Source organism: Lepeophtheirus salmonis, chromosome Z, assembly GCF_016086655.4.
Source record: "Lepeophtheirus salmonis chromosome Z, UVic_Lsal_1.4, whole genome shotgun sequence".
NCBI lineage: Eukaryota > Metazoa > Arthropoda > Copepoda > Siphonostomatoida > Caligidae > Lepeophtheirus > Lepeophtheirus salmonis.
Genome location: NC_092584.1, coordinates 11,927,551 through 11,999,106, shown reverse-complemented (window position 1 = coordinate 11,999,106; position 71,556 = coordinate 11,927,551). Strand labels below are relative to the sequence as shown.

The window sequence follows — 71,556 nt, the reverse complement described above, 5'->3', positions numbered from 1 at the left end:
ATTTGTACAAAATGAGTCTTCCCCTGTGTTACTTAAAGAAATTATTATTGTTTCACGGATATAGGAGATGTATTTATCAGACTATCTCTGCATTCAATTACATTGGATTCAGCAGGGAGCAGACCTTGAAATCCGCATTACTAGTAGCTAGTGATGTTGGTTGAGCAGCAAATCTGAGCTGAGCAATTACTGCATCAGCAATCCCCTCATAACAACAACGGATTCTTCTTCAAGGGTGATTGTGGTTACAGGGGCTTATTTTTTAATTTATTTGGTTTCAAATAAGTATCAAAATATATTAATAAATATATTAATCAAATGTCTCCAAGGCTTCTGGGACCATTGTTCATCTCACTGATAATGCCAACAACTGGGGCTGAGGATTTACAGAATGGAGTCCTCACTTTATTTATATTGATGTATTATGTATAAAAGTCGTATGGATTTCGATTTGTGGGTGTGTGTAATGTGATATTTGTGAATGAACGAAACCAGTGGAGTTTATTAAGTACCAAGTAAAATGTTCAAAAAAGATATGATTACAATTTAATAAGAATGATTGAAACGAAGAAAATTAAGGTCCATATGAGGTAATTCATGATTTCAGTTTAGAATATCCTTTTCTATAAAACACTCATAAATATCATAGACACAAAAAACATTCTTTATATGGTAAAAAAACCCAAAACTGAGCGTACTTTGTGCATGATCATGAGCATTTTATTGACATTCAACCCCAATTAAGTGCCTTAAAAAATATTGTGTTATTTTGTAAATATTTACTTTTTTTTTAATCTACGCATCGTTTATTTTTGAGACGGTTGAAGGACACGGATCTAATGAATACTTCATATAAAATCCCTCACGAAAATGTCGGAAGTAACTATTTGCACGCATAAAAATATTGATATGCTCAAAATTTGAAAACTAGATTGTTTATAAATGGAATAACCTTTTAACTTGATTAATATATACCTTATATATATTGCTTAAAATTTGCCGATTTTGTAATACACAGGAATATAATATGTCCCAATATAATGTAAAAATCAAACAAGCCAAAAATAAACGTGGTAATCCGGACGTTTAGGAAGAGAGTAGCTTAGCTGTCATTACTCTTCGGTAGATCTGTTGTATACACCTGTGAGCGGAAATCAGGGATCTCTCTAAGGGGAACAGGTCTGTAGACTCCTACCCAAATAAAAAAAAATTGTCTTCACCAACAAAAAGTTTTTGATTAGATAGAAACATTTTAATAGGAATTTTTTTTAACAATCTCTTTTCAATTAAAAAAAAAGAGTAATTTGATCAAATCCTAGGGCGGAGCAAAGAAATTTATCTTTGAAATTTTTCCAGAAAATTCAAAAAAAAACCCTGGAAATATATAAATTCAAACCCTACTCTGTCCAGAGCAAGGGCAGAATTACTACGATTTCGATCCTCAATTCTACTTTGAGTAGTTCAACTAAATATTTCCATCTTTTGTGAGCTCAAGAAGCACTTGTTATTACTTTATACTTAGATGTTCTTTTTTCAAGAATGAAATTTTAATGAGAATAACTTTCGATGATAAAAAATCCGTTGAAATTGTCAACTTGAAAAATCCTTTCCCGCTTTCTAATATATATTTTATAGACCTTCGGTAATACATTCAAATATTTACTAATGACTATGTCTTATGACATATAACATTAAAAAAAACTTATTTACTTAAATTGTTTTATTCTTTAGAATAGGGCAAACTAAAAGATGTATATTATCTTACAAGGTGGCGTAACATATAAATAAATTAATGAGGTTATTACTTTTTAATTTTCTATGAAATAAAGTAAATATGAGTAACATATTTGTGGTATATTAGACATATATTACTGAATATCATTGTGAAACAATAAACATAGTGATGTGTTGCTCTATTTACAATTATTAAGCCTATTACAACAACCCTGTAGATTTTATCACAATCCAGGCTTGAGTAACATTCCATTTCTCAAATACATCCGTCCACTTTCACCCTTGACAATATATGATCAATGATTTTAACGAATATAATCGGTAGTCCCAATAGAATTACATTCTTCCTAAATAGAATTTCGAACTTGGACATGTTGTCCAACTTCAAGCATTGGTAAATTCCAAGAGCTCATTCCCATTCTTATCTCCAATTCACTTTCGTTTTCCCTCCAAGATCTTAATTATAGGGTCATATATTCTCTCATTTCTTTAACAAATGCTTCAGCATGTCCATTGTTTTTCCATTGTTTTCGGATAGTATAAACTTGATTTGTTATATTGAATTTTTAAAACGAATACATAATTTTTACTCTTCAATTCAGGAATGAATATTTTTTCTTGGTAATGTACAATCAACGTATCTAAACAAGCATCCATACATTTAATGTGGCCCATATCTAAGAAATCCCAAGACAAAGAAAGAGTTATCTAAAAATCCTCAATGCTCATCATACGGTAATTTGGACATTCAATTTGAAGAAAATAATCTCCTTCCCACCTTCATCTACATCTTAAATTATAGAAGTTCTGGTTTTTATGAAATATCTATTTGGGTTCTTCAAATCGACTCTGTAATAATGTATAATGAAAATCATTCGTCCTATTTTTAACTATATGGCTTAACTCCAAGAATGTTCCACGATAAATTTGAATTGAAGTTTCTAATTCAACACAATTTTCCTAATTTTGAGATTCTAAAAGATGTTCTATTGACATATCTTCCCATTATGAACATTCTTTTATGAGGCCTATGCATTTATTTCATTTAGAGTCAGGCTCACTAAGTAGATACTCATATACTGCTAATTTAGCTAGAATACCCGGATCTTTCATTGTGATACTTGTAACCTCACTACTAATTTCATTAAAAGTAGTTATGGATATTGCGCTCTTGTGACTACTTGTCTAGTCTTCTAATAAAACAAGTTATCTGATTAATTTGTTTAATTAATAAGCTTTATTCCTTTTTAATTGTGTGATGCAGTATATTATATATCAGAGATGGACAACTTGAATGATAAAGAGGGCCAAAAAATTTCAGGACTATCATTGGAGGGCCACATTAGCACGCAATTCAAATAATTGAATTATACAAATGATTCTAGTCTAAATTATTTCAAGTTCCAGTTCAATTCCAGCTTGTGATATTATTTTATTTTTTTCGAATGATACATTTTTGGAATAAAGTTGTTTGATATATTAGTAATTCCCTCTTAGCGTGGTATTAAAATATTTATAACATTAATATACAAAATTGAAATTAGAAACAATTTTTCCTGCGTCCTTACGTCATAAGAAAAAATATCCCGCTAAAATAGTTACCCCCTTCAACTTCTGAGGTAGAAAACTGTCCTTTAGAATAAAAAGCAAGTATGAAAATCGTCTTTTATAATATCATCCAAGGTCTGAACGATCCCCTTTCCTTCATCAACATCAAAATATTGTCGACACACAGGTAATTGCGAGTAAATAGCTCTTAATTGCATTTTTTATTTTACATGTTTAATCCCAAAAAAAAGTATGGAGATGTGACACTTTATCATAGTACCAAAAATCAGTTTAGAAAAATTGTTATTGAGACAACACTAAGAAGAACCTGACACATTTGTCATCCTGAAAACTAAGGGATCTTTAACACTTGTCTGAAATACTTATTGCCGAAAGCCACTTTGCTAAAACAACAAATTGTCGAAAGTTCTCATTGCCAAATGACAACTATGCAGAAAAAAGTTAGAATTTTTTTTTATGATGATTCATGCTTCATTGATTTGTAATTATCATTACCAATCATGTTACTCCAATTTTAAATGATAAAATATATAACTATTTAGCACGAATAGAAATTAGTTTATTAATAAATTATCGTCTCTGACTCTATAATTCTAAAGATCCTTTGTCATCGGACAAAAACTTAGACTACACAAGGAGCACAAACAAGATGTGAAAATCAATATAAAAATATTCACCCAAGAAATCCAAACATCGACAACAAAATACAATGTATGTATATTTTTATTTTTTTGAGTTAGCCTTATAAAACCGTGATTTATTGAGTGATTCTCATAAGTTGTGGACTAATGGTTCTAATAGGAATTTAGCGGAAAATCGAAGAAAAAAAAAAAAGATTGTAAAATTATTCGTAAAAGGATTGCATGGTGGTAATACGATATAATTATTTTGGAACATTCACGAAGGAAACGAAGGAGCTACATTGGAAAGCAATGCAATTTGCCCTTATATATCTCAAAGTTCCAAACATAAGAATAGATAAATGGTGCAAAACAGCATTAGAACTAAGTTTTTTTTAGCTATCTGCCAGATTTTAAGTTGGGTTGTTGGGAGAGTTTAAGGGAGTGGTCCAGAAACGGGGCTAAATTTTTGGGTAATCGGATGACTACTTTCTTGTGTTTAATGAAATAGACAACATGCTACTAAAGGGGCGACAGCAGGAAGTGGGCTGTGGGTTCTTAATCCTCCCCCCTCTCATCAAATTAAGGTATCTTTTCTTTTACATATGTTTTTTGTGTCAGGATGAAAAAAAGTTTGGAGTAAAATTTAATTTTTGAATTTAAAAATAAAAACTTAATTTATGATTCTCTTTTTAAATTTTTTCCAAAAATTTAATTGTGGATTTTCTAAAAATTTTATGAATAGTTTTTACAAGACGAACAAGACTTACAAGCCAAATGGCATTGCCCTGAAGGCATTGATCACGGAGAAGTTGATCAACTTGTTCTCGGACTTCATCAAGGCCAGCTGTGCTTCTTTTAGTCCCTATATAGAAGTAATCAGTCAGAATTGAAGGAGACATATTGAATAAAAAGTGTTGAAAATTGTTGAATTGCCAACTTTTGCATCAAAAGTTTGCCATGAAAATGGGACAAAATAAAAATATGTATTTAGTTGTGAGCTATTAATCTAAAATAATTATTTTTCCTAATTAGTGTTTTAAACTTGAAGTAGCTGAAATAGAATGAGCTCAATTTTGGAAGATATAAACCGTTTTCTACAATTATTGTATAATTAATGATGTAAATCGTATTTATTTTTTAGCAGGGCCGTTTTTTTTTTCTTGTTTCTTTTAATTGTTAATCTGAATAATGAATTTTCTTTTCCTTAGCTGTTTTCATCATTAGTGAACTTCCTTTCCAACAAAATTCAAGCATATTCCAAGACAGATTAAATAATCGTGTGTACTCGTAAAAGGCAGATAATTTTTAACGGAATTATAATTATAAGTCCTTGTTGGACTCAAAGTGGAATTAAGGATCGACTTTTGAGTAATTATAGACAATGCACTTGATTTTTTCCTTTTCCCTCTTTTTTTTTTTTTTTTTTTTTTTTGTAACACTATCTGTCTACTCCAAAATAATAATGGTTTTTTTCAGTTCGATTTTCATCACTCTGAATAATAATTTTTCAGTTGGGAAGAATGGTAAAAGTTGCGTGATACAATAAAGATGACAACTTGATATAAGTAAATAATAGTTCATAAAAGATGCAATGATTTATCATTTTTATCAGAATGTATCTTGATTAATCAGATATCGGTTTATTAACTTCAAATATCTATAATGGCATTTTTCAATTCTTCAATTACATGGAAATTTTAACAGTAGGGCGTAACATGATATGTAAATGTTAAAGGAAGTTCAAATTACAAAGCAATAAGTTAAGTATTTGATGAAAATCTCAATTTTCTGAATGGAGAAATAATTTAGTTTGTGTAAGAAGTAAGGATAGTACAATCCAGTCGACGACGTCAGTTTGACCATCAGGACCAATTTATTCGTAAGATCCCTTCATGACAACGACGGATTCCTTGCCAGTATTGGCGTTGAATCCAAAAACTTGTTGCTTAATTCATATATAGGCTTCAAAAATGTTGTTAACGTCGCTATTCTCTCCGAGTGTTCCTGGTGGAGTATTGATCTCGTTGAGAATAACATTTTATCAAAGGGAAGAAGTGTTAGAGTATCCGTGAGAACCACCAGAGTGAGATGTTACGGGATTCAAACCTAAAGCTTACCCAACGTAAGCAGTACCATGGTAAGAAAAAGGCCTATTATGTTCTACTGTGACGAGTCCGGCGTCAATGAGAAGAGCAGAACTCAGAAGAACAGAGTATAAATCTAAGAAAATGCATGAAAAACATAAATTTTGTTTTTTTTTAATAAGATGAGTTCTTAACAATGGCTTCATTTGGATTTGTTTTTGTTGAATATTGATATCTGATCCCTCAGCTGATATTTTTGATTTTGATTTTCTTCATATTTAAAGGAAAATACTTCCTGGTTCATAATCGGATCAAGTTATATTTGTGATTTACCATCTTCGTTTATTTAAAAACAAATCATATTTTGAGGGAGATAATCTGATAAACAAAACTGAAGGTTTTTAACACACTTTATCCATGTAAAATCTCAGAGTCATACGAAAGTAGAAGTTATTTCAACTTCGTAACTAGGACATTAATTACAATAATGTGTATTTTATGGAATTAAAAAAGACAGCTCAGAACCAATTCAGAATATGTTTAAATACTACATTTCTTGTTCAATTTGTTTCTTTCACAAGTAACAACCTCCTCGACCTGCCTGAGAACAGATTGACAGCTTTTAGTGATGAAAGTCGAGTCCATAGTGTATGACGCTGAATGATAGGAACTTGAAGTATACAAATTTTTGGATGTGAAGGGAGGTATATATGATGTTCGAAGACACCCCAATCAACAAACTTGAGATCAGGGCTCGAGAAAAACCACATGGAACAAGGTCAGAAGTCAGCCATATTATTACTGAAGGAATTTGGGTTCTTATTGGCCGTATAAGGTTGTCATTGACTTTTTGATATTGTAAGCAATCTGGATGGAGATAACAAAGGTGTCTGCTCATAAAAGACGGAGTGTAACACTAATAATCTTCTTTTATGAAGATATAACATTCAGTCCTTGTTGGACTCTGAGTAGAATTGGAGATCGACATTGGAGTAATTTTTTGTTTATTTCCTTATCCCCCCAGCCCTCCTCCTCCCTTGTCGACATATGTACTAGCTAATCTTCTCCAAAACATTTTTCAAATTGTCAGGATTACCATGTTGAAATTCCGTTTTCTATAACATACCCGAAATACAAACGATTACACGAATGCACGATAGTTTTAATATTCCTCTAATTTAGTGATGAAAATCAATTGTAATTTTGAGCTTGCTGATTTTTTTAAATTGGTAATCCGGAGGAAAATTTGTCTTTTCCTACGCTGTTGTCATTATTGTTTAATCCTGATTAGTGAACTTCCATTCTTACAGAAGTCAATTATATCCAAACCCGGAAAGAATAATCGTTTCTGATCATAAAAGATTTAGAAAAACGTTGAGGATTTGTTGCAGAGTTATTATTGAAGTCCTTGTTTAGCTCAGAGTAGAATTGAGGATCCACATTGAAGTCATTCTTGCGTCTGTCCATGTTTGATTCCTTACCTTTCTCTACACAGTTGTATGTAGCTGCTCTACTAAAACTTCATCACAGCTATATTGCTCTGTTTTCAAATATTTTTAAAAATCGTTAGGGTAACCATGTTGATCTTTGGGTTCTTTTAACATACCCAAAATACACGCAATTTTAATTACCTTTTATCTTGTGATGAATATCCGATTTATTTTTTAGCTTGCTGATTTTTTGATTTTTTTTTGAATTGGTAATCTGAAAAGTGAATTTTCTTTCCCTAAACTGTTTTCAATATTGTTTAACCCCCTACATGGTGAAATCATATTTAAAACCTGATTGAACATTCGTCTGTGCTCCGGAGAGTAACTTTGAAAATTTGTTGGGAACTTATAATTGTTAGTCCTTCTTGGACTCAGAAGAGTAGAATGGAGGATGGACATTGTTGTCATTCTTGCCAATGTGTTTATTTTTTTTATTCTTCTCCTTGCCACAACTGATTTTGGCTGATCTAATGTAATGTCATGACAGCGAAGCTGCTCGTTTCCTAAACATTCTTGAAAGGGTAAGGGTCATCATTTTGATTTTCGTTTTTTTAAACATTCAAATTGTACATAGGATATTCATAACTATCCAGAAATTTCTTAAAAAATAACCCCAACAACATCAGCAAAAAATTAGAAATATTTTTCAAGTTTTTCAATGGTTTTTCTTTTTATTCATTCAAGCATGAAGGACACAATTTTATTACAAAACCAAAATAATATAGTTTAAACCTTGATATTGATTCTGATGTTAGACCTGTTTTAACTTTATAGGTATATTGAAATATTCTTGTACCCTATCCCATTTTTTGATTTGATTTTTTTATGTTTTTTTGACTTCTTATGGGCTTTAAAGTTATAAAATAGGGATATTTTCCAAGGTTTTGGATTAATTGGACATTCATAAACCACATTTTCACTTTAAGGGGAGGGTTAGGACATAAAAAACGGCTATCCTTGTTATGAAGGGTGTGAGGTGGTGTGAATTTGACCGATTTGTGCCGATCATGTGTTTAAATACCCTATTTTTCTACCAAGTTTAAACATTAAGTTTTTCCTTAATATTTGGTTATTTTGATTTTTTTTTCCCCTATCAAAGCTCAAGAGGACACCGATAATATCTTTTCTAATTCTTATTTCGATGAAAGGTATTTTAAAATTGGATAAATGGACCTTTGTTATTAAGATTTAATTGAATAATATGGTGCACCTCAAAGCCGAGACTTGATGCCCCAAAGTATCAAACTTGAATTAAAAAAAGTCCTGAGTTTTTCAACCATGACTTATTTTTGTCGATCTATATTATGCATAGGATCGTTCAAGTAAATCAGGAAAATCTTTAACAACATTCTAAACAATAATTTAGGTATTTAGCTCGGTTATTTCAATTTAAAAGTGAGAGAATGGGCGTTAGCTTTAAGTAATTGAGAAAATTTTAATTCAAAAAAAGTATTATCGATGTAGAAGACCTAGAAAGATATTCCGATATCCAAAGAGTTTACAAAGTCTACAACCACAGAAGGAGGAAAGGGCATTAAACAGTAAATCCCAATGATACCGTCGTGACAAAAAAAAACCACTTTCATATTCCTTGTAGCCCTAAAACGTTCTTTGAAGTCCTTTCCTGGGACTCTGATTGCTAAATAGTAGTATGTTACCCGTGCAACAGTCTCCGTGGACATAAATGCCAACCTGTGGATGAAGTTATACCGCCTCTACAAAAGGTATATCCTTAAAGACAAATGAAGGCCACCCCGACTACACAAGCAAGAAAATTACTGAAAGATTTGCAGTCCACTGTTAACTGAATCCTTTTTTATTTGGATAAGAAATATGGACCGGTGACAGATTCCACAATATCCCGAACGACAGCTGGTTGCCAGCAAAGAGAGCTAAATTTTCCAAGTTTTTAAAGCCAATTTTCCCGCTTGCATCATGACCATTGGGAGCAATGGTAGGGTTATGCCCCCCTCCCATCTTCTTTAAGGCATACGAGAGGGAGGTTGCCCACAGGTACTGTGAACTCTGGTCTGACCAAGTGATACCTTGGTTGAAAGATTAAGCCAATCATGTTGAGTTCCTGATTCAATACAAGTCCACCCCTCTCACTATGCTTGCAAGACCCAAAACTTGTTTACAGAGGAGAAGGTGATATTTTGACACTCTCATCTGTTCCTCTAACTCTCCTGATATGAATCCTGTGGATTACTTCCTTTGGAAAAAATTAGAATGGAAGGTATCTGCCAATTCACACAACAGCATTTACTCTTTGAAGGCCTCCATCATCAAATACTCGAGAAAAATCTCACCTGTGGGCATGATCAAAGTCTTCAAATTCTGTAGGCCTCGTTTAAAGGAAATGATTGGCAAAAATGGCAAACACACTCATTGAATTATTTATTTTGTATTATTAGAACACGGACATAAAATTTCAAAATATCTACCTGCTTCCCTTATTGATAGAGATCCCGTTAAATGTAGTGTAAATTTACTAGAAAGACTTCGTATAAATAGACTTTGCTTTATTGATATAGATATATATGAAAGAATAAACTCAAAGCATTGAAGCGTATTTCCAAAATATCTTTTAATTTTTTTATTTCTAAAAACTATTTACAAAACTTGTATTAGTAACTAATTTATATATATATATATTTCATTAATTAATATTTCAGACTCATTTAAATACCATTCCAGGTAGAAATAATATATATACTCCATGCTGTAGAATATCATAGACATTGATTTGATAATTTCAAGAAAGAATATTTTAAACCTTGAATGGACAACTGAGTCGAAATGATGCAAAAATATAGTTTTCTTCAAATATCTTGATAATGAATTACTTCATATTCAAGGAACTCCTCAAATGTCCTTTATTTGATGAAATACCATTTCCATTTTTGAATTTCTAAGTATATTTTTTTAAATTAAGACTTTGTAAAATTATATAATGTTTAAAAACGTAGTCAAAAATGACTCGTTTTCTATACTCTCTGATCAGTGATATATATAACATTATCCTGCCACTATGTAAAAGCATAAGAAACCGGAAAAACAAAAACATGACACGTTCTGGCAATATGAAGAATGTTTATTTGGAGAAGAGCTTATCTGTCATGACATATAATTTGATCAGCTACAATCAGCTGTGACAAAGTAGGAGGTGTATTTCAATTCTACTCAGAGCTAACTCCCCAGCTAATCTTCAAAGTTATTTTGTCTTTTATGAGGACAAACGAATGTCCCATTCGGGTTTGAATATAATTGAATGTAGTAAGAATGGAAAATTCTTTTAAAATAATATTGCAACGTAGGAGATGAGTTTCTCTTCGTTGGTAGAGTCAAAAGTAGCCTGTCTACCCAGGGGGCTGTGAAATCCCCAAGATCGCTTACATGGCCTTAAAGGACTTAAAGGGATTGGCCTGGGCTGTTTTTATAACACACCCAAGTCCAATTTTGCCTTTTTGATTGAGTCATTTTTCCTTTGTATCGTTTGGAATTGCTGAGGGTGTATAATTTGGTCTTGGAGACGCCCAACTCCTTAGGGTGTGCCAATAGAAAGTCGTCATTCACGCTCAAGTTTCATTTTCACAACTTTTACGTAAGCTAAAGAGCTCAAATTTATCTTTTATTGTAACTAATTAGTTATACTTTAATATATCAGAGACTATGTTAATAAATTTCAATCACTCAAAGTTCATAAATTATTGAATTAGTAAGTGTTCAGATTTCAATAGACCACCCAGTATCAATTCTAAGACCTGATAACAATAGTTTCTGTCTCTTTCCTGTTGTTGATACTAATTATTAACAAGTTGTAGTGATTTATAATAAGTTATTGCTAACAACATGAGTATTCACTATTTGTTTTAATAAGTGTTTGAATATTTATTTTTTTGTTTCTTACCTTAAAAAACCTAACAATTATTTCACTATAGATGAAGACAAATTACTGTTGATAATGCAAGTTGATGAAGAGACAATATTCAGTTAATTATTTTCTTCAATATGTATTTTAATTAATATTTTATAAGAAATAAACCTTTACGATAATAAAAATGGAATTATTCAAAAACTGGGTCTTTTTTGACAGTGTAGGGTTTAGTGACTTATGCATGTAATCAGTAATCAAATAAATATTATAGATTGATTTGTTTATCTGTATAGGAACTTTATAACTATATACAAATCAACGATAAGAAAATAATATTCATGCCAATGGTTTTTTAATGTATTCAATAATTTTAGAGATAAGCAATCAATATTTGTCTTCTTCGGGCTCGAAGTTATTTAATGAATATAGCAATAAAATATTTGTTACCTTTTAGAGGGCATATCAATACAGAATTTAATGATTGCATTGGATAATTTGTCCCACATAAGTACACAACTTTCATCTTTGTAACAAATCTAAGCAAGGTCGTATTGAAAAGTAACAATTCACTGTCTCTAGAATTATATTTTGTCTCTTCTTATCCTAAATACTCAAGTATAGGCACACACTTGTCTCTAGATATGCATTTCGATTCAAAACCTTAGATACGGGCTGAAAATGACTTGGATTAGAAAGAAGAGGAGTCAAATACAGCAGCAGTATTTAGCTGTCAGATCTTGATTTGTTTACTATTCTCTAATGTAATATGATTAAGTATAAACTAAAACATAGCTGCCAAACGTGAGGAGTAAATTTAAATTAAATGTCTTTCTCATATGTATATATTTAAACCTGCATTGTTTTGATAATACAGAAAATGTCACTTTATCCGATGCTCCTCATGCCTTCTGTTGAGTCAGTTCTTTTTTAGGAATACAAAACGCAGTCCGTTTCAGTCAGATAACATTCAGTCCAGTTCAATTTCCCTTGTCAATCTTTAAAGAATACGTGACGTCATTGAGAGGGTTTTACTTTTTTTCAATATTCGTTATTTTTGTAAATAATTAAAAATATGATATGTTTGCCTTACGTTTTACTACATTGTAATAAAAGCATGAATATTTTTAGCAAGATATGTGCAATGCTCTTAATGCATATATCCTATTTTACTTATATACCAAAGCTTAATTTTTAAAGAAAAATATCTGACAACCATTATGGCTTTGTTTAAGTCAATTATCAATATTTTTAATCTTTTTTTATATACAAGATGTACTAGATTTTAACCTTTACAAAAGTACTAGTGTATAAGTGTTGAGGTTAGATCTGGAAACCTTAGACCGGACTGAGATTGTTATATTTTTTTTTTATGGATCAACAGATTTTGATCTTTTAATGAAGGTTTTTCTGGATCGGTTGCATAAAATATTTAGCCAATATAGAGCCCTAAGAAAAATTCGATCTTGATTAGTCCTACAAAAAAATTAGAATTCATCAGAATTCATTTAAAATTCATATTTTATAAATGCATTTTTAATAAAGTCACGTGTGTTTCCAAGTTATGAACATCAGCCCAATGACATCATATAAAGATGTATTGTTTTACATAAGTGTACTGCTCGTAAATTAAGGCGAGACCGACGAAAAAGTATTTCCATATATTGAGATCGAAAAAGTTGGTCCACGATTTGAAAATAGTTCATTATTAATTTGGACTGAAATATAAATGCTAAACAGTATATATATGTTTGCTTAACACCGAAAGGAAAATAACCCATCTCTGATCAAGTATCAACACATCTAGGTATATAATCTTTAATATATTGAAACATTGTAGACTCGGCATAATTTTAATTCAAGGCATACAACAAATTGTTTTCAAGGTAATAGGATAAAAATGTCTGGATTAGAATTACGAGATGAATGAACAAAATCATCAAAAGATATGCAAAATTGAATTAGTATAAGACATCAATTGCATAAATAATTTTTACTAATGGATTTTGTTATATAAAATTATTATTTTAGAATGACCTAAGAACATGGATTATCTCATTTCCTTTACTAATAAATTAAATCTGCCTTTTATAGTGATTCCTATCATTAAAAAAAACTGATTTGATTCATGTGTCTTAGGATTTTATTGCAAAGCCAATGGTGATACTTACAGAGTGGGGACCCAAAACATGCAGGACCATAAATAGATTACGAAAACATAACTAATCACAAATTTGACATTGGTTTAAATACTATTTTAAGCTATCTTTTATGTTAAATTTATTCTTTTTCACAAGCTATTGACAGCCTTGACACAACATCAAAAAGGTACAAATTTATGACGATGAGGGCCGTGTTCATGTCCTACCACACATTCACGTTGGCAGTCAGAAGAAAAACTAAATTAGGATGATAGAATTTGTGAGGTCTGGGCTGGAAGAGGACCAGAATAAGTTACGCCAGAAGTAAGCCATAAAACTATTGTTGGTGCATAAATTTTGGTTCTTCTAGGCTGTATGGGGCTGTTATGGACTTATTGATGATCAGTCCAGATAGAGATCCCAACGTTCTTAGCAAACTTCTCAGGACTGACAGAAGCGCAGAGTATGTAGATCAATCAAGTTTTGCCTTTTTTCTGTTGCCCCAGCATTTGTACACTTAGAGACATGGGATTAAAACAAAACTTGTTTATTTTTGTTTCAGCTGTAGTTTGGTTACGTGATGAAACATTGTAGTTAAATGATATGGCAAGTTTTGGGTTAGCTTAAATTTGATATATTATTTCGCAAAATAGAACCACAATTTATCTTATTGGTCAATCTTCATTAACTATATATCGATAAATTAACATTTTTTTTTGGTTTTATTGACATTTTTCAAATCTACAGTATTATGTAAATTTCAACAGCATGATATAAAATAATTTGTAAAAGTTCATTTCAATTCAAATAATAAAGGAGTATGAAAAAGAAACAGGTATTTGATTAAAATTTTTTATAATGAATTGAGTAAACTTTAGCTGGGGTAATAGGGCAAAATGGGGCTAGTGTTGACAGGGAAGTTTCTGGATGCTGAGCCAATGGAGTTTAATCTAATAGATTGTCCTTCAAATCCATCCAATTGTCCTTCAAATTCATCAAATTGTCCTTGGAATCCATTAAATTGTCCTTGGAATCCATTGACGGATCCGGAATTGAAAGATCCAGGATTGAAGGAAGAATCACCGTTGAAACTAGATCCAATGGAAGATTCAGGATTGAAGGAAGAGTCGCCATTGAAGCTAGATCCACTTGAAGACCCAGGATTGAAGGAAGAATCACTGTTGAAGTTAGATCCACTATGAGGTCCAGAATTTAATGAAGATCCAACGTTAAAATTAGATCCACTAGAAAAACCAGTATTTAAGAGCGAGTCATCGTTGATAATAGATGTAGTAGAAGATCCAGGATTGAAGGAAGAATCACTGTTGAAGTTAGATCCAGTGGGAGATCCAGAATTTAAGGAAAATCCACCGTTAAAGTTAGATCCACTAGAAAAACCAGTATTTAAAGGCGAGTCATCGTTGAAGCTAGATCCACTGGAAGATCCAGAATTGAAGGAGGAACCACCGTCAGAAGCAAAAACAATTTGAGCTTGAACAGCATCAATAATTTCCTTGGGAATATGGGGACCAGAGGGTTGGAAACCATTCTCATCAGCGATCCAGTCGACGACGTAGATTTGACCATCATCACCAATGTATTCATAAGATCCCTTCATGACAACAACAGATTTCCCTCCAACATCAATAGTGGATCCAACAACCTGTTGCTTAATTCCATTTTCGGTTTCGAAGGCAAAGCTGAAGTCGCTGTTGTCTCCCAGTGTTCCTGGAGGATTATTCGTCTCATTGATAATGGCTTCTTGGCGAATGGGAGAAGTGTGAGAAATTGATCCACCGAAGGAAGATGATCCACTGAAGGATCCAGAAGAACCACCAAATTGTGTGCTTACAGGATTCAAACCAGAAGCTTGTCCAACGAAAACATCATCATAATTAGTAAGGGGATCATCACGTCGAACTCTGACGAGTCCTGCGTCGATGAGAAGAGCATAGCTCAAAAGGACAGAGCACAACACCTGTAAATATGTGAATGATTGCTGTAAGTATTTCGTAATATTTTTTATATACAATGAGTTCTTACAAATGTGTTCATTGCGATTTATTACTGTTGTTGTATAATGTTGATTGATCTCTCAACTGATGTCTTTGATATGTATTTTTGTCATATTTAAAGGAAAAAGACTTCCTTTAATCGGATGTAAAAATTAATCCTAAAGAAAAGAAAAGCATGGCTATGAGGGCCTTAAAAAAACTGAAGGTTTTCTGTGCACTCTATTACTGATAAAATATCGTAAAACTAAAAACTACAAATTATTTCAGCTTGGTAATTAAGGCATTTGAAGGCATGTAAAAAGGACAAAGAACTTTCTGTTGTGTAACTTATCTTCTAAGTATTTTTCTCAAAATGATGAAACAAATTATACACTAATATATTTCTTATATTGTGAGTAACTTGGCTTAGAAGCATTTTAGCGTATAATTTTCTTTGTGTAATAGCGTAATACCAAACTAAAATATATATCTGTAGTTTAAACCAGTTATTTTTAAAAAGAGGAGCATGCAGAGAAGAACTTATAAAGCCTTTTTATATGAGTAACATTCAATAATAATAATAAAACAAAGTTGCACTCCCGGGTATTTATAATAGGTCAATTTTTGGTAGAGCAAGGGACAAAGTACAATTATGTACTCTTCGTATTCCCCGTATTGTTTTTCTTTTAGTCTTTATGTCGATTTTTTGTTGGAGTGCCGGCAAAGAACTAAAGTAGAACTATCGGATCATACTCCACAAAATCCAACAGTCAATGGAGAAGGGTTCATAGGGCTATGTGGCATGGTTCTACTTTGTCCATCACTCCACCAAAAATCGACCTAATAACATCAACTCCGGTTTTCTTCATCCTATCAGGATTTTCTATTAAGGAAATTAGGGCATTTTATGACACCATGAAATACAATTTGATATTCAGTGAGTTGATACAGTTTCACTCAATTGAATGAAATAATTGTTCTTTTACAAAAAAAAGAAAATATTTAGTGTCGTGAAAAAGTTTTTAAAAACCAAAAGTATTTGTGTTCCTTAAAGACGGAGAGTAACCTGTAGGCTTTGTTGCGGAGTTATAATTGTAAGTCCTTGTTGGAGTCAGAGTAGAATAGTGGATCGACATCACTACACAATCTCTGCCGTAATGTTTTACAAATTTCTTTTTTTTTTCTTGTCGATTTCCTTGTTTATTCCATCTCCCCCTCCTCCCTTGCCACATGCCATTGTAGCTGATTGCATGAAACGTCATGATAATTATTCTTTCTCTCCTCAAAAACATTCTTAAAATTGTTAGGGTTACCATGTTGATTTTTGTTTACTTTTTTTTTCTCTAACATTTCCAAAGTACATACGATTTCCATCACTATTAATAAATATTTGTATATGTATGGGAAACCTTAAAATATTTTATATGTTCAACAAAATACGGTATGACTGAATTAAGACCATTGTTAATATCAGTTGTCTGAAGTATGATTTTGGAGAAGAAAAGGAATTGCTTTCTTAAAGAGGAGAATTCTCTAAATTTAAATATGTATAAGCTATATATCTAAACTATATGAATAGATACTTTAAAAAAAAAAACATGGTTATTGTGTAGTTATTTGCTGCATCACTATGGGCAATTGAACTTTATACTACCCCATTTAATACTTTATTATATATTGGCAAAAAAGTAATTTAGTATTTATTTAGTACTTAATAAGAAGTGTTACACTATTACGATATAAGTCAATTTTCTTTTGGATAACTTGTTGCCAATGAGAATTCAACTTCAAAATGCAGTCGGATAGCCAATTCTCTCAAGCCTCTATTGAGACCAAATTTGTAGCCTCAAACTTGTTTTCCATAGACCCAAACAGGTGGTAATCAACTGGTGACAGGTCCATACTTTAGGTTGGATGCACCCGAGCTCCAGGAGCTTCTGGCGTGTCATTAAAGATGTGTGCGGCCTGGTGTTACATTGATGATGTCTTCTTTGACTTACCTATGATTGCTCCTTCTGTTCAATGACCAGCTGCCAACATTCAAGTTGTTCACAGTAGAGGGCAGAATTGAGGAAAAAATTGGCTGAATCCTGGTGGGCAGTACAAACCGAAAAAGTATCAACCTCGTAAACACAGCAGATTTTCTTGGTCGCTTACGTGGATTTTTTTCTGATCGTATGATCCGTTATACTAATAATGATCAAGATATACTCAGTTAAAAAAGGGTGATAAATAAGAAATTACTTTTTTTCATAGCTGATGTTATTTTGTATTAAAATAATCAAAATTATACTATTAATTGTATGGATCATTCTCATCTCAAGTATTATAAATAATTCATTTAAAGCTAGTCATCTCCTTTTTTTGTCTTCAACTTGTACAAATGACTGTACAAGCTCCAACTTGTACAAAACATAATCACATACTACAATATGTTTCATAGACATATTTCTTTACATTATAGTGATTATGAACAAATTTGGTGAATATGTTCGATTTCTTTTTTTTTTACTCGAAATGACCTTTTTCAATTATAAAATCGGTCAATTTATCATTATTCTACTGTGACAATAAATTTTAGCTCCTTTAATTGCAATATGTGACACATCTAAAGGATTAATAAGAATAATTTGCTGATAACAATTCAAGATCGTTTGTTGAAATATACCATTTTTATCCACACACAATTTTGAAAAAAAATTCTTTCTTGCTCGTTTTTGTGTTGACTAGACACATGTACAAGAAAAACAAACCCTTACTTAGTATTTGTACATGGTACACACAACCTTACAGAAAATGTTGAATAGTATAAAGGGTTCGTCAAGTAACATCTAAATGATAAATAATACTGTCAAACTCATCTTGTACTCATTTAATATATATATATGTTGAAAACTTATGTTTATATATAAATTGCACAATTTTTTAGTATTTGTGTAAATATTTCTTACTGTCCACTTGTACCTACTTTAGTAACTAAAGTCAAAATTGGTTAATCAAATCAAGAACTAATTAAATTTTTGATATTTATTGGTATCTCTTAATTGCAAAATTATATAAAAAATTTATCAACAGAATATAAAAACTACATGTACCGGTTTATGAAAAATCCATAAGTTAAGCAATTAAAAGAGAAATATTTGGTTTCAACTTTATTTAATGTATTGGGTTATAATTTAGTTGGAGTATGAGGGAAGAGTGGGACTTGCCCGAACGGGAAGGTTGTTGGAAGCAGCAGCAAAGGAGTTGAATCCACTGGATTGTCCTTGGAATCCACTGGATTGACCTTGGAATCCACTGGATTGTCCTTGGAATCCACCATTGAATGAAGATCCACTATTGAAAGAGGAACCACCATTAGCAGCATCTTCTTCAGCAGCAAAAGCGATTTGAGCTGCAACAGCTTCAGCAATTTCGGGGAATGGGATTGGGACTTCTTTTGGGAGATGAGCGGCAGAGGGTTGGAAACCATTCTCATCAGCAATCCAGTCGACGACGTAAGTTTGACCATCATCACCAATGTATTCGTAAGATCCCTTCATGACAACAACGTTGTCGGCTCCAATTGTGACGGTGGACCCAGAAGATTCTTGTCTGATACCATTTTCAGATTCGAAAGAGTTTTCAAAGTCGCTGTTATCTCCAAGGGTTCCTGGAGCATTGTTGGTTTCACTGACGATAGCAACTTGGCGAAGAGGAGAAGTTTGGGAAACGGATCCACCGAAGGATCCTGAAGAACTGCCACCGAAGGGAGTTCTGACAGGATTCAAAGCCGATGCTTCTCCAATAGCTCCAAAACCATAGTTAGAAAGAGGCTTGTCACGTCGTACTCTGACGAGTCCGGCGTCAATGAGAAGAGCAGAGCTCAAAAGAACAGAGCACAAAATCTGTAAATATAAAAATGATCATGCTATAGAACATTCCAATTTAATATATTTTATCAATGTGAGTTCATACAAAAGTCTTCATTCTTGTTGTTGCTTGAGAGTTGATCCTTCAACTGATGACAAAACTAGTGTTTCCTCCTTTTTTAAAGAAAAAGAATGCCCTTTATCGATTGTACTTTTTTAGTGTGTGTTACCTTCGTTTGATTTTTTAATAACAAAAATTAATCTTGAAAAAAAAAAGTATACTTATGGGTGGACACTCGTTAATAAAAAAATTGCAAAGGTGCTCACCGCACTCCCTTAGCAGTAATATTTCAAGAAAAATACATTATTTTGACATGAATTATTAAAAAACCAAAGAAAGAAAAAAAAATCTTCATTCCCTTTAAGATTAAATTTGCAACGTGTATTCATAAGTTTAAGCGTCTGCTTCTTTTATTTTATTTTAGAAGAAGGGATATTTTACTAGTAAAAAGATCAAATAGTTTTGACCAAGGATTCCCTCTTTTCACGAATAATATATTTTGTATTCGAGGTAAACTATCGAAGACGAGTAATTGAGTCGAATCGACTTTAAAGTTTTTGAATCTTGAGTCGAGTTTTATTTTAATGTGGAGTAAATGTTTTTGGAATAAAACATATTTCCCTAAAGAATGGATATAGTCTATTTTCAGCAATGAAGTCAATTTGAATACCTCTGTAAAACAGTTAAAAAATGAGTCGTGAGTTAGATTAATTAAAAAATATTCCACCAAAAATTTGTATAAAGTAGGAATTTGTAAAGAAATACTCAAGGAAATATAGAAACCATTTTCAGATGATATTAATCTATACATAAATGTTTCGAGTTTTCATAATTATAGTTTGACTTTAATCAAGTTTTCGAATAACATTTTGATCGAGAGTTAATTTTTTTCGGAAAATTATCGACACTATTGAAGTATAATTTTTTAGAGTCCAAGAAAAATTCAGTATAGTAAATTATAGAAAATATTTCCCCTGCCAAAAATAGGTATGACAAAGAAATTTAAAAAGAAAAAAACTTAAAAGAGATTATCTTATAAACGAATACTTGGAGTTTACGCAAGTTTGAAAATAATACTTCGAGCTTATTAGAGTTTCAGAAAAGTTTTGACCTTGGTAAAGTCGAATTTATTTTTCAAATTTAACACAAGCAATCATTTTATCTGATTGATTTTTTCACTGGTTTGGTATCCGACTACGACAATTATCGACTACTTGTAGTTTGTTTTGAATTTTACCTCTTTTTTTTATTACCTATATTGTAATTGCAAGGCATTACTCACATCTATGCAGTATCATCTACAACCGATAAGTTTTCTGCGATAGATTTTATATTAATATAACTACTGTGTGGTTTCTAGTTAGATACAGATTTCTTTAATCAAAATTGATATGTAATATACGAAATAATGCACAATTATCTGGCCCAATGAATTATGAAAAATCAGACGTATTTTCTTTCAGTACGAGTGTAAATTTTGATTTTCCAAAAGAATTTCCTAGTTTGTTTAAGTATTTCAATAGGTTTTGTATTTCGAGAACTTTGCTCGTTATCATTGTGTTTGCCGCTTTATCGATTGATTCAATAAACAATGTTATTGGAACAAATTCATTTGTCAAATACCACATATATAAATTGATTTTTCTAATAGACAAAGTAAGTTGTACAATTTTATATTCTAGGCTAGTATGAACTTGATTTAAATCATTGATAGGAGAACAAGTTGAAGATTGAACAGTCATTCACTAAGAAATATAACAATATATAAACTTAAGCATAACTTAAATTTATCTTTGTTACGTCAGCTTTGCTTGCTTTGATCAACGCTGATGTTATTTCTGTAAGGGTTGTTATTGAAACATTATTGCTGATGGGAGACTCAGTAACGCTAGGAGTTCTAACACATCTTGACACCAGAAGCCTGTAGCTTCATATTTAACAGTTCCTAGATTTTTTTTTACACTGGCATATAGACGAGGGATCAAAAAAATATGATAAAGAGAAAACAATTTTTTTTTAGCGAAATAAAACTTATAAAAATAAGAATGTGCCAATGCTAGATATTCGACAAATTGTATTAATTATGGATTTACCTCAGTATATCGAACCTCAATATATCTAATAGAAATAGCCAGCAAGATTGAAAGAAGTTGGGACAGAGCAATCACCTAAATACCTAATTTAACCTAAATATCTTAACTCAATTTATCCTAAATATAAGCACATTAAGGTAATAAAATACTTTTGCTGTTCAGAACAGATTGTCAATATGAGCGAAGGAACAATTTTGCTTATGACTTTTCGACCAGCGTTTACTAGGACAACTTATGGGCTGCAGTGTATTATTGGATCCAAATAGCTGTCGTAGTGGGTCCACATCATGAACCTAAGGGTCTTCCTCAGCACCTGTGAGTGGAGAGGGGGAGTATTATAGGAAAAGTAAGAGGGGTTCTTGATACTCAGGGTTGTAGTGGCAGTGGGTAATACTACACCTTTTTGACCAGTGGTGTCCTTGCATAACCTGTGGGCCACGGTGTATCATAGGGTATTAGAAAGTGTTTTTGATACTAAGTGGCAGGGTAGGATTTTGATCCCCCAATTGAACCAGCGTAACCCATGGGCTGGGTGTATTATAAAATATTCGAAGATATCCTTGATACTCAGGATAGGGTTGGCCATAGGCTTTTATCCAGACAATTTCATATCATACTATAGTCTATGAAAATGAAATGAATGAAAGATAAATTTCTATGAAAATGTCCTATAACAGGGCTGTCTAGCCTCGGGAATTGTAAATGAAGAATAAAATGACCATTGACCACTCAATTGTAAATTTTTAGATTGCCCGGACATTCGGCACGTTAGCCGTAACATGAATATAAATTGTAAAATTTCTTAGTTGTTGTGGTACCATTTCTTATTATTTCTAATTCACCTACTATAGTGAAAAGTAAAACTTCAATAATCAAATCGAATACTAATTAAATTTTTAATATTTATTGGTACCTTTTAATTGCAAAATCGTATATAAAATTCAAAATAAGAATATAAAATTTCAAGTCTAAGTTTATGAAAACCCATTAGTTAAGCAATTAAAAGATGAAATATTTGGTATAAACTTAATTTAATGTATTGGGTTATAATTTAGTTTGAGTATGAGGGAAGAGTGGGACTTGCACGAACGGGAAGGTTGTTGGAAGCAGCAGCAAAGGAGTTGAACCCACTGGATTGTCCTTGGAATCCACTGGATTGTCCTTGGAATCCACTGGATTGTCCTTGGAATCCACTGGATTGTCCTTGGAATCCACCGTTGAATGAAGATCCACTATTGAAAGAGGAACCACCCTTAGCAGCATCTTCTTCAGCAGCAAAAGCGATTTGAGCTGCAACAGCTTCAGCAATTTCGGGGAATGGGATTGGGACTTCTTTTGGGAGATGAGCGGCAGAGGGTTGGAAACCATTCTCATCAGCGATCCAGTCGACGACGTAAGTTTGACCATCATCACCAATGTATTCGTAAGATCCCTTCATGACAACAACGTTGTCGGCTCCAATTGTGACGGTGGACCCAGAAGATTCTTGTCTGATACCGTTTTCAGATTCGAAATAGTTTTCAAAGTCGCTGTTATCTCCAAGGGTTCCTGGAGCATTGTTGGTTTCACTGACGATAGCAACTTGGCGAAGAGGAGAAGTTTGGGAAACGGATCCACCGAAGGATCCTGAAGAACTGCCACCGAAGGGAGTTCTGACAGGATTCAAAGCAGATGCTTCTCCAATAGCTCCAGAACCATAGTTAGAAAGAGGCTTGTCTCGTCGTACTCTGACGAGTCCGGCGTCAATGAGAAGAGCAGAGCTCAAAAGAACAGAGCACAAAATCTGTAAATATAAAAATGGTCATGCTATAGAACATTCCTATTGAATATATTTTATCAATGTGAGTTCATACAAAAGTCTTCATTCTTGTTGTTGCTTGAGAGTTGATCCTTCAACTGATGACAAAAACTTGTGTTTCCTCCTTTTTTAAAGAAAAAGAATGCCCTTTATCGATTGTACCTTTTTAGTGTGTGTTACCTTCGTTTGATTTTTTAATAACAAAAATTAATCTTGAAAAAAAAAAAGTATACTTATGGGTAGACACACGTTAATATAAAAATTGCAAAGGTGCTCACCGCACTCCCTTAGCAGTACAATCTTCAAGAAAAATACATTATTTTTACATAAATGATTAAAAAGCCAAAGAAAGAAAAAAAATCTTCATTCTCTTTAAGATTAAATTGCAACGTGTATTCATAATTTTAAGTGTCTTCTTCATTTATTTTATTTTAGAAGAAAGTATATTCTACTAGTAAAAATATTAAATACGAAAGTTAAATATTTTCAGAAAATTATCGACATTATTGAAGTATAATTTTTTAGAGGCCAAGAAAAAATTCAGTACGGTAGATCAAAGAAAATATTTCCACTGCCAAAAATAGGAATGACAAAGAAATTTATAAAGAAAACAACTTAAAAGATATTATCTTATAAACAAATACTTGGAGTAACGCAAGTTTGAAAATAATTCTTCGAGCCTATTAGAGTCCTTTTCAGAAAAATGTTGACCTTGGTAAAGTCAAATTTTTTTTCGAATTTAACACAAGCCATAATTTGTCATTGCATGTTCTATTTCAATACGTCAAAATTTCCACAAAGTATATTGAAAACCAATTATGAAGTGTTATCCATGAAAAAAACAATATATCTTTGTTTTAATGTCTTAAAGTACCTCCATTAGCTCCTTGAATAACAATTTATACGTTTAAATTTAATGGATTTTTATTAAAAATATAAATATTGCAAAGATCAGGAAATTCCATTATCAGTCTATGTGTTGGAGAGTGGACATTTTTTGCATTGGTTCAAGGTCAATGACTCCAACTTTTAACCAACGGAATCATTCATATGTGGTCCAATAACACAAAAGCAAAGTAGAAAAATTTAACTAAAAATTGAATATTGACAACATTTGTTTTCTTCTGTTACTTATTACAGATTTAGATTGACAAATTATTTTGATTAATCCTTAATATTGTGGGGTTTTTTTTGTTTCGTTTTTTTGGTGAAGTTTTTATATTTTCCAATGCTGTTGTCCATATTATTTCATTTTTGAAGAAATACATCTACATGTTTTATTAAGTAATTACTAGTGCATGTGCTCATACAAATCGGAACGTAACACTGATTATGTGTGGTATGGACTTATAATTATAAAGCTAGTGTGAAAAATGGTGAAAGGTTTCAGAAATATTTTCAAGCTTTTCAGAAGAGACAATCATCTATCATTGAGAACTGGAGATTAAATATTAAACATATATTTTATATAATATTATATCGATTAGTATTAACATAAATGCATATTTTAGTTTGGGCGTCAAACTGACGTCCTGATTCCTTATAATGGTGACATATGGGGAAGATAGTTCACTCGCGAAAAATGGATGCAGAGTAGGAAGAGAGGAGCTTATTTTCGAAACGTTTGAAATACAACGTTCTTAGGGTTTCAAATATGCCTTTTAGCATTTATATATAATTGGCTAACTTATAATCATGTAAAAGAATATTTAGAGGTAGTTCAACGGTACTAAATTTTTGAAATTATTAATTTATTTAGAAATAAATATATTTTTAATTTTGATATAATTTATTGCTTAGATATTATAGCTTTTTGTAAAAGTTAACACATTTAGATAAACAAAATTACCATAATTAATATTGTTTAAATATTTATATAAATTTTTTATCTGGATTTTCAATGCAGCAATAAGTCATTCGGCATATATCTGTTATATAACGGATCAAAGACAAAAAATTCAACTGACATATATCCCAAAATTTGCTTCTAAACATATTCTTTACTTCAATTAACCAATACCAAACATTTAGGTTTTTCTATATTGATGACCCTTTTTGGAATTTTAATTGAACCAAAATTTTGTAAAAAACTAAATCAGAAGTTTTTATGGGGTAAAAAAGTTTTGCAAAACAAATTTAGTAGGAATATTTTTTTATAAAAATATGACCTCTGTGGTCATTTGAGCGAAAGAGTAACTACGTTTTAAAAGATTATAAGCCATTTATCCACCTCTACTAACTACCAAAATACAACAGAGAAATACATATACAATATATTTGTTTTAATTCTTTTTATATATTGACATATCATTTCTTAGTGGTAGTCATTATTTACTAAACTTTTAGTTCCGTAAAAGTATCTTGAGCCTCTTTAATTTCATTTTTAGTATTATATACCTTTGGATCGGCCAAAATAAATGGCTCCGACATTTTAACCTCAGGAAAAGATATTTGACACAAATATGATTAAAAAACTTAGCCAATCATTCTACAATATGATATTTACACACAAGGTGTATCATCTCTTTTCCCATCTTTTTCTACACGAATAAAAGTTCCTATTTGTATTTCAATTTGTTGAGTCTTAGGAAATGACTTGTTCGTCTCATCTTCGTTTGATACTTATATTCAGGTAGATAGCTAGTCCATAAGCAGGATCAACACCTATTGCAACCTCTATCTTTAGTGTCAGGGACCCCCTTCTTATATATTATTATACACTCCGGCCCATGGGTCACAAAAGTCAACCTCTTGTCCACAAGGTGGATCAAAACCTATAACTACCGCTATCCTGAGTATCAAGAACCCCCCTTCTTATATACTCTTATACACGCCGGCCACGGGTTGTGCAAGTGAACCACTGGTACAAAAGTTAGATCATTACTCACTCCCTCTGCTTCCCGGAGGATCAAACACCCCTTTTGATTTTGGTTTACGCAAGTGAACCGATTGTAAACAAGGGGATCAAAACGTGTAGCTGCCGCTATTTTGAGTATCAAGGATACCTTGTACTATCCTATTATACCCCCCCGATCTACGGGTTGTGCAAATGAACTTTTGGTCCACAAGAGGGATTATTACCCTTTGTCATCATCTCTTCCCTTAGCATCAAAGACACTTATCAATATCCTCTAATACACCTCAGCCAAAGGGTTATCCAAGTGAAACGCTGCTTGAAATGGTGGGGCATTAGCCACCGCTACTGTTTCATAGAGCATCAATAACCTTAGTTATAAACAAAACAAAAATTTGGGTTTATAATTAGTAGGGTCTGTAAAGGGAGATGTAACGTTGGTAGATCTTTTTTGACCGTCATGCGACTCCTCTGCAACCCTAGAGTTTAGGTGTTCTTCAATACGAAAATGTTTTCTAAAAAGGTGAGTAATTTGAATGAACATGAAAAACGTGGTACAAGAGGATGACTAGAGCAACAAGTAAGGATCTAATAAAATTGATCCTATTTAATAATATTCAAACCAAACAAGACAACCAGATCTCCCTTTTTCCCGTTTGGTATTTATAAGGATATATTTATATTTATTCCGATTATAAGGAATGCCAAAAAAGAAAAGGATATATACGAATCTGGCTGAAAGTTAGTTTGTGTTCTTCCAAGAGGTGCTACTACCTAAACATAATCTCGATACGCACAGACTTTTCAAACGACCTTGCACATACATTGTTTAACAAATCTGAATAATTTATTTTTTCTTTAAATATAGGTTTATACTAGATAGAGTTTGATACCATCATTTTTATCTGATTGATTTTTTCACTGGTTTGGTATCCGACTACAACAATTATCTACTACTTGTAGTTTGTTTTGAAATTTTACCTCTTTTTTTTTATTACCTATATTGTAATTGCAAGGCATTACTCACATCTATGCGGTATCATCTACAACCGATAAGTTTTCTGCGATAGATTTTATATTAATATAACTACTGTGTGGTTTCTAGTTAGATACAGATTTCTTTAAAAACTCAAAATTGATATGTAATATACGAAATAATGCGCAATTATCTGGCCCAATGAATTCTGAAAAATCAGACGTATTTTCTTTCAGTACGAGTGTAAATTTTGATTTTCCAAAAGAATTTCCTAGTTTGTTTAAGTATTTCAATAGGTTTTGTATTTCCAGAACTTTGCTCGTTATCATTGTGTTTGCCACTTTATCGATTGATTCAATAAATAATGTTATTGGAACAAATTCATTTGTCAAATACCACATATATAAATTGATTTTTCTAATAGACAAAGTAAGTTGTACAATTTTATATTCTAGGCTAGTATGAACTTGATTTAAATCATTGATAGGAGAACAAGTTGAAGATTGAACAGTCATTCACTAAGAAATATAACAATATATAAACTTAAGCATAACTTAAATTTATCTTTGTTACGTCAGCTTTGCTTGCTTTGATCAACGCTGATGTTATTTCTGTAAGGACTGTTATTGAAACATTATTGCTGATAATATTGACTCAGTAACGCTAGGAGTTCTAACACATCTTGACACCAGAAGCCTGTAGCTTCATATTTAACAGTTCCTAGATTTTTTTTACACTGGCATATAGACGAGAGATCAAAAAAATATGATAAAGACAAAACAATTTTTTTAGAGAAATAAAACTTTAAAAAAATAAGAATGTGCCAATGCTAGATATTTGACAAATTTTATTAATTATGGATTTACCTCAGTATATCGAACCTCAATATATCTAATAGAAATAGCCAGCAAGATTGAAAGAGGTTGGGACAGAGCGATCACCTAAATACCTAATTTAACCTAAATATCTTAACTCAATTTATCCTTAATATAAGCACATTAAGTTAATAAAATACATTTGCTGTTCAGAACAGATTGTCAATATGAGCGAACGAACAATTTTGGCTTATTACTTTTCGACCAGCCTTTACTATGACAACTTATGGGCTGCAGTGTATTATTGGATCCAAATAGCGGTCGTAGTGGGTCCACATCATGAACCTAAGGGTCTTCCTCAGCACCTGTGAGTGGAGAGGGGGAGTATTATAGGAAAAGTAGGAGGGGTTCTTGATACTCAGGGTTGTAGTTACAGTGGGTAATACTACACCTTTTTGACCAGTGGTGTCCTTGCATAACCCGTGGGCCACGGTGTATCATAGGGTATTAGAAGGTGTTTTTGATACTAAGTGGCAGGGTTGGATTTTGATCCCCCAATTGAACCAGCGTAACCCATGGGCTGGGTGTATTATAAAATATTCGAAGATATCCTTGATACTCAGGATAGTGTTGGCCATAGGCTTTTATCCAGACAATTTCATATCATACTATAGTCTATGAAAATGAAATGAATGAAAGATAAATTTCTATGAAAATGTCCTATAACAAGGCTGTCTAGCCTCGGGAATTGTAAATGAAGATAAAATGACCATTGACCACTCAATTGTAAATTTTTAGATTGCCCGGCTGTTTGGCACGTTAGCCATAACATGAATATAAATTGTAACATTTCTTAGTTATTGTGGTACCATTTCTTATTATTTCTAATTCACCTACTATAGTGACAAAAGTAAAACTTCAATAATCAAATCGAATACTAATTAAATTTTTAATATTTATTGGTACCTTTTAATTGCAAAATTGTATATAAAATTCAAAATAAGAATATAAAATTTCAAGTCTAAGTTTATGAAAACCCATTAGTTAAGCAATTAAAAGATGAAATATTTGGTATAAACTTAATTTAATGTATTGGGTTATAATTTAGTTGGAGTATGAGGGAAGAATGGGGCTTGCCCGAACGGGAAGGTTGTTGGAAGCAGCAGCAAAGGAGTTGAACCCACTGGATTGTCCTTGGAATCCACTGGATTGATCCCTCCTTGGAATCCACTGGAATCCACTGGATTGTCCTTGGAATCCACCGTTGAATGAAGATCCACTATTGAAAGAGGAACCACCCTTAGCAGCATCTTCTTCAGCAGCAAAAGCGATTTGAGCTGCAACAGCTTCAGCAATTTCGGGGAATGGGATTGGGACTTCTTTTGGGAGATGAGCGGCAGAGGGTTGGAAACCATTCTCATCAGCGATCCAGTCGACGACGTAAGTTTGACCATCATCACCAATGTATTCGTAAGATCCCTTCATGACAACAACGTTGTCGGCTCCAATCGTGACGGTGGATCCAGAAGATTCTTGTCTGATACCGTTTTCAGATTCGAAAGAGTTGTCAAAGTCGCTGTTATCTCCAAGGGTCCCTGGAGCATTGTTGGTTTCACTGACGATAGCAACTTGGCGAAGAGGAGAAGTTTGGGAAACGGATCCACCGAAGGATCCTGAAGAACTGCCACCGAAGGGAGTTCTGACAGGATTCAAAGCCGATGCTTCTCCAATAACTCCAGAACCATAGTTAGAAAGAGGCTTGTCACGTCGTACTCTGACGAGTCCGGCGTCAATGAGAAGAGCAGAGCTCAAAAGAACAGAGCACAAAATCTGTAAATATAAAAATGGTCATGCTATAGAACATTCCTATTGAATATATTTTATCAATGTGAGTTCATACAAAAGTCTTCATTCTTGTTGTTGCTTGAGAGTTGATCCTTCAACTGATGACAAAAACTTGTGTTTCCTCCTTTTTTAAAGAAAAAGAAGGCCCTTTATCGATTGTACTTTTTTAGTGTGTGTTACTAACCACATTCGTTTTATTTTTTAATAACAAAAAAAAATTTTGAACGTAAATTAAGCATATTTACGGGTGGACACTCTGTTATAAAAATTGCGAAGGTCCTCATCGCACTCCCTAAGTTATACAATCTTAAAAAAAAAATATTTTTTTGCAATGAATAATTAAAACAATTAAAGAAAGAAAAAAGAAACTTCATTCCATTTATTAATAAATTTGAACGTGTATTTACCACATATAAGAGTCTGCTTCAATAACTTTATTATAGTTGAAGATATATTTTCATGTCAAAAAATTAAATACTTTTGACCAAGGATTCCCGTTTTTCCCGATAAATATATGTTCCCCAAAGAATATATCATATCTACGCTTAACCATGAAGTAATTTTGACTACCTAAGGAAAACAATAAAAAAATAGTAATTTTATAAAATAAGGAAGAAGTTTTGGTGAAATAAAAAAGTTATGCAAAACAAATTTAGTTGGAGTATATTTTTATAAAAATATGACCTCTGTGGTCAGTTGAGATAAAGAGTAACTATGTTTTAAAGATTGTAAACCATTTAACTACTACTAACTACCAAAATGCAGCAGAGATGTACATATACAACACATTTGATCTAATTCTTTTGATATATTTACTTGAATGACATATCATTTCTGAGTGGTAGTCATTATTTACTAAATAATATTTTAAACTCTCACATTTTTTTTTTTTAATAGTTAACATATAGATAGTGTATGTTTTCTTGAATCGGGTTACAAACGTCTAGGATCTTCAACTACTAAAATAAGGAATAGGAGCTGAAATTCATTGGATGTTCATAAACAATTATATTTTTTGAATACACGGTTAGATTATGAAACAACTTTTAGTTCCGTAAAAGTATCTTGAGCCTCTTTAATTTCATTTTTGGAATTATATACCTTTGGATCGTCCAAAATAAATGGCTCCGACATTATAACCTCAGGAAAAGATATTTGACACAAATATGATTAAAAAACTGAGTCAATTATTCTTTAATATGATATCTACATACGAGGTGTATCATCTCTTTTCCCATCTTTTTCTACACGAATAAAAGTTCCTATTTGTATTTCAATTTGACTTTTTCGTCTAATATTCGTTCGATACTTATATTTTCTAGATGAAAGCTTAGCATCATTACGTAATTTATAAATTATTTTTTTTCCATGAAATCGATATGGGTTGTCGATCAACCTTCATTCTCTTTATAAAACTTTTCTTTTTTAACTCTTTTTCTACACTTTTTTTTTAAATTGGGATTTGGTAAACATATAAATGAATATTGTAGTTAAAAATTAGTTTCCAAAGACAAAGACCTCTTTTGTTACAAAATTATACTAAAAATCTATATAATGAGTAAACATTAAAAAAAAACCAACAACAAAGAAAAACATCAAATAACCAAAAAAATCAGAAATCCAAAACTAAGAATATAGGATTTGTGTATGTGTATGTCTACTGAATATTATGATAATGTGATTTAAAGTTTTAATGTATTTGATTGAGCTTTCCGGAAATACAGTATAATATGCAGTGCTAAGTCGAATATAAATGTATCGTCCTTAGTTTTTTTCAATTCAGAAGCAATATTCAACACTTTTTGCTCCCCTACGGGCCTGAGGCCAACCCACTAGACTACACAATTGGGTGTAAGTCAATGGGAGGACCTGCAATGCCTCCCATCCAAACTCTAAAGCTCTTAAAGCCACTGTCAGCAAGCACTGGAACACCGTGACATAGGACTACATCTGCAACGGGTGTCAGGACTTCCATTGCTGCCTGAAAGTCATCGTTGCGGATAATGGTGGCTATATTAAGGGATCTGAGATATACGAATATTTATTGTATTAATGTTTATGAAATGATATTGTTAATTAATCAATTTTATTATGTAAAGTTTAATTCAGATTTTAATGGATCATTCGGTAAAATAATTTGTTGATAACAATTAAATATTATTTGTAGAAATATACAAATGTTATACAAAGCCAATTTTGAGAATAATAACTCTTGCTTGATTTTATGTCAACGAACCAGATATACAAGGGGAAAAAATGCATACTTAGTTGATGTACGCGCAACTTTGAAGAAAATTTTTAGTAGTATGAGATGTTTGTTAAGTAATATTTAAATGATTAATGATACTGTGAAGCTCATCTGGTCCTCGTTTAATATAAATACGTTGAAAACTTATGTTTATATATGTGAAGTCCAATGTAGAAATCGGGCATTCTAGAAAAATTTCGTTAAAGCGACCTATATGTAAAATCCCTGTCAAAGTGGAAAATGTGAAAAATGCCCGGGCAATCTATCAAAATTACCAAAAGAGAGGTGAATTGTCAATTATCTTGTTGGCAGTGGGTAATAATACTCTCATAGACCAATTGTTTACTTGCACAACCCATGCCACGGACTGTATTATAATATATTAGAAGGGATCCTTGATACCCCGGATGTGGGAGTGATAAGTTTTGATCCACCTGCATAATTTGTTTGTCCAGGTATATTTTGTAAATTAAAATTGAGTCTTTTTAACAATATTTTATCATACAGTAGTTTGGTTATACAATATAAATTTCAATGAAACTGTACCATATCACGGATATCTAGCTTTTTTAAATAATTGGCTGCATTGCCACATGAATTTTGTTTTTATGCTGCAGAACCTGTTGAGTTATTTCTTTTTTTGGAAAATGACTATACCTATTAAACAAAACTATTAAATACAAATATATTTTTCAATGTTTTCACGTATTATGAGCGTTCGAAGTGTTTGGATGATATTGCGATAATTTTACTAAACATTACTACTAGAAATGAAAATGATTAGTGGGCCACACCTAAACATTCGACAGGCTACAATATTGCCCACGATCTATAGCTTGGACATCTCTGCATTAGATCATCAAATTGCTTGTAATTAAATTGTATTTGAATTAATCCTTAATTATACAATTGCTTTCAATGAATTGTTGAATAATCAAATTACTCACAATCATTTTACCTCAGAATGTAAATGAACTTAAATTGATAATTGCCCACTGTTTTGGAAATTTTATAGATTTCTCGGGCATTTTTCACATTACCTGTAACATGAATATAAATTGTTCAATTCCTTAGTAATTGTGTTCCTATTTCTTTTTAACTTAATTTACCTACTACAGTGACTACATGAAAAAAAATCACATAATAGACTTTTGATATTTATTCATATCTTTTGATTGCAAAATTGAATATAAAATTAATAAACAGAATATAAAATTGCATGTCTAAGTTTATGAAAATGCATTAGTTAAGTAATTAAAAGATGAAATATTTGGTATACACTTAATTTAATACATTGTGTTATAATTTAGTTGGAGTATGAGGGAAGAATGGGGCTTGCCCGAACGGGAAGGTTGTTGGAAGCAGCAGCAAAGGAGTTGAATCCACTAGATTGTCCTTGGAATCCACTGGATTGCCCTTGGAATCCACTAGATTGACCTTGGAATCCACTGGATTGTCCTTGGAATCCACTGGATTGACCTTGGAATCCACTGGATTGTCCTTGGAATCCACCATTGAATGAAGATCCACTATTGAAAGAGGAACCACCATTAGCAGCATCTTCTTCAGCAGCAAAAGCAATTTGAGCTGCAACAGCTTCAGCAATTTCGGGGAATGGGATTGGGACTTCTTTTGGGAGATGAGCGGCAGAGGGTTGGAAACCATTCTCATCAGCGATCCAGTCGACGACGTAAGTTTGACCATCATCACCAATGTATTCGTAAGATCCCTTCATGACAACAACGTTGTCGGCTCCAATTGTGACGGTGGATCCAGAAGATTCTTGTCTGATACCGTTTTCAGATTCGAAAGAGTTGTCAAAGTCGCTGTTATCTCCAAGGGTTCCTGGAGCATTGTTGGTTTCACTGACGATAGCAACTTGGCGAAGAGGAGAAGTTTGGGAAACGGATCCACCGAAGGACCCTGAAGAACTGCCACCGAAGGGAGTTCTGACAGGATTCAAAGCCGATGCTTCTCCAATAACTCCAGAACCATAGTTAGAAAGAGGCTTGTCACGTCGTACTCTGACGAGTCCGGCGTCAATGAGAAGAGCAGAGCTCAAAAGAACAGAGCACAAAATCTGTAAATATAAAAATGGTCATGCTATAGAACATTCCTATTGAATATATTTTATCAATGTGAGTTCATACAAAAGTCTTCATTCTTGTTGTTGCTTGAGAGTTGATCCTTCAACTGATGACAAGAACTTGTGTTTCCTCCTTTTTTAAAGAAAAAGAATGCCCTTTATCGATTGTAGTTTTTTAGTGTGTGTTACTAACCGCATTCGTTTTGTTTTTTAATAACAAAATTTTAATCTACAAAAATATAAAGTATATTTATGGGTAGACACTCTTTAATAAAAAAATTGCGAAGGTGCTCACCGCACTCCCTTAGCGGTACAATCTTCAAGAAGAATACGTTTTGATGCCATGAATGATTCAATAAACCAAAAAAAGAAAGAAAGATCTTCATTCTATTCTTAGAATAAAATTTGCAACCTGTATTTTTTTATTTAAGTTTCTGCTTCATTAACTTTATTTTTCATGTAAAAAGATAAAATACATTTGTTCAAGGAATCCCTTCTCCACGAAAAAATATGCTCTAAATACGAAGATATAATTTGTAGTGTTGTATTCGAGATAAAAGATGAATGTCAAATAATTGAGCATTAAGTCAAGTTGAGTTTAAATACGACTAAATGTGTCCGGTAAATAATTTATTTTCACCTAAAAATGGTTAAAATTTAAGTTTATTAAAGAAATCTGGTGACTATATTATTAAAAACAGATAAAAATTTTGGCTTTAATTAGAGTATAAAATATATCCCGCCAAAAAATAGTTATGAAAAAGAAATATATAAGGAATTACTCAATAAAAATGTAGAAAAAAACTGATGATGAGATTATTAGATACACGAATATTTCATGATTCAAATTTGAGTTTAGTTAAGTTAATATTTTGGCAAGATCGAGTCATTTTCAAAATAATTGTCGATTTTGTTACTTCAAGTTAAATTAAGTATGTTAGATTAAATAAAAAGATATCCTGCCAAAAATAGGTATGACGAAAGATTTTAAATAGAAAAAAACTACAGATGAAATTATTCCATAAACGAATACTTAGGGTTTATCAAATTTTAAAATAATAGCTTGGGGTAATTTGTGTCATTCACAGAAAATGGTTTACCTTAGTTAATGGAGTTTTCTTCTCGAATCCAGTACAAGCACTAATTTGACTTTGCAAGTTCTAATACAATACGTGCAAAAGTGCAGAAATTAAAGTATTGTCCATGGAAAAAAAAATCAATCAGACTAAATTCTTCTTTTCATGTCTTAATGTACCTCCATAAGCACCTTAAATAAAAAATTTACGAGTGTCATTTTGATGGATTTTTATTATCAATAAAATTATTGTACAAAGCAGGAAATTCTATTATTAGTCTATGTGTCGGAGAGTGGATATTTTTTCCATTTGGACAAGGTCAATGACTGCAACTCTTTAACAAATGGAATGATTCATATTTGGCACAAGGAAGAATAATTTATCTGATAATTGAGTATTGATTACTATTGTACATATTGTTCGATTAAATGCTTCCAATTTCGAATAGCTAATTATTTTGATTAATCCTTAATATCTTGTTTCTATTTTTGGGCATAATATTTACCTTCTCTCCCCCCCTTGTGAGGACTTACGCCGTTGCATTATTCATCCCCCCTAGAGCAATGTGATTTCGGACTATTCTCTAAAAGTAGCAAAAATGTAATAAAATAATTATATATTTTATTGATTTTATTTAAAAGACGAAGGCAAATTAAGTGACATGAATCAAAAGAAAGTAATAAGTTAATATTCTTTTGGTATTTCAATTCTGGAACGTTTTCAATTTACTAAACAAAACAATCTTACTTCTGTACCTTACGTGCAAATTGAGAAAATAACACTTGAGCGTGACACCTTGAATTTCCATTCGTGTACTCCAAGCAGTTGGGTGTCTCCAGGACCACAGTATGTATACGCTGTGAGCAAGTCCAAAACTTTGTAGAGGAAAAAGGGCGCTCTCAAATATGCCAAACTGTACTTGGAGCTGTTAAAGAAAATGAGATCTTGGGGTCTGACAAAAGCATTGAAAGGGACATATTTTTTTGGTTGCAAAACTCTTTTGAATGTGTCTTTCTAGTTCTTTTGAAATTAATTATCATACTTTAAGCCCACTACAACCCTGATGGCAAGCCCCTCAACTACCCCTTTTAGTGCAAGTCAGGAATGCCTGTAGTGTCTGTCATCCAAACAACGAGGCCTTCAAGGCCACTGTCAGCCCGCATTGGGTCGCCATGACAGATGACTTCATCCGTAGCGGTTTTTATCCCTTCCACTGCCGCTAAGGCTGGGTATATTTAGAGAGTTCAAACACTCATCTATTTATATCATTAGTTTTGTTCAAATTATATTATTAACTAATAAATTATATCATGTGGAAGTTTAAAATTCAAAGTGTTCAGATTTTAATGGAGCACTTTTTAAGTGAGTTTAGTCCTGTGTATGTCTACAAGATATTCTGAAATCCGTATCGTTTGTTGACCTTTTTTTTTTCTTGTTATATATAAAACTGGAATGAAAACTATATTTTCATAATTCATAATCAAATTTACAAAATAAGTACAATCATTTTGGATTAAAAGTTTTGTTGTTTAAGAAAATATTCATTTGACATGGAAGGACTATGTAAAGAAATATTAATATTAATCCCGAATTGGTGAAAAGGCTTATATTTCAAATTAACAATAGTTTCCATCGATAAAAAATAAAAATTTCAAAGATACCCTTCTTTTTTAATGATGACGTCATGTCCAAACGCTCTATCGATTATTTAATCATTGTGCTCTCAGAGGTTCTTCTAATGGACAACATAGGAAGAGGATGTAATATATCCCATCAAGCAGAATCATTTCATGGACATAATATTTCTCATCATGTGCAATAATTACCCATTCAAAATCTAGCACTTAATATGATCATCAATGAACGTAAAAAAACATGTTTTAAGTATGTACAGGGTGGTCTTGATCAATTAAAAAATCTTTAACGGCTTATAACGAACAAACAATATGGGTACAACCATCCTTTTTTTATCATTTGAAAGCATCATTTAATGAAATTCAGTTATTTATAATGAGATCCTCATTTGATTACCACGGCCACACGACCCTGGAAGATTTGGCAGGCCCAGTCTACCTCCTGCCCGTCCAAGCTTGCCATTGTACGGGAATAGACTTCTTCAGGACTTCCATAGACAAAAGATACTTGACACAGACCTTTTGCTCGACTCTCCCCGAGAGATAGAAATCGTGAGGCTGGGATGTTTGCAGGGCAAAAAGTCGAGCTCCAAAATACAGAACATTTTATAACCAAGACTTCCTACAATTTGTTGGCCTTTTTAGCCGGTGTGCCAAAAACCAGAACCAGTACAATGGCATTGCTGGATCAGCACAAGGCTGCCCGACCCTAAAAAACCTTCCGATGCCGTGTAGTCAAGGTTATCAAGAAAAGCGAATCTCATAAGGGATGATTAAATGTCATCAAATGTGGCATTCAAAGAATAATAAGTTTATGTTTTCTCCCGCCCCCTCCCTCCCATTTAGTGTTCGTTAGTTATGGATCCTAAAATATTTTTCCAATTTACCTGGACCACCCTGTATAACTTTGTAAGATTATTCATTTAATCATTATGTAGGTTTGTTTTAGGCAGTTATAGATGCTTATGAGTCTATGAATATTGCATAAGCAACTGACGAGAATTTTAGAACTTTTATAAATGCATATTTAATATGTTTGTTGTTTTTTTTACCTTTTTCTTGGAATTTCCTCATTAAGTATACAGAAGTATGATTGAATATGAACTCGTTTTATTCTTTGTCATCATATAGAGTTTATATAATTTATGTACAAGTTGTAACTTGTATAAAATAAATGTACAAGTTACATTTCAAAAAATGATATGTTTATTTAAAAAAATAATTACTCTACTTGTTATTATAACTTTTTTTTCTCGTCAAACGAAAGGCTTATCTATCATTTAATTTAATAGTACGATGAAAATGTAAAGTATTCAAATCAATAACATATATAGGTGTATATAAATTAGGGTGTAGCGAAATGACAAAAGTTGGTAATTTAGTATCGCCGGATATTTTGTATTTTACATTTTATTCCTCTATTAATAAGAAATTAACCATCAAACATCCAAAAAAATAGACCTTTATGAACGCATTACTAATTAAAAGTGATACTAATATATGGAATAGAGTTTTATTATGTATCAATTCGAAAATAATAATTATAAAATCATCACTCTATTCAGGGTATGGTAGACAAGATAAAGTTGAAACAATTTTTACTGAATTACATAGAAATACTTCAAATTAGACAAACCAAACTTTTACACAACAGAATTATACATTTACATACGAATAGTCAAACGAGTTAAAATACATTTATAAGGAGTACTTTTTGTGGAAGCTTCATTTGAATGTAAATTTTATGGTCCACCCCACGATCCAGTTATCGAATTTACTTTGAGCTCTCGTCAGCACTTGTTATCGTTGTCTTAAATATTTCTTTTCTTTTTTTCATATCAAAGAAGCTGGATCAAATAAAATAAAAAATGGGGGATTTGAAAAATCAAATTTGGTTTTATGGGACAACACTTTAATATACGTCCACTCAAACATAAGGACACTAAAATTTAATCAAAGACATAGAATAAAACAAAAAAACATATATATCACAAAAATAAAAACCTAAACTTGAAAAATCATAAAAGTACTATTCGTTTTTTAATACGAAGGTGAAGATTCTCTCAACTGATAAAACACCAGAGATATCATGTTACGTGGAAGCACGTTTTGCATACAAGATATGATGACACATTGTAATAGCTGCATTAATAATCTTCTTCATTTATCCAGAGTATTAAGGCCAAAAAATCATCATTCTTCGTGTTGTAAACACCAAATTGTTCCTTTAAAAGTTTGTTGATGTAATTTGAAGAGAAAATGATTTGTGGTCTCGTGCGTGGGCTGCCAAACCCCACATTTACATTTATCTCCGAAAATAAAATTTTGCCCTTACTTCTAGGGTACCAGAATGTATTTTTTTTCCTGATAATTACTTGTAATAAGAATAACCCAATAGTTGAATTTACATGGATTGTCAATACAATTAATGGGGTAATTGTTCACTTTTTTTTAATGAAAATGAATAAATCATATTTGTTTTCTTGCTAATTTAACGTCAATTCAGTTTCTACTCGGCTGGAGTCAATGATTTTTTAGCACAACTCAAAAGCTGGAATTGGTTTTTTTAATTGAAAAAAAAAACAACTGAGTCGACTAAATATTTTATTGAGTAGGTTTAATTTGTGTGATCTAACCTCATAATGAGTATAAATATCGTAGCTAAACTACGTCCAAATGATTCATTATGAATAAAAATTTCTAAAGAGGTTTTTCGAATCTCTGAGTCTTTTCATTTTCCACGATTTTGTAACGAATTGTACAATTTAGCAAATAAAGGCAGAGTACTTAAAACACTTGAAATGTTCTTGCTTCCTTTCTTAATTCATTAACTCGCCTCAGTTGGCTCGACTTATTCTATTCAAGTCGACGCATCACTATATGTGACACGTTATTATGTTATATTTCTCGTAATTACTCAATTATCACATTCATGGCATCAATTCAGCAATGATTAAAATGACTACAAGGAAGATTAAAAACCAACACCGTCTTTGTCAGAACGATTAATGATATCTCTTTATTTCCCAGTACGTTTTTACAATGCACGTTTCACAGCCGTGGATCTGTTTTTATGATTATTTCAAAAACACTGAGATATAATAGTATTTTTGTAGTCGTAGTCATACTACTCGTCAAATTTTAAGCTCTTATCTTTGTGAGTCCTGAAGATGGGATAAACATATTTGTAGATATTAAAACTATCTACGTCTTCTTAAATGGGTCAGTCCAACCTGTAAATGAATCTCTACATATATGTAAAGTATATTCGTAGTCAATTTTTTGCAAATGAGAATTTTCTAAAGAAAATATTTTGCCGTACAGTCTTCCTAGAAACCGTGAAGGAACTTGACTCTAGAAGGTTTTTATACATAGAGTAGTGACCTTATTATACTCTCCTGTTTTTATAGCTCATACACTATATCCCAAATATCCCCTCCCCCCTTTTGTTCTAATAAAATCTTAACTGAAGTATATTTTATCATCATGGCATGAAAGTCAAAAATGCAACAACATATACCAATCAATTTAGTCATATTTTCTATTGTATATTTATTTATATAATATAACTAACATTTTTTCTACCTATAATAATAACCATTACCTAACCCCATATAACCTTTTTTAACAGCATGGAATCCGTTTTTGTCACACCTCCTAATGTTTTGACACAATCCCTACATGAAAATGTTAATGGATGTTGATTAATTAATAAAAAATAAAACAAAAAATTGTTTAATACTATGAATAAAACTACACAAATTGGTGATCAATTTTTTTTTTCAATTGAAATCCTTCATCACATCATATCATATTATCATGTTTGATATAAAAATCTGTTTACAATATTATCAATGCTCTTCTAGAAGGAACGCGGATAGAGGTAGGGTGTATATGCTTCTTTTGGCATAAAAGGTAATTTCTAGACGTGGTATGTGAAGGATGAGTCTCTGAGTTATATCCATCTTCCAAAGTGACAGAGCGCAGGGATAATTTAGTTATCTTCTCTATGAAACAAGAATGTCAGATCCTGAGCTTCATTTATGGCATTATACGATGCAAAATATCGTTTTGAGTCTCTTCTCTCATTGGTATATTAATTCAAATACAGGATTCAATATTTGATTAAATACAAAATACTAGATTTGAAAATTTCTATTTTACAAGTAAGGACTCTTATTTCTCGAAGGGTATTTTTCAGCTCATCAAGTAGTCCTATAACACCAGATGAAAGGTTAGAAGAGAGTTGATAATATTTTAAAATTTTCTTGATATCAAGCATGATAATAAGTGATGAATAATTCAATTAAGAAAAAAGTTATCAACAAATTGTGATATTTGTACATAATATTGACTACAATACCGTGGCATTGGAAAAAATTGGGAGAGTAGATCACAGTGCATGTATATGCATGAAAAAGAAAAGGAAAAAGTGTTCAAGCGTTCCCTTAGCTTCAAGATTCAAATTGACGTGACTATGTTTTTTATGCACGTTTCTTCTTATGTCGAATTGTAAACCCACTTTGACTCATTATGAAGAGGACCCTCACCTTCATAGATCCCAGAATACAAGTTTATATATTTTTTTAAGAAAATATATAACAAGGGTTCCATCTATAATTATTTATACTCTCTAAATATATTAAAATGAAGCACAGTTTCTATGTGTCTCTGATGGTCGAGGGCACATTTTGACGAACGTGTTTAATTAAAGGTCAGTGTTTCATTTAAAAAAAGGAAAGGGAAGGAAATATTTGGTGCATCAATATACAAACAATCTTGAACAAAAATAAAGAAAATAAAAAAAAAAACCAATTGATTTTTTTACGGCGTACTTCAACACACAGCCCAATATTTGAGAGACATTTTTTGATTCAGTTAGAGTGTTGTATTCAAATTCGTAGGATGATTCAAAATACCAACTTTAGTATAGAGCCGCTATTTTATTTAATTCTTCAAATAAAATCTATCAATTTATCAAGTCATTGTATCAATTTAATATTTGGATTTGAAATATTGATTTAAATATCAATTTATTAAGTCCATCATTTTAGGGTACTTTAAGTACAGTTTGTGGCACAACCCAAGGGTTAATAGAAATAATTTGTTTGTAGGAATGGGCCATAATTTGTCCATGAATGTTGATACAATCCCCACTCAATTTTGAGAAAATTCATTCTAGCTTGCTTTTGTTTTGACGGGCCATATATTTAAAAATTAATAAATAATGAATAGGACTTTATATGAGATTTGGCAAAAAGCATATCTAGCTAAAGTCCAGCACATCATGTTAATGTAAAGAAACGGAAGTGCATGTCTACAATTTGAAGCTAAGTTCATCGACACTTAATAATTCTGACTAATGCAGAGTTCACGGATATTCACAAGCTCGGAATTTACTGGATTTGTTACCATGTCGTGGGAACATTGGTTTGTATAGTTCCCAAAAACTTTACTATTCATGTTTTTTTTTGTTTTTTTTCGGAGTTCAAAAATGAACGAATGGACGGAAAAATGAACGAATGAACGACGAACAGACAAAAGAACAGAAAAAGGCTAAATGGATCAAAGCCAGCCATATTATGAACATAATTCTTTTTCATTCCTTCTTTGGTAACTAAATAGTTAATGTGTGTGTCTTTTTTTGTTAGTGAGCTTTTTTTTGTTACCAACTGTATCATTTACCATGGTCATAGTAATGGTTCCTCTAATTGACGGTTTCACATGACCTTTGTATGCAAGTGATGTTTTTATGTTGTTAAATTTTGACATTAATAATCTCAAAACAGAAAAAACGAGAGGGGAAAAAAAAACAGGATCATTGCAGATATTTATAGAAGGAGGAAGTGAAAATATATTAAAGTGACCTTGTTACTCCATTTTCAATATATATCAACTTAACAGGTGAAATAAAATGACTTTTTTCTACTCTTCAGTCCACACTTCCAGTTTTTACTTCTTCATATATATTTCGTTCCTCATCATTTATGTATTTTTCTAGATATATACATACCTTAAATCTTATCTTTAGTATATAAAACCTCAAATCTACAGTGTGGGTAATCAAATCTATAAAAATATTCGTTCAACAATATTTGATCATATATCTCAAGAATAAAAAGAGATTAATTAAACTATAATTTATTCAATGTGATTCCCATCAGCTGCCCACCAGCCTTGGAATGGGTGTTAAAGAAAGAGCAAGTCTTTCTGATCTATCCCCCTCATCCATTATGTCCAAGGCTTCAATGGTGGAAGCCTGCTGTTTCCAATGGATTCAGATCTGATGATGATGGGGGACTCATTGATGCAGGTCAAAAATCACACAAATTGCACTCAACCCAAACTTTGGACTGTGAGCCTTCAATTTGATTCAGATAGCTTAAATATGTCCCTAATTGAATACACATTAGCGCAGGAGCACACAAAATGATTGCCAAAATTCTTGGGATTTTGTTTTATCACGGAGAAAAATCAGGATGTCAAAACATGACTTAATTACGAATGCCGTGTCCATGGCTGCTCGGAGAGAGTCCATTTTTGATGAGAGGTGCGCATACATTTTTCTCTAAGACTCCTCAAACTACAAAGTCTCCAAAATTGTCAGTAAAAAACTGAATGTATGGGCAGTACAGGGCAGGTGTAATTAATTGATTTTTTTTTTTTTTCTAATTTATCGACTCGATTCCGGTGGACGTAGCACGAGGTTTGTTGATTGAGTTTTTGCCGATCGGCGTTCAATTGCAATATGGCGATATTATGTATATTGCTGATCGCAATATTACAATCGGCCCTGATCCTTATATCCCTATATAGCAACAGAAATACTCCCAATAAAATCCGATCCGATCAATTTATTTGCAATTAAATATCATGTAATAGTGCAGAGATACTGGAGACGGATCTTTGTGTTGAGACTACTATCAAGACTGCTTGTTCATGGTTTTGGTGACATAAAAGCCTTGGTCTTGGTTAGATGCAATCCACGCGGCTTCGCTATTTTTCTCGAACTAAAAGTACTAGGCTTGGTCTTGATTTTCGTCTCAAAATTTATAACTTCAGTCTTGACTTGGTCTCGATCCTTAAATATGTCGTGGGAACTGATTTCGGCCGATATTTATAATTTTTTGACGCTGCAATAACTGAGGAGAGGGAGAAGGGGTTATTCTGGTACCTACATATATATAATATATAGGTTTTGTTATATGTTTAAAGAAATTGCATATTTGAATATGATTTCAATTAAATTGATCGGATCACTGATTGCAAATAACCCTGATCGTTATATCGCAGTGAATTTCTGATCGCAAATTTTTCCCTGATCGCTCACAAACCTGCATAAGGCTACACTAATTAGATCCCACCAATTTATCCAATAGAATATTTGTTTTTATAGTGAATAATGTAATGCTCATAAAGGTAAACATCTTAGTGTCATTTGGAAGGATGATATCAAGGGTATCCTAGATATAAAATATATACACGTGGATTTGGGATCATTATCAAATTACTTTCATCTGGATACATAGTTATTTAGTGTAAATTTTATGTAGGTATGGTTTAGTCAAATAATAGTAAATATTATATACCTATATCTACCATGGTTTGACAAAAGAAGCGTGAATTGAATAATTTTATGTTTGATGCACATTTATTTTTAGGAATAAAGATATCCCAACCTTGATAATATAAATCTTTGTATTTTTTTTTATAAATACAAAGATTTTCTATATATGTCGTTTGCAAGTTGTAACTTGTATAAGCAGGTACGTCGGCTGGAAGGGCTGTAGCCCCAACCAAAATTTAGGAATTTTTACTTTTTACTAAAAAATTTAAATTTTGTTAAATATCTTTGGATTTTTGAAAAAAAATTTCAAAAAGTTTAAAATCTCAATTTTTTTTTAAATTTTTTTCCAAAAAATTGAATAAATTGTGAATAGCTGTGGATTTTTTTCCAAAAATGCAAAAAATACCCAATTATAGACTGCTGACCCCCTTGATGAGTAAATTGGTGGATTTGGGAGAAAAAAATAGAATTTTTTCACGGTACAAAATTATATTTCACTTTTTTCTTGGGAGCCTGTTCAATCGTTCATATAATAATTATTATAAAGATAAAAATAAACAAACAATCTGTCATACAAGGAATTTTGATTTTTGCCTAAAAACATTTAATTATTTTAATTCAAGAATAAAGCTGGGAAACAGTAATGGACGTAGTTTCCTCACGATTTCCTATTCAGCCCTTCTCTCTTGTACTAAATTTCCGAATCCACTCTCCGGTTAATCTCATCACTTCTGTATTTGGGATCACTTTTTCAATTATTTATACTTTTATATAATGTATCTTGGTGCAATGTAGTCCAGTAACTTTTTCTCCTCCCTTGATGTAATCTATATGTTCTCTCATCCTGTTTCTTAATCTTCTTCCTATTTAGCCTACGAATTGGGCTCCTTAGTTGGGCTTTTGAGCAAGTAATACAATATATTACTCCAGTTGTCTCACAGTCAACCAGATCACTAATATGTACAATTCAATGTTATATTCAAAACATAAGAGTTCATAAATTTTTTGTCATATGCTTAAAAACGCATAAGAAGAGCATATTATATAAATATAAACAATCACTAACATTCAATATATGAATCGGATGAAAGGTTGAGGTTGCGTAATATGATTATTTCCCCTCCTTTCTTCTCTTTAAATATAATATTATATACACGAGTTCCGAGTGCATCCCTAATCTTCTGTTCCACAATTTCCTTTACATGTATCACTCTACTAAATTCATAAAAAATATGGGAAAGGGGCCCCCGTGCGATCCTTGACAAAAGAACAGAGCCTCTCAGTTTCATTTTTTTCTTTTACCTGTCGTTGAAGAGCTTTGATGTAGTGAAACGTTGTCATAGCTATTTTTCTCTTAAATCGGTGGATTTATTATGACCGATCTCCATCCCACTATCGATCCCCGTATCTATTCTGTTCAGGTTTCAAAGTTGTTGTTTTTATAATGTTGCATGGAAATGATGCGGTGGGTACTTACAAAAATGAAAGGAGATATGCATAGGAGTCAGTTTATTTGTTATAAAGAGACCATTCCTAAATGGTGCATTAGCTCATCTCTACTTTTGAAGATGTCATTAAAATTTACAGGCTCATTTTCTCCCAACAGTGGAACCGACAAAAGGGAATTTAAAGAAGACATTCCTTATTACTTGATATTTTATTTAAGTATAATCTGTTATATTTCATTGTATGAATTATTTCGTTTATTACTATTTCTACCTTTTTGCAGGTCTTTGGACATTCAAGGTGAGATACATTAAATTTGCTAAAAAAACAATGACTTGATGGAGGCGTTCTGAATCTTGCAAAAGTTAATGAGTGACCTGATATTAGTCGTGGGAGTGTGGAGAATTCCAATAAAAGTGTAAAAAGTTTCTTGGTAATTGGGATGTAATCCAGTGCTCCATGCAACCCATTACTATGAAACGTCATTATAAGGCTCTTTGGTTGATGGAGCAGACCAATATCAACATGTGAGGTTTCTGATATGATTTTTTCCTAATGCATCAATATTTATACTGTTGTTGGAACGTTCATATTCTACAGCATCACGATTTGGCTTCCTAGTATTGTTTAAGTCCCCTCCTATAATAATAAACATATTTTTATTATCTAACACATCAATTAATATTCTGTTTTATCCCGAATGGGCTGTAAACTGAATAAAGGCTTAGTTTGCTCTTTAAGATACTCAGATCAAGTACAAAATAATTACCATTGTCATCGATTTTTTTTAATCACAGGCTGGAGATTATTTTTGACGAGAACCAATTACTTCGTCATGGGGAATTGGGTAGACGTGGTAGGACTTTGAAGGTCGTTTTTGGGGAGCGTGACCGATTCCGTCCATGCAGTTTTTCGGGAGATATCAATGGTGGGATTGATGACATGATCTTTACTTTCTATCGGAGATGTTTGATTGTCCCCAATCTTATATCTTTTATGTGTTCTTATGTGAAGAGTATGAAAAGTATTTTACATACAGATGGGAGATAGTTTTACCACTCGTAGAGAATTTATCTCTATTGTAAGGATAAATTATGTTTGCGTAGTAAAAAAAATCCTACCACTTATGTGGATTTATATTCTTCACCATTTTTCTAAATGAAATTTCTTTTAAGTCAATAATATCTTAGCAACTAGATATATGAATCGCCACAAAACCTCGTAGTGATTACAAAACATTATACCAGGAAAGATTAGTTTTAATTGAATGGCTCCGTAGGAATTATTACTGATTTGATGGATTTTTCGATGGAACATTCAGATTCATCAATCTGTGTTTCAATTTTTACTGTAGGGGATGTAGTGCCCCTCCCCCCAAAAAAAATTAAAACTTTAATATTAAAATCTAATTTTTGAAAAAATTTTCCAAAAAAATTACTTTTTTGAAAAATTTGTAAATTTTTGAAGTTTTTCGGAAAAAAATGTATTATTCGAAAATTTTTCTTCAAAAATTTATTATTTGAAAATTTTTCTTTAAAAATTTAACTTTTCGTATATTTTTCCCAAAAAATGTATTTCCTTTGTATAACTATAGATTTTCTGACTTTTTTTTCAAACTTTTTTTGTATGAATAGTCATGGATTTTTGAAACTTTTTCCAAAAAAAATAATTAAAAATCAGCACTACCCTCAAAAAAAAAAAAATAATAATAACATATTCCTGAGTTGCCCCTTGCAGTACTTTTAGGGTAAATTAATTTTACTTCAAGTTCTTTTGGGGAATCGCTAAAAAAATTACACGACCTCTTGATCTAGATTTTTTTTATTATCATTCCAACATTTGTAGGCATTCGTCCATAAAAAATTTATTTGGGTAACTCTGAGTAAAATATATAAAATACTTTATTTATTATTATTTGTATTAAAATGAAAATTTGTCAGCAACAACAAAAAATCAATTGAAATGATTTTGTAAAAAAGTTTCACCTGATAAATTAAATAATCTTTGTAAAAGTGTTCTTTAGTTTTTTTAGATAATAATGATGGATATTTTAGAACATACATACGGATATATAGATATGTATCTACATATAATTTCAATGAATTCAATGCCTATAAAAAAAGGACTTTTTTAGACATTTCTTATATTAGAATCATCAATAAATAACTATATTTTAGTAGCTGGAGCCCTGATTAAAGATGCCATCACCAAACAAAATACAAAAATAAAGAATATATTTTGAACATATTGTTTTTAAAATTCAATAACACTATCCAAAATTTCAGCCATTTGTGATATGTAGTTCTTAGTTGAGAATTGTTTGAGCGAGTAGATTTTTATTTAAGAAAAATACATATAAATATAAATGAAATATGTTTAGGCATAATAAATCAAAGTTCATGACATTTAGAAAAAATTTGGATTCGCATTTTCATAGTGTAAAAAAATGTCATAAAATCAATGGACTGAGAAAATAAAAGAAAAACTTTAACTTTCGTATTTTTTTGTCAGCTGTTGATGTATATTTTCCTTCTTTTATTAGTTAAAAATGATACTATTGATAATCTAGACATGAACAATATCTCATTAAAATATAAACATACGTATTCACTAATAAATATAAAATAATAGTTTTGGATTGGAGATGTGTCAAAGTGAGTAAGCAAATATGAAATTGCTATCTAGTTCCTTTGATCCATTTGATTAGCTGATTTATTTTGAAAAAAAAATAAACAATAGAAATAACTCAAGTGAATTTGAGAAACCAACTCATTCATCAGAGAGTTAAAGGTGTAATGTTTCAAGGAGGGCTGCAGAATTGGTAAGTAAAATGCCCGACTCTGAATGCAGTATTTCGAATGTTAAGACTCCGATTCCAATTTTTTAATAATTTATTTTATATCGTATATGATAAATTATGAGTCATTTGAGTTTATAGACTATAAATATGGATTTATTTTATCACTTTATCTAGTTATTTGCTGCATTTCGTAAATAATTGTCTAAAGAAAATATTTGGAACATAAGATATTTATCAAGATGAACAAGGAATGAAATGGATTAAAATCTATTTATTCATAGTATATCTATGAGTACATAATTTAGGCACTCGTAGCCGCGGCACGACAATACATACAACCTCTCACTCTGACGAACCTTTTTAGACTGATGACATTGACTATTCACAAGACTATGTAATGAACTAACATGGCTAGTGGCTGTGCTCTAACCAATATAATCGTTTAAACTTTAGAGATGTTTGGGAATTGTGATCGGTTAGTCTATAGAGCACGATGGAAATTCTGGAAGTAAACCTATAAATGAGTGAATTGTTATTTGAAATAAATTAATAGTATTATGTACCTATAAATTATAACCATTAAAGAAAAAACAAACTTTACCAACATTAAATGTAGATTACAAATAAGTTTTATTTAGATACATTACAGTAATTTTTGTGCCTGACTCCGTATAAATTTTACGACTCCCGCTCTAACCCAAAAAGCGCCGACTCCTACTCCGCAGCCCTGTTTTCAAGTGGTACAAAATAGTGTCATCGAAGGATATTGGGACTACTATTAGTTTGTTTTTAAAATGATATCAAAAGGAAAGACTATTAATTTTTAGTATTGTGTATTTCTAAATTAATAACTTGTCACCAATCAAGACATATTTCATAACTAAAAAAGACATATCCAAGTTTTTTTTCCGTCTCGCATATACATATCAATGATTGGAGTAGGTAAATATTAGAACACAAAGGAAATATTCTTTGAAACGTCAATAATTAATTAATTTTAGAAATTGATGATCACTCAGAAAATATGGAGGTGCTCCTCCCAAAAAATGGGATACAGAAGTATATAATGTATTAAAAATTTACATAGAAAGTGGCCAAAAATTTGATATTAACACAAGATATAACAATGATTTTTGAGTCTCCTAAAGTAGCAGAAAGTTAATACCAAGTGGTCCATTAAAATCTGAACACGTTTAATTTTAAACTTCAACAAGATGTAATTTATTAATTAACAATAGAATTTCAACAAAATGAATACTATGAATAGATGTGTGTCTCAGCTCTCTATCATTAATATATCCGCCCTTTACGGCAATGATGGCTTCCAGGCGGTGTCAGAAGGCCTGGAACCTCCTTCAGATATAGTTTTCTCCCTTGGTGTCCCAGTGCTGGCTGAAAGTGGCTTTGAGGGCCTTGATGTTTGGATGACGAACACTGCATACCTTCTTCTCAAAAAGCACCCAGGCTGATGGGGCCAAAATTGTTCAAAAGAACTAAAAAGACTCATTCACGAGAGTATTGCAACGGAGAAGATAGGTTTTTCTTATTGCTGCTGTCAAAAGTGGCCTATTCACTCTCACAAGGCCCTTTTCAAACACTTTTTTGATAGCTCTTTGAATAATCAGGCAAAAACCCCGGGATCTCTTGCATGAGCCCTGATGTACTTAAGGGGATTGGCCTGGGTGTTTTCTTTAAATCCTCTGGATTCAGTTTGGCCTTTTTGACAGAACAATTCCTCCTTTCCAACGTTTCGGAATTACTGACGGTGTAGACGGTGATATGGGAGACGCCTAACTCCTTGAAGTGGGCGAATGGAAATTTGTCGATCACATTTAAGTTCCATCTTCTCGACTTGTACATAACCCAGAAAACTCAGGTAATTTGTTTTGGTACTAATTGCTTATGCTTTAATATTTAATTTTTTTAGTTACAAACACATAACTGATTAATAAAGAAACTTTTAAAAAAAATTGTGGTGCGTCTACATAAAAACAATTTTGAACAGAATTCAAGGAGAATATCCGAATTGATTTTTTTACTTCATAGATAAAATGTTTTATAAACATATTTGAGTGAATTATTTGGATTATTAGTTTAAAACCTTTTTTTGATTTAAGAAACTTATAACATAATAATTTATCACTCCTTTATATGAACATTCCATTTTGGCTAATTTAAGTGAAGTTTGCAAAACAAACAAATGATCAATAAAAATTATTATTTTTAGAAATTGCCTTATAATTAAAACAAATTCCTTACTCATTTTTTGTAAAATTTTTCAATTTATTCTTTAACTTCCAGCAAAAAAAAAAGTTGAAAAATTACTCTAATATGCCATTAATTGAGCTTCAAGTAAATAGTTTTGAAATATAATATTTTTATTTTTTATTGATCTGAATTAAAATATTTTGAAAAGATAAGATTATTATCAAAAGACTTTTTTTTTTTTTGTGTGTGTGATAAAGTTACATAAATAACAAATTGATAAATGTTTTATATTTATTGAATACCATTTTATCAATATTGAAATATGTAACTACTCCTTCATTTCCACATTCCAGGACTCTGTTTTCAAATACAACATATTAGAGTAGACATATCTTTATTATATTCGTAGTATGTAGAAAATATATTCAAAATGGAGAATTGATTTCCTTACAGAAACAAATAAAGATTCAGAGCGAACAATTTCGATAGAACTCCTATGAATCCCTAATGTAACTAAAGCAGTTAACTTTATTGTACCTATCAATCTGTCCTCAGAAAAAAAACATAAATAAATTGGTGAAACATTGCATTTTTTGTCAACTTCATAGTATCTGCTAACAGGGTTTTCACCCTAAGGGCGTAGCTCTTTTACCCTAAGTGCCTCATTGATGGCCCAGGAGATGGTATCGCAGTACATGGAGTGGTTTTTGATAAGGATGGACATGGATTTGCATGGGTAAGCTTTGATAGTCTCCTTGAACCCAGCCTGGAACCTGGGTGTCCCCTTTCTGTTACTCTTGGAACTGTGTTTGGACCTGCAGGACATACCTTCTTTTTTTTTTTTTTTGTTGTTTGTACCTCTGGATGATGGTGTATACTGTGCATTTTGGGTACATCAGGAGGCTGATGATGTCAGGGACAGAGTGTCCTGCGCAAAGAAGTTTGATCACAGGGGATCTTTTTTAGTGCTCCATTCTCATGAAGTGGAATTTTGCTTTTTTTTTTCATCGAAAAGTTATAAATACACCCTACAGATCCTCCCCAGATTACAAAAAAATACTTTTAGATATCACTGTTGCTACTCTTGACGGTCATTAACTTGGTCTAAATTTATCTGCATGGGTATGTAGAACTAATATTCAATAACTGTTGTAATTTGCCAACAGCTTAAAATGAGCTAATTCTAGGTCAACCAATAGTATATGACCCAACTAAACAATATAAATTATCTGCCAGGTTATGTGAGAGTCTGTAGTTTATTGTTTTAAAAAGTCAAATGACCCGTTTTCAACTTTAACTAACGAAAAATATCTCTTATTTATATTTTTCAAACTTAAAATTGATTTAATTTTCCTTAATAGACCTTAGGAAAATAAATCATTTTTGCTGAAAATTTACAAAAATTGACAAACGGGTCATTTTGACCAAGTTACCTTAAATAATTTTTATTTGAAATAAAAAAAAGAAAAATATATATAATCATTAGAAACCCCCAAAGGAATATAAATATTTATTCTTGTAGAGACCAATTATGATTATTTTGCATCCAGAACAAGAGTACTGTTACAGTAAAATCAATAATTTAGAGCTAAAAGTATATTTGAAACGTAATATGTAAGTATGTAAAAAAAGTAAAATTGGCCACTACACAAAAAAAATCACAGTCAGAATAAGTAGCTCTACCATTTGTTTTTTAAGTTCGTGATTCAATGAATGTTTTATTATTTAGTCACACATGGCTCATATTTTTCGACTTTTGAGACTCTCTTGTTAATTTGAGGGTTATTTGAATATATTTGAGGTAAACTATAGTCTTTTATCTATTATGTGGCCAAATTTAATTATGCTATACTTAATGTCAAATGACATAATTACAATTAAAGATAAACTATTTAGTGATGTTCTCAAATTGGATCCCCCTTTTAATATTTAAATAGACTAAACAAAAAAATACTCATGAAAAGTCTGACGATTGTGGGTTATATAAGGTTGTTTTTTTTACCAAAGAAAATTACAATTACATTTTATTATATAATTTAATTATAGTTATTTTATAAAACTACTAAATTAGGATTTTTTGTTAACATACCTGCAATACCTGTAGAATCGATGAACGTTACCCAAAATTACTTTTCGATACAAAAACAAAGGAATGTATATGCATCAGTTGATAGCTACATATTTTTAAATAAAAACTATAGACAAGGAAATAAAGACATGTTTCGAGGATGATAAATTACATGAATCAGTAGTTATTGAGATTGTAGATGAAATATATAATAATTTATTTGTTTCCGAAAAAATAATTTCAAAAGTAAAATGTCAAAAGATCCTTGATGAGGAAAAATTAAAGGAACTGGAGTATGAAGATTAATACAGTCTAAGACTTGACTCATCTTTACATGAAGTAGACATTTTTTCCCATAAATGGGATACGGGTTTGTCAAAAAAAAACCGGTTATATTGAATATGGAACTTCTGCAGAAAAATGGTTTACTAATTGTAAATTATCCGGTACCCGGAAGTTGGAACTAAATATTATAAATGTGCTGTTTCCTGGAGACTATCAATCATTCCTTCTAGGAATGTCCTATTTTAAATATAATATATAGAGACTTTCTTTCGGTTATAGATTACTCTTTTGGGTGTAAGCTTCGGAATGAATACTTTTTAACATTTTTTAGCGGGGACAGACAGGCAAACAATGAATACTTCTCTTACAAAAGCAATGTATATTTTGTACGCCCTAAGGTAAATGAAATAAAAAGACACAGGAGGATATTCCATCTGCATGTTTCCTTTTGTATGCGTCTTTTTTACTCCTAAGCCTACAAGATATCCCATAACCCCTTCGGAAGAAAATTTTTATGAACATTTATCTCATATTACTGCAAATATTGAACAAATCATATTGGAAATTAAAAATCATGATTTTTTTCATTTACAAAAGTTGGCTTAAACTTATAAAAAATGTAACAATATTCTTACACTTGAAATAGAAAATTTGCTAAAACACGATTTGATACAAACAAACTAATTATAGATTTGTAATTATCTCGTCAAGTTCTACTAGAATTTAATCTGAAATTAAAAAGACTTTATAAAAAGCAAAACTTTACTTACATTTTCTGTTTTACATTTATTTTCAAATAATACTTCATTAATTTCTGAGTGAGTAAGAAATCCTGAAATAAATTGTCAACGTTTCACTCAATATTTTATATGCGTTCTTATTAGGGATGGTACATAAATAGGTTGTACCATGGTTCTGTTATATGTAGTATGTTTTTACCTTCGATGCGGTATGACGATAATATTACATATTTTAATGTTACAAAATTTTGGATATTTTTTTAATATTATTAATAGATTTAGACAGTGAGGTAATATTTTAAAACATAAGCATCCTATTATTTAAGAAATAATTTATTTATATAAAAAAGACATAATGGATTACAAATTGAACAAATGCATCTCAGTTGACAAAAAACCCAGTGGTATGGTGGAGGAATAGTTTAAATAAATTTTCCTCGTAACTACATGTACGGCAGTTGGCGATATTTTGACTGCTAATTGGTCTTGTTTATTACAGGAAAATATAGACAAACTCAAAAAAAGTATATATATATAAATTCATAAATAATAGTAGTATATAACACAGGTATATTTTATATCAAGCTATGCTTCTTTAAAGAAGTTAAGTATATTTGTCTAGATAATAAATTATCGTAAAAAACTAGAAAAACTACAGTAACTGTATAAAAATAAAACATTTCGAAAAATACCGTACCGAACTGTGTACCATGAAGGGTGTACCGTGGTTCTTAGTGAACCGAGGGTTTAGTGTACCGTCCCAGCCATTGTTCTCATTATATATTTACCTCAATGATCAAAATGAGTAGTGATGAAAATCACGTGTATTTTGGGTATGTTAAACAACAATACCCCAACAAGGCTTACAAAACAAATTAAGAAGCTATCGTGATATTTCATTAGAGCAGCTACAATCAGCTGTGACAAGGGAGGAGGGGAGAAAGAATTCAAAAAGGACGTTGGTCAAAATTACTTCCATGTCAATCCCTTATTTTTCCACTGAGTCAAACAAGGAATTGCAATTACAACTCCGTAACAAATCCTCAGTATTACTCTCTGGCTTTTATGAGCTTACATGAATGTTCAATGTCGTTTTTAATATAATTCAGTGTATTAGAAATAGAAGTTTACTACTTAGGAGTAAACAATAATCACAACAGTCTAGGGGAAGAAAAGTCATTCTTCGGATTACCAATTCCAAAAACAGGATGTTCTAGGATAATTGATTAAAAACATTTTACCGAATGACTATATGGGAAATTGGTCCGAAAAATAATCACTATATAAAGACAACACAGTATTATGTGGCTCGAATGTAGTCCAATTGATAATGGAGAAGTGATTAGTCCTGATTGACTCCATTGTGCTGAAATGCAAGAATTTACATTGGGCTTTAGGTTCCAAGGCCTGTGCACGATTCCGGATAAGAATTGATGCCGTTATTGAAGGCAACAAGACTACATTGAGTTAAATAAATTTACAATGATTGTATCTACGGCTTAGTTTTTTTTTTAAATAAATCAGTCGTAAAAAAATGAACATTTCATGTTCATTTAAAGTAAATCGATCAAAAGCAGAGGATTAATTTGTAACAAAGACTGAATGTAAAAATATATTTATGTTGCTAAATGTCAATTTTAATGTTTGGGTGTTAATTACCCCAGACAGACGTCACATAAAAACGCTCTATAATCAAGGCTGGATAAGGTCTAAAAAAAATTAATTGTAAACTACTCCAATTTTGAATAGCTTCATAGCCTTTGTAATTCTTATATCTAGCACAGCGTTGAATTAGTCAAATATAATAAATTACTTTTTGCATTCTAAAGATTTATTTTACTTGATTCTTGCTTCCTCTCTTTCATTTATTCCCAATAAACTTGATGAATTGATCATTGATTTTTCCTATTAATATCTTCCTTTCCAACATATCGATTTAAAGTACTAATTATTTCTTTAGTGTTAAAAAATACATCCTAGTAGTTTTGGGAACATATACCCTTGTCGCAAATCAATCACATTAAACTCGAAATCCTTGTGAAAAGACTCACGATTTGATTCGGAGTTAAACTTAAAAGCTTTAGACTTATAAAAACTTAAATATCATTAATATTTGGGACTATTTAATTTTTGTATGTAGTTTAATTGTAAAAGTGATGAAGACTAAAGGAGTAAAGATTATCATTGGTATATACCCTTTTTTTTAAACAATATATTTTGTCCTTCAATACAAAAGCTAGATAAAATGATTTTACTTAGTTTGGATTACATTTGTACTCTTTGACAAAATATCTTTCATTTCTTTCAACAAATTATTCTTATTAACCTATTAAAAGCCAGGCAAATTGCACTTAAAGGTCCAAAAATAGATAATCAAAATCAAAGAATGATGAATTAAGAAATTTGATTTGAAATGATATATCGGAGCCAATCTAAGTATTTGAAATCAAATTAAGGCATTAAACTTTGACTAAATTTATTGTCAATGTACGGATTAACTTATAGGACGAATTTGAATACAAAGTGACTCAAATATGTTTATGATATATAGTAGATATATTTAAAACGTAGAGGGTGCCACAACAAATTTTTTTTACAAGAAGTAGTTCTACCATATGATTTTTTTTCAAACTAGTTATTCACCGAGAATTTTATATTATTTAATACATTACCTATCATTGATTTAAATGTTATTAGTTGATTCAATTTTCATGAACTTCCGATAAATTTACAGAAAAGCTATAATAAAGGTATTTTTAGTAATTGTAAAGAGCCCCGCAACATTGCTTCCAGCAAATTTATAAACATTTTGAGTTATAAATACATTATTTCGTCATTAATATTTTGTTTTCATATTCCCTGATATGTTAAGTATTTTTTTACTTCTGAGTCTCTTTGGTTGATATAATAAATATTTGAATATATTTATGCTAAACTTTAGTCTTTTATCTATTAAGTGGCCGACTTTTGTCGATGTTTTACTGAATGGCAATAGACATAATTGCAATTGTAAGATGAATTATTTAATATTAAAAAGTATGTGTTGTTAAGTTTGTTATGACGATGTTTTCAAATTCAATGCCCCATTTAGTGTTCAAATAGACAAACCAACTAATACACATGAAAAGTATGACGATTGCAAATAATAATAGCTTTAATGGTTTGCCAAAAAAATTGCAATTACTCCGTCTATATCCAAACAGGTAATGTAATTTTGACATCATTGCATTTTTCAGCTAAATTTAAATAACTTTTATTTTATACAAAATACCTAATTATGATTTTTTATAAACATATCTTCATATAGGACTGTATGAAAATATGAATAAAAAAATATTGGTATTTTCTCATTTTCTTGTTTTTTGGTTAAGATTATTTTATGTTGATCCATTACTTATGTAAAGTACACTTACATAATATAAGTAATTTATAAATTATTCTTCCTTATTGAAAGGATTTCGACGTTGTTCACATCTCTAATGATGAGAAAGAGATAAGGACTGGTTTTTAATATTCCCATTTAAGTTACCCTTTAATTTTAGTAACTATAACTTCAGAAACGACTCGATTTCCATGTGAAATGAAAATAATCGGACTGCTGCTCAAAGACTCGAGAAAACTTCAAAGAAAATTGTAAAAAATGACTCGTAAACAGATTCTTTTTTTTTGTAATAATGTAGGTAATTTATACATTTCGATATACATAATACATTGAATGTTTAAATACATATTTACATTTCATTTTTACCATTTGAAAAAAAAAACATAGTTCTGATTTTTAAGCGTAAATACTGATGGTCAGCTCAGTTATAGGTATTAATGCCCGAAGTGAGGAGAAGATGATATTTTGTTTTGATACTTATTTACCGCCATAGCTGGTCAAAGGAGCGGAAGATTGAACTTGGTTGGAGGCAGCAAAGTTTTGTTGTCCACGTCCTGAGAATCCATTGGATTGTCCTTGGAATCCACTGGATTGTCCTTGGAATCCACTGGATTGTCCTTGGAATCCACTGGATTGTCCTTGGAATCCACCATTGAAGCTAGATCCTCCAGCAGCAGCATCTTCTTGGGCAGCAAAAGCGATTTGAGCTTCGACGGCTTCGGCAATTTCGGGGAAGGGGATTGGGACTTCCTTGGGGAGATGAGCGGCAGAGGGTTGGAAACCATTCTCATCAGCGATCCAGTCGACGACGTAAGTTTGACCATCATCACCAATGTATTCGTAAGATCCCTTCATGACAACAACGTTGTCGGCTCCAATTGTGACGGTGGATCCAGAAGATTCTTGTCTAATACCATTTTCAGATTCGAAAGAGTTGTCAAAGTCGCTGTTGTCTCCAAGGGTTCCGGGAGCATTGTTGGTTTCACTGATGATGGCAACTTGGCGAAGAGGAGATGTTTGAGAAACGGATCCACCAAATGAAGATCCGCCGAATGAAGCAGTGACTTGGTTTCTGTTGGAGGCTTGTCCAACTACACCGCTATTACCAGAAGAATATTGGCTTAATGGAGGACTATTTCTTGCTCTTCTGCGGACTACAAGACCAGCATCGATGAACAATGCGGAGCTCAAAAGAATACAAGAGATCAACTAAAATAAAGTAAAGTTGTATTATTGAACCTCGATGATTGCACAGATATTAAAAATGGTTTTAAATGCCTTACCAAGGATTTCATTTTTATATGTGTTTCTTGAGTGGTGTTGAAGCAAGGAATGATGGTTTATGAATCGATACAGAGCTTTTATAAAAGAACCTCTGTATTACTTTTTTTTAAATCAACAACGGTCAAAGTTGTTGCTGACCTTCATACATATACATGCAATTGTACCGGCAAATAACCTGCGGGTTATTCTTTCTATTAGTCTACTCGCACACTTTTAATTCTTCCCCGTCTACTGTGAAGACGTACAACAATATATACAACTCATGCTCTTCTTCGTTTCATATTATAGTGCTAGGGTGAGAGGAGGAATGAGTGGCCCACTTAGGTACTACCTCAGATAGTAATGACTCCATAACAACCTATGTATTTTGGCAATGAGAAATAGGATTTTACATAATCACTTCGTTTCTGCGACATAGATAGATAAACATATGTAATTCATGTCCCTAATAAAATACATATGATATATGACTTCATGCAATGACCTCGCAATATTAATCATCATCTTAGAGAGAGACCAGAGGTAATTGCGACAATTTTTGTTTCTGGCTCAATTACTACAAAGATAGTTTTACAAGTCAACTTATATCACAGTATTCTTACCTCTGTCTGCTATTATTTGAATCTATTTAATATTTATACCTTTCAGTAGTTTCTCCACAAATTGCATTTGAATGCAACTCTTCCATTGTCACAACCGTCCCTGTAGTTATTTAAAAAAACATCAAATTTGAGTTAGAAGTTAATAAAATTATACTGAATATCTATTTTTTGATGAAAAAATATGAATAATATGAGTCCAGTTATTTCATTTCAATTTATGATAGTAGATTAAGATAGTATTTATAATATAGTTTAGTGATGTTATTTTAGATCAGATGAATTACATCTCCTTCAAACTTTTCAGCACCCTTCTCTGGCGAAATAAAGTATTTTATGTGAGTATACCAACCCCCCCTCATACCTATCTCCCGAGTAGGTTTGTGGAAAAAGTAACTTCATATTTCCAGCCCTTTTTTAATCTCACAATAATCAAGGATAATATAGAGATGGACCGTCATGTTAGTAGTCGAGTATCGTCCAGGAGTTGAACATCGATCATAAAACCGTTTCGAACCATTAACAGAAGGCTGGATATAAAAAGAAACTCAAATGGGAGAGGAATTGTGTTTCATCAAGACAACAACAGGCTTTGATGACGCGTCAGAAGCTCGGATAGGAAGCTCTTATCTATCCACCCTACAGTCTGGACATATCACTGAGTTACCACTACCTGTTTCTATCTATGACCAACGCACTTTTGGTACAAATTTGGCCTCGATAGAGGCCTGCAAAAATGGGTTGTCTGATGTTTATGCTAATAGGGCTTGGACTTCTACGAAAAAGGCTTAAATACAAATGTTATAACGCTTCTCATAAAGGATTGAAACAAGGCCAAAAATAGGAAATTACACTTTTCCTAAAAACAAATATATTGAATTATAAATGGGAGTGAACAATGCAAGGAAAATTGCAAAACCTGTTACAAATGTCACCTTTCTACTGAGCGTTACAATATCTCAAACGTATCCTCAATAAGGGAGTTTTGATAAAAATATTCCAACTGATTACAAAAGAATCCAAAAATTCAATTGATATGAGCTACAGGAAGCATAATGAAAAATTGAGTATATTATTACAAAAATATTGTCAATTAAAAAACTTCCTTCACTCCGGAAACATCTCGACAGAAAGTTGACAGAAATGACTGACTTTTTTAATAATAGCTTGAATTCTAGAATTCAGTTGTGATGAATGTAGCTTCTTCTTTGATGTTATGGAAATTGAAATTGTTGCTTATGTCCTCAGCCTTCCGTATATAAAATATGACTAAAGAAGGGATTTTTGTAAAGAAAAAAAAAAGTTTACTGATTAAAAAAGGAAAAACGGTTGATAATTTGTTGCAGAGTTAAAATTGTATGTCCTTTTTGAACTCAGAGTAGAATAAAGGATCGAAATCGACATAATTCTTGCCGATGTTCTTTCTTATTTCCTTTTACCCTCCTCCCTTGTGACAGCTGATTGTAGTTGAGTTAATGAAACGCCATGAAAGCTAAGCTGCTCTCCTCCGAAACCATCATTAAATTGTCATTGCTCCTATATTCATTTTTGGTTGTTTATTTTTGTTCACATAGACAAAATACACGTGCTTTTAATCATTGGTTATTTTCATTGTTGTGGTTAATAAATATTAAGAAGGCACAGAAAATATTCAGTGAAAACCTAACAGCCAAATAGGATTTATAGGATTTGTTAATAACTCAGAAACTAAGGAAGTACCATTCAAAAAAAAAAAAAAAAATTGTTGAACAAATAATTTATATTTTATGTTTGTTGTAAGTTTTTTTAATTCCATATTCAATTATAATAATACTCAATCAGGAATCTATAGTTATTTATTTAGTATCACATCTGATTTTAGATCATTTTTGATTCGAACTTTTTGAGTATGTTTACCTTTTTTTAAAGTTTAAGCCAATTTTTGACTCTGAAAGAATCAAAATTCAAAATATAAGTTATTGTAATTTTTGAAAAAATGATATGTTTTTATGTGATTTTAGTTTACATGCAATAATAATTACCAATTTTTGGGTCAATCCAATCCTTATATCAACGGAAATTATTTAAAAATATCGGAATATGTGAGTTATTTTAATTATGGTAGGTCACATTGTGGGGATTGCAGTCAATTGAAAACAATTTAAAGGGGTATTCACGGGATTACATTTAGTGGAGTGCTTGGTTTTTAAATTATAATGAAAAGAAATCCAAAAATTAAATATTTTCAATGAAAAATTAAAAAATAGAGTTTTTCGGAAAAAAAAAAATATTTTTTTTAAAAATTAGAGAAATTAAATTTTCTTAAAAAATATTTAAAAATTAAAAATTTTTTTAGTAAAAAATTAGAGAAATTAAATTTTCTTCAAAAATATTAAAATTTTTGTTATAAATATTTGAAAAAATTATTGAAAAATTAAATTTTTCGGGGGGGGGAAATCAAAAATTTATAGCTATTCACATAATATGAAATAATTTGGAAAAAAAAGTTCAAATAAAACACTTTTGAGGATAAAAAATTCATATAAAAAGCAAAAATTCCTTAGTTTAGGGAGGGGGGATACAGGGGATACAGGGGATATATTCCGGCACTGTAAGAATCTATAAGTTTCATTTGATATTTTTTTCCCTTCTCTTCCTCCTCCATTGAAATCAGCTGTTTGTAGCTGATTTAATGAAGCGTTATGACAACTAAGCTGCTCTCTTCCAAAACATTCTTCAAATTGTCAGAGTTTCTATGTAAATTTTCTTTTTCTTTTCTTTTTTTGACATACCCAAAATCATCAATAACCATGTATGTATCTCCTCAGACAAACAGGTTCGTTTCGCTATTTTGTCTTAATGCTTTAGGACGTTACCGTCCATTTATTTATCAAAGAATCTTTGATACATGATACAAGCAACATATAAAGTATTTATATTCTTTGTTAAATACAAGATAAAGGAATAGACATTTATATGTTTTATACGCTAAAAAAACTCTGCATTATTTTCTAGCTTTTTATACCCACATACATAAGAGGGCTCACGGAAGAGTTGGAATGGAAATGAAGTTGATACATTTATTAATTATAAATATATATTGTATTACTTAGTTATCTAAGAAATATCTAGAGGCTAAACTTTTTATAACATATGAATAATTGTTTGTTAGAAACAAGGACTTAAAGTAACATTTTGACAAAGTTGTATGTCAAGCATTTATTTTTAAGTTGTCATCAAGTATCCTAAATCAGATATTGTTATGATTGACCATTGTTTTATCCAACCTATAGCTTGATGTAGTGTTTTTGGAAGGGTATTTGACAGCAATTAATAACATAGTTCATAGTACAGAAATATACTTTATCAAGAAAAATATACCGGTCCAAATAAATAGGCCGGCATACTTTTCAGAGGATCCAATTTAGGGACACTGACGGAACCATGATGCAAATTTAAGCCTTTAACGGCATATATCCTCTGTTTGACATTGCAACCCGTCTTTCTAGTTATTTCTGTAAATATTTTTTTGGGAAATTAAAAATTATTTTTTGAGGGAAAAAATCAAATTCAATTTCTACCCTACTTTTCATATGAAAGAACATTTTTTTTCAAAGTACTGTAGTATAAATTTTTTTTTAATTTCTTGATTTAAAAAAATATTTTTGTTCAAAATTAAAAAGCCATTTGAAAATAACTTTTTTTTTGGGAGAAAGTTTCTAAAAAAACTTGTAAATATCGTTATAATACATGATAGTCTACGTTGATAAAAAAAACCCATAAACTTAGCAATAATCATAATAAAGTATACACTTGAGTATTCATGAAATATTAGTATATATTTGGTTTAAAAAAATGCTACTTATGAACACGAAAATACTTCTAAGTACTTTTGAAAGAAAGTTATGAATAATATTTCACTTATTTCGTTTAAAAATGATTTAAAAACAATGATTATATTTATCAATTGTAATATGGCATATATCAAAAAATAAATGTTCATATCATAATGTTACCCTCAGTTTAAAACCTTTTTAAATTTTGTACATTGAGGGATGTATTGATCGTAAAGAAAAATACTCGAACTAAATATTTTATAAATTATTCAATATAACTGCCTCCTTTATGGACTACCTCCCTTAGACGTGATTGAAATTATTCACATGCTGTGCGCACCATAGATTTGGGAAGTTTTGCCCATTCCATCTGAATTGAGATACGGAGATCTTCTAAATTTAAATATTGACAAGTTTTTACTTTCGAATTGAGATAAGCCTACACAAAGTAGTCGAGGGGATTAAGATCTGGACTCGAAGAGGCCACATAGATTGTACCAAAAAAATATTAGCTTTAAGCCATTCTTGGCATTGAACGCTAGTATGTATTGGAGTTTCATCTTGCTGAAAAATCATCTTAATCGATTTAAATGTATTGGCTTTAAACCTGTCTTCATACGGAGGCTTTCCGGAATAAAAACCCAAGGGAACTTATCTCCTTTATTTGAAATCCCTACCCAAACCAAAAGAGATTGACTATTAATCCGTTTTGTAATTGTTCTTTGGTCTAAGGATACATTTTTTGAAGATGAGGCCAAGAATCGGTAGTTTTGACTGTTGAATTTTTGATCCAGGTACAGTTTCTTTTACTCCGAAAAGTTCAAATAACATTTTACTTCTTTGAATCTGTTTCATCAGTGCATCTTCCGTGAGTTTTTGACTGTAACGAAACGAGAAATCATCCCTAAGTCCTTATGGTTGATTTGATTAATCAAAGTCCTTGACACGTTGATCTCCTTAGCCATTTTTGCCATTAATCTATTGGGGTTCCTGTATATTTTTAATTTAACTACCAGGCGTTATTCGAGTTCTGAGCGGACCTGGGCGTCCACCTCCAGGCTTATCATCAACGTTTCCAGTCTCTTGAATATTTTTAACGTTATATTTAACAGAACTGAGACTGATTGAAGGTCTCAAAATTTGATAAATTTGAAGAGATGATTTGCCAGCACGATGATGTCTCTCTACTGCTTTTCTTAGATGATGCATCTTGACTAACAAAAATATTTTTAATGGTCTGCTTTTTATATGGGAAGAGAGGGATTAAACTCAGATTGTATAAGAACCAATCAGATTGTAGGTAGTATAGTTTACCGTCAAAATTTTACCACCCAAATCTAAGAGGTTTAAGACATGCCTGTAAATGGCATCTTTGACTCCGAACGTATCGTTGTATCAGACCTTATTTCGGATTGAAGACTGCAGTCTTGTCGAGCTCACTCTCGGTCCAGTCCTAAAATTTATAGAATTTGGTATTTGATGACGTCACTCAACTTTATTTTTTCTATATTTAATCAGTTCTAGAACTGATAATCCGTAAGACGAACAGTCTTAATTACCGGTCCCAAGGACTAAGGATTAGATTAGTCCTAAGACTGGATTCAACCGAATAAATACAAACCTGTATGATAGTACTATTTATTTGATTGGGTTATGTAATGTAGAATTGCGGCTTCAATGTGACAAATATAAACAGATAAAATTCTCAGATTATAATGATTAGAATTTCCCGCTCAATTTTTGACAATAATATATTTTTTGATTGCATATAATTTTTAAGCTAATTTCCAGTCATTTACATCCTATCAAAAAAGGAATTGACATAAAACAATATGTAAATATACTTGCACTTCCATACTTTACAGGTGCATGTAGATTGTAGATTACTTAAACACTTCAAAAAATAATCTTAATATTTCTACTTAATTTTTAGAAATAAAATGCAAAATGACAAGATTTTTATATATTTCAAAATATTAGCACGGATTAGATCACGTCTACCCTAGATTGGTAGTTATAATAAAGATGAGGACTTGACCTCAAGACTTGATTCTTGAGTTAATTACACAATCAAAGATGCTAAACCAGGGGCGTCTTCATTATAATATTTTTTTTGGGGGATTTTTTTTTTTTTTTTTTTTTTCCAAAAAATTAAATTTTAGAATTTTTTTCTCAAAAATACACAGCAATTTACAAAAATAATTAAATTGAATTAAATTTTGATATAAAATTCTATAAACTCACAGCTTTTTACAAAAATCATTTAATTTTTTTTGGAAAAAAATTAAATGATTTTTGTTTTTTTCAACATGTCTGAAATACAAAAGATTTCTTAGCTCAAAATATTTACAGTGCACCAAGTTACTAATTGTCATATATAGAAAAATTTAGACACACATAACGACTAACTTTGCATTATTAATATACACTCTAATCTTTGTACTTGATTATACAAAGCAAACTCTAGATGTACCTAATTTTTTATACTAGGGATTACGTAAATATAACATCTGTATATATGTATATTACAAACGTGATAAGAGACTCAAAATGATGGGCAGAGAATACATAGTATAACCTAATATTAAGGAATGCTAAATATTTTATATATTGCTCCAGGGATGTTAATATAAAAATAAAGAGTCTTATTTGAGTCATATGCACATTTGAGTGATCACAAACCCCTTTCAAATACATTAGCATTGAAACATATAAATATTTTATTTTGTTTTGTTTCGTTTTATATACGTGACGTACGGAATCTCGTTACCTATGTGTTTATTCATTAGATGAAAGCTATTCTTGACTTGAAGGTCATTTTTACATGTAAAATGAGACTTGCTTACGTAATCCAAGCAACGAAAATGGATGAGAATTAATCGTTTAACACAAGACAATAAAACAATGTATAAACAATCATAAGGTTGAAACAATTCTGTATTTTGATTGTTTTATGTGAAGTCAGGTTTTGCACATTATGTGGGTTTGAGGTAATATATTACTATAGTACTTTTAGCTTAGGTTTGTCAGGTATTTCATAGAAAATATATATTTATTTCAAAAATGATCTTATCTGACCGTTACTTCCTTGAAATTATTAAAAAGTGCTTACCCCAACATTAAAATGGATATTTTAGCTATATAAACCTTATAATTTTCAAGCTTTTCACATCTTAAAGCATGGGAAAAAATGTACAAACATATCAAAATTCCCAAATGTATATTTTTGAATAGGTTTATTAAGCCTATGTTTGCCATTATTAGTTGGTAATATTTGATCCTACAATATATAGTCATCCGTAAACATACTGAATACATTAATTCCATTATACTGTGGTGTTGCTAGTTAATTTTTGGGGGTGCTTGAACCCTAAATAAAAATTTCTGAAGCCCTTTCAAAAATTTTATCATATCAGATATTCATTTATAAGTCTACTTTTGGTGTTATCAGATATAGAATCCAAAATGTAGAAAGAAATTAATCTAAAATTTAGCAAGTAAACGTATAAAATAAACAAGTATCTTTGTACGATATTTTTGGGCCCTCAGGGGTAATTAACCCTCGATTTCATAACGTTACCAGGAGTAATACTTCAGAAAATAGTCTCTTCTATCAAAAAGACAGGTTGGCCTGTAAGAATATAGGATTAATATGTGTTTAGGGATAAATGCATCGGAAATACCGGAGTTTACTTGTTTCATGATTGGTTCAATCCTTTCAGTTTCAATAAATTTTATATAATTATGTCCAGGGAAATATATGTAAATTATTTATTACTAGATTAATGTTAAAAATTGCATTTTATGAAATTAAACTCTTGGGAGTATTCTTAATTTGTAATTAATGTATTTCAAAGTGGTAGTTTATATATCATTTGTGTTTTATATACATTCTAATATTGTGTTAATCCTTAACATTTTTTTAAATTATATATATTTTTTCTTTGGTCATGTTTTTTATACTCAAAACATCGCAAAAAAGTAAAAGAAAATTTTCATTTCATCTATTATAAATTCATGAGAGAAAGGTTTAAGAGCTTATTTTTGACCGAAATAAAAACATTCTCTCTCTCTCTCTCTTTCTAAATACCTCTCTCTGTCTCTTTTCTTATACCTTTATTCTTTGTTTGAATAACCATCTAATCAGCCCTGCGAGGCGGGCACCCTCTGCTTGTATATATATCAAATAAAACCATTTTTAATATTAACTATATGACGGTGTTGATAATTTTTGAAGCTAAGCCTCCAAATGATAAAAGCTATCAGCGCTCCGACTATTATATCGGTAAGATGTGAAATCTACCAATTTTCCCTATTTGGAGAGCTATCTTGGGCAAACGCAGTGACTTAGACAGTGGACTTTTTTTGGTTAGATAGCTTGTTCAAACCTGGACTAGTTGGAAAAAATGAAATCAATTCTCAAATATACTCGAATTAGTGTTTTACTAATTTCAAAACTATTTGAACGCAAATAACTCAAAAATAAATTAAGCTAGAGTACTATAAATGGTGTCATCTGATTTCCCGCCTTTTCAAATATATTAATAAGTGCAACTGGTTTGAATAAGATATTAAAAGGAACTCTGGGACAATTTATTAAAGACACTGCGTAATACAGTTATGAAATTCTAATACTTTTCATTAGGCGTCTATTCTTTGAAAAAGTGCACCAAAAGGAAAAATGGAAAACTAAGGCAGATAATGCAAACTTTTTTTATCTAAAACTGTATATATTCAAAAGATCTACTTATTCAAAGACCATAATTTGACTGTAAAAGTAATATTATCAACTCTGGAACCGTTAATACAAAATTAATTATTCTCTGTAGTAATTAATTGGTAACTCTGTAGGTTAATTTATGCAATGATTGAGTCCCATGGAGGTCATAGTGAAAATTGATATGTCTATAACATCCTCTGGGTGACCCATTAGTCTTAAAATAGCAAATTCAACTTAATTTTACTCCTAGAAGGGTATATATTTTTTAATTCTGATTGTTGGATATGATTTACACAATGCCCATCTTTGTTTGGTGCTCAACAAACTTTTTCTAAAATTTGTTATTGATCCTATAAAGACGACATCACAAACCTGATACATTCCATCATTTAGCTTTATTTGGAAGCCAATTTCAAGGCCATGAAATACATCAATGTGTCCTAGTTATTAATCAACTACACGACCAAGTGGTACAAGGAGATCACAAATGTCGATGACAGGTACGCGAGGGGTTTCTCAAGGCCCATGACGACACCCAAATTTATCAAGATAACGAGGCTGTATATTAACATTAAAAAGAAGCGTACCAAGAGAAAGATGGCTCATGAGCCCGGTGTATATAAAGAAACCATGTGTAGGATGGGCAGGGAGGAACTGAGGATGAAGCGGTATCTTATACAAAAGGGGCAGCTTCTCAGCGAGGCTACAATGTTCTAGAGGCTGACCCGGAGAAAATGTGCTTCTGAAATTTATAAATTCTTCTACGCACGTTTCAATCATTTGAACAGACGATAATATCTTCACCGGAGGGTGCTGGGTTGGAGCATCGAGGCCCTGAACGAGGACTGCGTCTTCATGGACCAAATGCTATATTCACTTATTACAAACTGGGATTTTCTCCTTTTCTTAATGTTTGCTTATGATTATTTTTATTTTGACGCACAGCATATTAAGTAAACAAATATAAAACCCAATAAATGACTGTCTGATACCAACATTGATAACAGTAATTAATGACTCAACATTTCATCTTTATAAATTATATTATAGACACTATACTTTAACATTGAAATATTATGGAACTGCATTTCAGTTATAATCACATTTTTTTAATCAAGATTATTATGGGATTAAAAAATGCGTATTGCACAGATTAATCATAAGCTTTTTTTGGTCATACGGTTGTATAAAAAATGAGATTCCTTGACAGGTTTATTTAAGCATGAAACAACATTGGATGGATTTTTGTTCATATTAATAGGGTATTGAAATAATATGATTCATTATTACACATTTATTATATATATTTATTTTCGATGCATAATTGATCCCTTTTGGCATATTTATGCTCCTGTACAAGCTGAGATATTTGTACAAGTTACAATTTGTTTAAGAAAATTGTACAAGTTGCAATTTCTTTGTCTTAAACTCCATTATTTATATACAACATTCATTGTACTAATTAAAAAAACTATTCACTGATACTATTAATACTCAACTATTGCATGATCCGCATCTCAACTACTGTAAATCTTTCATTTAAAATTATTCATAACATTTTTTGGTTGTAACTTGTAGAAGGGGAGAGATATATAGAAAGAAACAAAGGAAACAAAGTTTTAATTCGGTCAAAAACAGGATTTGAATTACTTGAAACCAATAAACATAATAGGAACATGTTTGTTTACTTTATACGTCTACTTGCTAACTTTCAGTTTGATCTGATCTACCATTTTGGATTCCATGTGTGATAACACCAAACACAGACTTATTAATACATCTACAAGTGGGATGGGGAGTGCTATATAAGCTTTTAAGGGACACAATCCCTACGAAAAACGACCAGCTACGCGACTGTTTATAGCCCTAGTTTTTCTTCGATAAAAGGTAAGATGCAAACCAGGCTGATGTGAATAGTGGTTATGGTCCTAATACTGTAACAGCCAATTTCGTCGAATTTTGGTTTAATTGATTACTTTTCGGTAATTTCGATGTCAAAGATACACCAGGCTCTGGAATGCCAATCGTCGAAAACGTGGATAAAATAATAGAAATCGTTGAGTACGACCGTATACTTAGCACTTGTTTGATTGCCAAGGAGATAAAAACGAATTTTAAAAGAAAACCTTTAAAAATAATGGACTCCTCTTTACTACAAATATTTTATAGGTACAGGCAATTTTCTCTCCAACCAGTTGTCAGATTAAAAGATAAAAACAGATTCTAAAAGCTTTATGGATTTTAATTTATTTTATTGCATAAAATCACCTCAAACCTTAATTACAGTCTCTATATGAGGCTGAAAGCGCAAGCAGGCCTTCCCATCTTGGATCCTTGGCAAATCCTAGAATTCTTTTTGATTCGACTTATAAGTTTATATTTGGTCTTGAAGGGGTTCGATTGGTGTGTAGTTCGATCCCATTACACAAACAAAAATCCATTGGATTCAGATCCAGCGAGTTTGGAAGCCAAAGTTCTGGAGAGATGAAGTCGTCAAAGTTGTTTTGTAGCCATTTAAGACTTTTTTTTTTGGTGCTGTGGTAGGGAACTGATTCTAGATGTCATGTGTAAGGCCTCTCATTGGTATTGATATAAATCCAGGACTTCACTTTGTTCTCTAGCACTTCCAAGTATGTATCAGTGTTGACCCTGAGGCTTTGGGGAACACGAGAAGATGCATGACGTTGCCTTCAGAGATAACCACCCAAAACACCATGAAGTGGGCTTGGAACTCAAAATCACGTTTAAAGGTTTCCAACTCCCTCATAACCTTGCGAACAAACGTCTCACGGAGTCCCAGAGTTCGAGTAAATTCTTATGTATTCGTTCTTGGAACAGATTCCATGGCCTTTCAAATAAAATGTATCCATTTACCTTATCACAATCACAATTTGCTATGCTTCGAATGGGTGACTAAGAATAATTTGTTCATTGCAATTGCTGATTTTTGTCGAAGAGTACAAAAGTTGTAATCGACACTCAATTTAAAAAAAAAAGTATTTTAGCTTGTTTATGTGTTGACGGGCCACATATATCCCATATAAATAATTGAGGAATACTTATTTTAGCTATTTGTTCTTTATTTATGTTTTTTGTTATTTTATTCGTAATAAATGGTTCGCTTATTGAACCTATATTGAGCAATATACTTTTCTCATTTGTTATAATGGGTCTTTTATAATGATAATCTGTTGATGGAATACTAAAAAGATAATCACGAGCGTTTACTTTCTCTCAAAAAAAGTTATATTTATAACCGTCTGTTAATCAAGTCCTTGTTTACTTCCTATTAGTATAATTACTTATTAGTGATGGGAGGATTAATCGAAATTGGAATTGGAATCAGTATCGGGGCAAAACAATGTTTAATTTGCGACTACGATTCTTATGTATAATTATTTATTACTAGTATATAACTATTTATTACTTTTCAAAGTTATGAAAAAATAAATTATTAAATATATCCGTCAAGATATAGAAACGACCTTGTGAATTTCCTACTTCAATCTTATAAATATTGTAAGAAAACAATTTATTATAATAAATGCTCGAAAACTCTGAAGAAACATTGAACAAAAACTATACTTGAACAAAAGGGATCTAAAACATGGGATCGGTGCAAATATTACTATTTCAGAGGACTAAGTTTTGTAAAAAGATCTATGAAAACTCAACTTTGCAAAATATACATTTGGAAAGTTAGTTACGCCTTTGGGAAAATTCGCATAGAAAAAACCTCGCCGGATAAAGGAATCGTCTTCCTCGCAATTTATTTTATCAATTTTAATTCTTAAAA

At 31.4% G+C, this 71,556-nt stretch overlaps 6 protein-coding genes across 6 annotated transcripts; all 6 read right to left on the bottom strand.

Moving 5' to 3' along the window:
• Positions 1-14,289: 14,289 nt before the first annotated feature.
• On the bottom strand, positions 14,290-15,701 carry LOC121130110 (uncharacterized). The gene is made up of 3 exons (XM_040725824.2): positions 15,559-15,701; positions 14,899-15,493; positions 14,290-14,568 (listed from the first exon to the last, which is right to left on the bottom strand). Exons 1-3 carry the CDS (start codon positions 15,568-15,570, stop codon positions 14,390-14,392), a joined length of 786 nt encoding a protein of 261 aa, XP_040581758.1. The 5' UTR covers positions 15,571-15,701; the 3' UTR covers positions 14,290-14,389.
• A 2,820-nt stretch (positions 15,702-18,521) lies between these two features.
• Positions 18,522-19,609, bottom strand: LOC139907384 (uncharacterized). The gene is made up of 2 exons (XM_071893824.1): positions 19,467-19,609; positions 18,522-19,396 (listed from the first exon to the last, which is right to left on the bottom strand). The coding sequence occupies exons 1-2, from the start codon at positions 19,476-19,478 to the stop codon at positions 18,686-18,688; spliced, it is 723 nt and encodes a 240-aa protein (XP_071749925.1). The 5' UTR covers positions 19,479-19,609; the 3' UTR covers positions 18,522-18,685.
• Positions 19,610-22,402: 2,793 nt separating this feature from the next.
• On the bottom strand, positions 22,403-23,515 carry LOC139904723 (uncharacterized). Its single transcript, XM_071893723.1, has 2 exons — positions 23,368-23,515; positions 22,403-23,297 (listed from the first exon to the last, which is right to left on the bottom strand). The coding sequence occupies exons 1-2, from the start codon at positions 23,377-23,379 to the stop codon at positions 22,566-22,568; spliced, it is 744 nt and encodes a 247-aa protein (XP_071749824.1). The 5' UTR covers positions 23,380-23,515; the 3' UTR covers positions 22,403-22,565.
• Positions 23,516-28,898: 5,383 nt separating this feature from the next.
• Positions 28,899-29,990, bottom strand: LOC121130108 (uncharacterized). Its single transcript, XM_040725822.2, has 2 exons — positions 29,858-29,990; positions 28,899-29,787 (listed from the first exon to the last, which is right to left on the bottom strand). Exons 1-2 carry the CDS (start codon positions 29,867-29,869, stop codon positions 29,062-29,064), a joined length of 738 nt encoding a protein of 245 aa, XP_040581756.1. The 5' UTR covers positions 29,870-29,990; the 3' UTR covers positions 28,899-29,061.
• Positions 29,991-33,194: 3,204 nt separating this feature from the next.
• LOC121130106 (uncharacterized) lies at positions 33,195-34,287 on the bottom strand. Its single transcript, XM_040725818.1, has 2 exons — positions 34,201-34,287; positions 33,195-34,130 (listed from the first exon to the last, which is right to left on the bottom strand). Exons 1-2 carry the CDS (start codon positions 34,210-34,212, stop codon positions 33,357-33,359), a joined length of 786 nt encoding a protein of 261 aa, XP_040581752.1. The 5' UTR covers positions 34,213-34,287; the 3' UTR covers positions 33,195-33,356.
• A 23,427-nt stretch (positions 34,288-57,714) lies between these two features.
• On the bottom strand, positions 57,715-58,839 carry LOC121130264 (uncharacterized). The gene is made up of 2 exons (XM_040726025.2): positions 58,626-58,839; positions 57,715-58,551 (listed from the first exon to the last, which is right to left on the bottom strand). The coding sequence occupies exons 1-2, from the start codon at positions 58,635-58,637 to the stop codon at positions 57,820-57,822; spliced, it is 744 nt and encodes a 247-aa protein (XP_040581959.1). The 5' UTR covers positions 58,638-58,839; the 3' UTR covers positions 57,715-57,819.
• Between the last annotated feature and the right edge of the window lie 12,717 nt (positions 58,840-71,556).

Excerpts from the sequence above, each read along its gene's own strand:
- LOC121130110 (XM_040725824.2), bottom strand. Across the intron at positions 14,569-14,898 it reads TACTGGTTTTTCTAGTGGAT|ATTCCGGATCCGTCAATGGA; the intron begins CTAACTTTAACG and ends CTGGATCTTTCA.